This window comes from Carica papaya, chromosome 3 (assembly GCF_054855325.1).
Source record: "Carica papaya isolate Zhongbai chromosome 3, ASM5485532v1, whole genome shotgun sequence".
NCBI lineage: Eukaryota > Viridiplantae > Streptophyta > Magnoliopsida > Brassicales > Caricaceae > Carica > Carica papaya.
In genome coordinates this window covers 20,353,836-20,425,924 of record NC_142311.1, presented here as the reverse complement: position 1 = coordinate 20,425,924, position 72,089 = coordinate 20,353,836, and the positions used below count along the sequence as shown (strand labels likewise).

Genomic DNA, 72,089 nt, shown 5'->3' with positions numbered 1-72,089 from the left:
GAGATAAGAGCAAGCATTCGATCCAAGTGAGTTAATTAGCAACATCTATGAATAGGCTAAAATCCTAAGGTAAATTACCATCTCAAACTGAGGTCAATTCAAGGCAAATGTAAGTGTTATCACATTAAGAAGTGGTACAGAGTTACTAAAAAATCTTAGTTGAGTAAGCCTTGGGCAAGGTTTACGAAAAGACATAGAATCATAAGCTGCAATTGATGGTAAGACATATGAAACGTTGACCAGCCAACATCATTCATAATTCCTCCACTATTTCCACAAAGATTTGCACAATTAAGAAAAAAAAAAATCCTATAAACCTTTCGCAAAGTTGAGTAACCATTCCTTTACTCAATGTAATTAAGTAGGTAACTCAATATGCCAAGTTTTTAAAGAAGTAGTGCACTAACAAGAAAAAGCTAAGCTGCAATGAAAGGGTAAGTGTGGGATAAAATATCTCAACTATAATTCAAATAAAACTACCCTTCAAATGCAAGGATCAAGTATGTTTGCTATTTCTTGCAAGGTAGGCACTTTAGAAATAAAGAAGGTCATGTGTGATTTAGGAGCATCAATAAATGTCATGTCTTTGTCCATTTATTCAAAGTTAAATGTTGTTTTTAAAATAAATAGGTTCTATAATTCAGCTAGCTGATGGATCTATTTTTTTTCCTGAAGGAGTTCTAGAAGATGTGCTTGTCAAAGTTAATAGTTTCATTTTTCCTACTAATTTTTATGTATTAGATATGAAAGATGATAAATCATCCAACCTCTTTGATATTTTGTTCAGAAGACATTTCCTTAGTATGGCCAAGACGAAGATAGATGTGCATGATGGTACATTCACTATGGAATTTGATGGAGAAATGACAAGATTTAATGTTTATGATGATATAAAATATCCTAATGATGTGTCTTATGTGTATGGAGTGGACACTATAGGTCCTCAAAGTCAAAAATATTTTGATTCAAGTCATGATGATAAGCTAAACATTGTGTTTTCAATGATTTTAATGTAGATAGCTTAAAAATTTTAAAAGAGGATCTTATTACTGAGAAGAATCCACAAAATATAGCGTTTGAATTAGAAGTACTTAAAACTCAAAGGAGCAATGCATCGTGTGTTGGCCTTTCTATTTCTGACACAAAACATCTACACTTTGTTTTGCAGACACCAAAATTGGAGCTCAAACCGCTACCTGAACATTTGAAACATGTGTTCTTGGGAGGATAGAAGGCTCTTCCTGTGGTAAGTTCTAATGAGCTAAGCAAGCTATAAGAAGATAAATTGAGTTAAGTGCTTAAAAATTGATAATCTCTAGCCTAGAACATTAAACAAAGGCATTTAATGTGAGACAACCCATCCATTTTTCTTCATTCTTTTTCAATTTTCATTATTTGCATTAGTGATTTCAATTTATTTACAACATTTTTCTCTGAGTTAACATGAATTCTATGGTGATTAGAATGCAGGGATAGGGAATTCAAGTGCTAAAGTCGAAAAAAACATAAACTCTGGAACATCCGAACAAGCCTTATCCAAGGTTTGTGTCAGGCCTATAAGACATGACCATGTGACATGTCTCATCTATACTACACGGTTGTGTGTTACCACAAAAGCATTTCTGTGAGGGAAACACAATCATGTGCTTGCTAAACATGACCATGTGTCAATCTACACATAAGCCTTACCCAAGGCTTGTGCCAGACTTTTAAGACATGGTCATGTGTTACCACAAAAGTATTTCTGTGAGGGAAACACTGCCATATGTGTGACATCCCAAATGCTAATTAAAGCATAAGGGTGCTAGATATAGAAACAGATTACAAGCGCATATAAGATAAATGTATGCAGCGAAATAAATAACTATAATCCCTTACAAAATAATAATAGAGTTCCATACAACACTAAGGCAGAAACAAAATTAATTACAAGCCTCTACAAAAAATGAACTCATCAGAGTGTGGGACTACTATGCACTCATAACAATTCATGGATCCACGAGATCCTTAAAGGCTTCAAGAAGTAGATCAACAATCGGTTCCTCACTATCTTCCTCATCTAGAGGGGGCATGGAAAGAGATGAGTTCCATATACTCAGTAAAGAAAATATTATTTAACTAACATCACTAAGATTTTGAAGGTAATTAAAAACTAAAATAAAGTACCATCATTACTTACCATCAGGAATCGTATCAGGGTTCTTTTTTAATTGTAAAAATGATTTATTTTATTAAAGAAAATATCAAGTCATACTTATATCATGTCAATCAAATCAATCATGCTGAAAATAGAGAAAATCAAATAAATCATGACATGTTCTTTATTTCATTTTATTCTTCGTGCGAAGTCGTTCCGACTTCCACCTACTGAGAGCAATACGAATTCCCGACTACCCATGTGGAATGGCTAATTCAATTCATGTTATATAAGCAATTTGTGGCTTGCCAAACACACAACACATTTATGGCTTATCAAACCATGACACGATTTATGATCACGGTGATGCCAACCACAGTAGTCCTACATGTAATCTATGCCCATGACTGGACTTCTCCAAAGGTGACCCTTACAATCATATTGCGTCACCATTCTTGTCAAAGGGTATGTCGTCATCCACAGAGAGCGATTCTCTCACGTCTTTTCAGACCATATGGGAAGAGAAACATAAATCCCATAGAGATAAAAAGCCTAACAAAATATTTTATGAATTATGCATGCTAATACTGGTATATATTTCTCATATTAAAACATCATAACATGTTTTATTACTTCACCATCGTATAATGTATTCATCCATCCACATTTATCATAAGCATTTAATCATTTTAGTTAAACATGCAAATAATTAATTCATATAAACATGCATTAACATGTAATCATTTTATGTAAGTATATAAGATTAAGCATGCAACCATTTGATTTGAAACTTTGTTAATTTAATCAAAAACTTCTCCTTAATGTGGTAAAAGTAAATACTAAATTACTTACTGAAAACTTGGTATTTTCTATGCCATTTTCTTCTTCTTTTTCTCTCATTCTCTCCCTAAAGATCTCCCTCTCTCTAAAACCCTTTGGTGCATGGAAGAATGAACTGAGAGTGGTGAGGAAATGTGAAGAGGGGGTCCCTATTAATAGAATATGGAAACCATTAGATTTACACCAAGTGGCAAAATCTTGTGAAGAGAAAGAAAATCAAGGTGAAATGATAAGATGTGACGACTGACGGATGGACGACGTGACGTAATGGCGGTGCAAAAATCAAAGGCATGCCACATAAACGACAGTGGCACATCACCCAAGCGACAGCGCGGCATGGCGCTCAAGGGTCTGCGCGCACTGCCCAAGGTAGTGCGCCCTGCCCTAGCCTGTCTCTTATCACGAGTCTAACCAGCTGAGCGGATGGGATGTGCATTAATAGCCTCGCACCCCGTATGGATGGGATGTGCACACAGGTGCACATCCTGTGCTGGCTGTGCACACGCACATGCGAGAGGCCCGTGGAGCCTGCGCGGTTGGGGCCTTTCCCACGGGCATTTCCACATGATTTTCTGCCGTTTCTCCTCTGTTTTCTTTTCCTAAAAATCTTTTTAAATAAATTATCAACGAATAAATTAATAAAAATAATTTCAATAATTATTTAAACTAAGTAATTAAGAAACTAAAATATGAAATTCATCTAGAAATTTAAAATATAAAATTTAATGAGTTTAAATGGCCTTGAAGCCTAAATAAATAGTAGTTCACATTACAAATTAAGCATGAAGGTCTTTGAGGTATTATAGTGTGTCTATCCAACACGGCCGTGTCATGTCTACAACAAGGAAAACAACGGAATTAAAAAAAACACAGTTGTGTGCCATTTTCAACATAATCCTTGCCCAAGGCTTATATCACATGGCGACACATTTGGTGGTTCTCAAAATGTGATATTTTCCATTGCACCCCACCTCCAAGTCATGTAACCAAGGGAGTTACTCTGTTATTTTATTTTTATTTTCATTATTTACACCACATTAGGTACAATGTGCAGTTTAAGTATGGGGGAGAGGCATTCTGCATTATGCATTTTGCATTCTGCATCTTAAGTAGCTAGTTATCCTTTTCGGCATATCATCCTAGGTATTTTGACCTTACCTAATTTTTACTACATCACACATGCACCTCCAATAATTTTTTATTCTAACCTTCACAACTACCTCTCTTTTATTCTCAAACAATTCAAATGGGCTATTTCAAAAATTGAATTGCACTTATAACCATTTTCTAGGAACTGTAGCTTGTTTTTCATCTTTTCACACTATGAATAGTTATCTTTGATTATATATTGAACAGAACTTGTTTGAGGGTTGTCTATTTAAAATAATAATAATAATTTTCTCTTATCTTTATGTAAATATCAATACTCAGAAAGAACTCTTCTACAACTTGTCCGGAGTTGTGTGCTTTGAATTAATAAATCAAATTGGCTATCTTGTAATGAGTGAGATGGAGTGTAAAATGCACTCATTTTCAAAAAAATTTGGAGTAAAAGTGTGAGATAGAGCGTAAAATACACTCACAATGAAAAAAAAAGCACGAATGGTAATCTACTCCTCTAGCTAAATGACTACAAGTAGCGCTAGTAGCCACTTGAAATTATGACAACTAAGTAACCAGGTTCATTCATCACAAAAGTTTGCCCTCACAACAAAAGGTTAGTGACATTTCAAATAAGAAAAGCTGCTCAAGCTTTTCTATTTTTGGCATGAACCAATTGCATGAACCCTTATATCTATATAGGTTTGGTGGTTGTTCTACTAGGTATTGGTTATTCCCCTCAATAAAATTTTTGTGTGCTAAATTTGTAAAAACTTTCTCATGCCATGTTTGGATGTTGTCAAAATGGTTATTTATTAGTATTGTTCTATGAAACTTAAGCATATAAATTACTATTTAATGGTTATTCTTGCAATTTAATGGTTGAGGCGTAACATGTGGGTTGTGATGAAATAATTGGGAATTAGTGAGTTAAAGGTCAAGATTTGGGCATTGATGCAGCGTATTGTGTAGTGCTTGAGGACAAACACAAGATAAGTGTGGGGGAGTTTAATAGTGCCTAAAAACGACACTACTATCACTCATTTTTGGGTTGTTAAACTTAATGGGACGTTATTTAATCCGAGTTATTTTTTATATTTTGTTGCATTACATGATATAAAGACGAAACGAGAAAAAACAACATGAAAAAATGAAGAGTTTATGAAAAGAGTCATCGGCCCAGAAACAAGGCTTAGGCAAAGCTTGGGTCCTGGCCTAGAAAACTTAGCCATGAGCAATGCTAAAAGTTACTGTAACGACCCACCTTCTCTATTAAAAAATGAGCACTACTCTACGCACATAATTTGGTAATTTTACGCAGCAATATGCGAAAATTTAAGATTTAATCATCTCCTTTACAGAATTACAAGTCATGAGACTTACAAAATTCTTTACATTGTTCACTATAATATAATTAAACTAACTTTACAAGATAAAACTCTCAAGATCACTAAAGGTTCTTTAAAGTCTTTCTTCGACCTTGAACTTGCTCTTGATCTGGCCTATCTGCATTGGGGGGTGTGAATTGGGGTGAGTTTCACGAACTCAGTAAGGAAAATGAGCAATGCCCATAATAAAGACATGCACACACTCAATCACATAAGATTTACAAAACATATGCATATTTTTTTTAAAACCAATTTTCAAGCAATACAGTAACCATAATTTCACATATCTCAATAATTCACTCTCACATATGATTTCATATACATCACAAATATCCTAGCATCAGATTTACATAAATAAATAATGTTCTTCATTGGTTTCATAACACTTGTATTTACACTGTCTGATAATCACTTGTACTTGTCACTGAATTACTTATCGTTGTATATGTTAGTATTGTTTTCACTTCGCATTATTTACTTATCACTTTTCAGTTTCACTCTCAATCTCAGGTACATTTTTATTAAGGTTTATAATTTCTATTTTTTCGTCATTTAGGAGTTTCATCGTGCGATGTCATTTCTGTCGGCATCAATGAGGGCACTAAAATCCCCTCTGCCACATGGATACATCACATATCACATTTCACTTTTCACTTTCACTTTTCACTTTTTACTTTTTCAGTGCACCCGAATACGGAACGGTTATGCATTGGGTATCGCTAATCACTTTTCACATACACTCGAACATGGAACGGTTATGTATGGGACTTCCCAACCATGTCTAGCTGAGGCCATATCCACGGGTAGGGTTCACCACACTTCACTTGCCAAAATGGCTACACACACACCCTACCCCCGTTAATACTGGTTAAACAGAATTCCACATCTTTTAAGTATCCTTTTATTATTATTTTGGTAAATCAATTTCATCACTCTGATACCTATAACACACATTCAACAATTCACTTACCTGCATTTCATGTAGCGTGCACCACACAGTAACTCCACGCTCTTTTCTTGCACAAATACACATCATTTATCCATCACTATATACCTATATGCAAACATTCCTAAACCTATGATTTTATATGCACGTATATCCATAACATACATTCACCTAAGTATCAAACTATATATAATACCTTTACAGCACATATAATATTTATACACATCAATGCACAAATATAACTCAGTAAGTTGTAACATCCCAAATGCTAACTAAGGCATATGGGTGTCAAATACAAAAACAGAATTACGAGTGCATGATAAAGATTATATGCAGTAGAGCAAATTAATATAAATCTCTTACAAATATATGAGTTCCAATTATATATATATAACTGATGCAAGAAGTGGCTGCAAAATACAATGTCAAAATACAAAAGAGGGCCACTTCTTTCATTATACTATTGGATTCATCAGAGTGCGGGACCGATCATGCACTCAAGTTTTGCAGATCCATGGGATCCTCATAAACTTCAATAGGTAGGTCAGCTAGTGGTTCATTATTATCTTCTTCATCTTGGAGGGCATAGAAAGTGTGAGTTCCATATGCTCAGTAAGAAAAATAGTATTTAGATAACATCGTAAGGTTTTAAAGGGTGAATTATTTTAGCATAAACAATTACGATTTTGTTATGTCGTAGACCTATCTTGCCTTATGAAAAGAATTTATTTATTAAAATAAACATCATGTTATAGCCAACAATCAAAATAAACACATAACATACCAAACAATAGAGAAAATCAAATAAATCATGAAATGTTCATATTTTCATGTCATACTTCGCGAAATCGTTACAACTTCCATCTCTGAAGGTAGATACAGAATTTCGACTACCCATTTGGAATGACCAAATCAGATACAAATAACGACAATTTAATCAGGCACATTTTCGGCTTGCCAAACTATGGTACGATCTATGACCACGGATGTACCAACCATAGTTGTTCTATCATATATTCTATGGTCACGACAGTACTTAGCCAAAGGTGACCCCTAACAGATATTCGCATCACCACTCTCGTTAGAGAGTACGTTGTCATCTATAGGGAGCGGTTCTCTTACGTCTTTCCATACTATATGGGGGAGGAAAAAAATAGATACTCTAGATGGGATAAGAGAACAGATACCCCTCTGAGATAGAAAACCTAACGAGACACTTGATGTGTTATACATGTCAATAAAGATACATACTTCAGACTAATCATGCTTTATTCCACTTTCCTTTTCTTTTTTTTTGTTCTTTCTATTTTTCAAATAACTTTACCACTTTTATATTATTTTAATTACATGTAAATCATCAAGTATCTATCACTCACATAGCATACTTGAAATCAAGAACAACTCAACTTATTAAACCTACAAACACAAAACATGTAAAACAGGTAAAATCATAGAATTATCAATTTAATCTTTTCTTTTTGTCTAAAAATTCTCCTTAAAATGTTTAAAGAAATACTAATTTTTTTACCGAAATCTTAATAATTTCTTCTGCATCGTCTTATTTTATTTCTCTATTTCTCTCTCTAGATTACTTTTTCTCTCTCTCTCTAACTCTTGAAAGGTAGAAGAATAAAAATGTGGAAAAAATGGGAGAAAGGGACTCTATTTATAAAAAACGAGAGCCGATGGATTTATGCCAAGTGGCAAATTTTGGTAAAGAGAGAGAGTAAAAAAAGATGCTTCGCACAAAAAATAGACGAGAAAGACCTCCTCCACCAAGTGCGACACATCGCCTGAGGCAGCAGTGGCCTCACTCTCCTGATGCCTGCATTGCAGGCCTAGCCTACGGGCGCTGGGCTACACTGTCGTGCGCAAGGCCTAAGCACGCTGGGGCACCACCCACAGGCCTACTGCGTGCAAGCCCTAGGCGTGCAGGCTTATCCGCGCAAGCCTGCTACGCAGGCAGCACGCGCACAATGTGCGGCACCTACCTGTCAGCACGCGACAAGACACGATGCAGGCCAATCCTCCGCACCGCGCGTGATGGGACATGTGCACTGTGCATACGTCCTGCACCTGTCATGCACGCATTATGCACAAGCACCCACGCAGGCAGCCCATTTCCACGGGATTTTTCTCGCAAGATTTTTCCCCCTGTTTTTCGTTTATCCTAAAAATCATTTATTTAAAAAATAATAATTAAATAATTAAATTAAAATAAAATTAAATAAAATCAAAATAAATAAAAATTAATATAATTTACGAATTACGATAATAGACTGTGTAATAAAATAAACGAGTTCAATGTGGCCTTAAAGCCCAAATAATTAGGATTTTTAAATACAAATTAAGCATGGTGGTACGGGGGGTGTTACATCCTTCCCCACCTTAGAATAATTTAGTCCCCAAATTTATCTCGAACAGGTCCGAAAACGTTTCCCTCATCTCACTTTCCAACTCCCATGTCGCCTCTTTTGGTGTATGATGCTGCCATTGTACCTTCACCATGGGAATCATCTTGTTGTACAAGATCTTGTTGGTCAATCCAAGAATCTCTACGGGAAATTCCTCATAAGTCATATCAGCTTGTACTTGCATCTCATTGTGAGGAATGATATGAGAATGGTCAAGGTGGTACCTTTTGAGCATTAAGACGTGGAAAATATCATGTAAATCTGTAAACTCTTGGGGTAGAGTAAGGCGGTACGCAATAGTTCCAATGCGTTTAACGATCCGAAAAGGTCTCAGAAACAGAGGGCTTAACTTCCCTCTTTTCCTGAATCGCATTTTTCCCTTGTAGGGGAAAACCTTGAGGAAGACCTGGTCTCTAACGACAAATTTTAAGGGTCGTCTACGATTATCAGTGTAACTCTTCTAATGACTTTTGGCAGTAGTCAAGTTCTTACGGATGATCGTAACCTTCTCAATAGTCTATTGGATGAAGTCCGGTCCCAAATGACGCTGGTTTCCAACTTCGCTCCAAGAAGTGGGAGAACGGCAAGGCCTACTGTACAAAGCTTCATACGGAACCATGCCGATGCTGGAACGATAACTGTTATTATAAGCAAATTCACATAGGGAAAGATACTCATACCAGTTATCGCCAAAGTCAAGAATGCAAGCACCCAACATATCTTCTAACGTCTAGATCGTGCGTTCTGACTGACCATCTGTTTGTGAATGATAGACGGTGTTAAAGTACAATCCAGACCCCAGATCATCCTGAAAGTTGTCCTAAAAGTGAGAGGTAAACCAAAGATCTCGATCGGACATGATAGATGAGGAAACCCCATGAAGTCAAATGTTCTCATTAACATAAATACGGGCCAATTTGTTGGTGGAGTCAGCAGTCCTAATGGGTAAGAAATGAGCGGTCTTGGTTAGTCTATCAATAATGACCCAAATGGCATCTCGACCAGAATAGGTCCTGGGCAGTCTAGTGACAAAATTCATAGTTACATTCTCCCACTTCGATTTTGGAATCAGAAGGCCTTATAATAAATCGTCGGGTCTCTGATGTTCTACCTTAATCCTCTAGCATGTAAGGCATCGAAAGATAGAGTCGACTATGTCTTTCTTTATTTTCAGCCACCAGTATTAACACTTTAAGTCTCGATACATCTTCGTATTTCTGGGGTGGATAGATATCTTAGAGGTATGGGTGGTTTTGAGAACATCCGCCCTTACAGCGACGAGAACCCAAATTCAGTTCTAAAATCTAAACAGTCTATCATTTGAAATCTTGAAATTAGGAAATTTGTCCGAAGAGAACTTACTTAGATTCCTGGTGAGTTCCTAATCCATGGACTGAGCCAAATCTTCATGAACAGATCTGGCAGGGCTCGAATCTGAGCGAGATAGGTACATTTACCATAGTAGTTGAGGCAGAGCGACTGCATAACATCAATTAATTTCTAACTTGAGGCCATGGTTTGGGCCAAAACTACAGACTTCTTTCGGCTTATTGCATCAGCGACTACATTTTCTATAGTGGAGCGATAGATGATCTTGCAGTCATAGTCCTTTAGGAGATCCATCCAGCATCTATGTCTCATATTTAACTCCCTCTGCGAGAAGATGTACTTCAAACTCTTGTCATAAGTGTAAATCTCGAAGGTTTGACCAAACAGGTAATGATGCCATATTTTCAGGGCAAAGATAATGGCAACCAATTTCAAGTCGTAAGTAGGGTAGTTTTGCACATGCAGTTTCAACTGTCGGGATCCATAAGTGACCACTCTACCATGCTGCATCAAAATGCACCCCAAGCAAATATGAGATGCATCATAGTTAACTTGAAACCTTCTAGTGTTGTTAAGGAGGATCAACACTGGAGTAGAGGTAAGACGACACTTCAATTCCATAAAGCTTCCACCGCATTCGTAATTCCAGACAAATGGCATGCCCTTTTGGGTGAGTTGGGTCAATGGAGTAGCAATTTTAGAAAATTCGTCCATGAATCGTTGATAGTAGCCTGCCAAACTAAAGAAACTACGTACCTCAGCCACATTGGTGGGTAAATTCAAGCTGATTACTATTTCAACCTTTGATGGATCCATAGAAACTCCTTTACTTGAAATTACATGACCGAGGAAGAAAACTCAATCCAACAAGAATGAGCATTATTTAAGTTTAGCATATAGTTGGTTCCGATGAAGGGTCTCCAACACTTCAAAAAAGTGTACTACATGTTCCTCTAGGCTCTTAGAGTACATTAAGATGTCATCAATAAATACGATGATGTACTGATCTAGTACATGCCAGAAAATTTTGTTCATGAGGTCCATGAAGGTTGTAAGGGCATTAGTTAAGCCAAACGGCATTACTCTAAACTCGTACAAATCGTACCTACACCAAAAAGCAATCTTCAGAATATCTTCCTCTTTGACTCTCAGCTGGTGATATCCTATTTTGATATTGATCTCAGAAAAGATCGTGACTCCTTACAATTGATCAAAGAAGTCGTCGACTCAAGGTAAGGGGTACTTGTTTTTAACCGTTACTCAGTTAAGTTCCTGATAGTTCATATTGAGTTTGAGAGAACCATCCTTCTTTTTCACAAATAATACTGGAGCGCTTCAAGGAGAATAACTAGCTAGAGTGGATAAACTTCCGGGTAATCAGTTTAGAAAACTAATTTTCTAACTCTACTAGCTCAGCACGACTCCTACGATAGGCAGGCTTCGAAATTGATTGGGCACTGGGTAGCAGTTCAATTAGAAATTCCACCTCTCGCGGGGGAGGTAGACCAGGAAGTTCAATGGGAAAGACTTGCAGAAAGTTATAAACAATTGATATGGAAGACAAAGCAAGATCAGCACTCATATTCCTGTTTATTCAATTGTTAGGAAAAATAATAACAATAGATTTTATTTCTTTTTTAGAGATTGCAAGGCTACAATTTTAATTTCACAATCAATTATTGCTCTATATTTTTCTAACTAGTCCGTTCCTACTATCACATCAAATCCTGAGAAATCTAATAATATCAAGTTCACAAATATTTCTATCCCTAAAGCCTTTTACTTGTAATACTTATATACACCGTGTGCTTCTAATAATCCCCTAGAGGGAGTCTCTACCATTAATATTTTTGCTAAAGGTTCTGGATTAATATCAAGTTTATAAGCAAATGCACAGGAAATAAAAGAATGATTAGCACCTATATCGATCAAAATCTTGGCAGAAGTACCATGAATAGAAAGCATACCCTAGATAAGAACGGGAGTGGAGAGAGCACCGAGTTCATCTAGATGGTACACATGACCCTATACTACAGGTCTAGCCACGTCCTTCGGTCGCTAAGGGTAGTCCTTTATAAGATGTTGGGTACTTCCACACCGATAATAGGCGTGATTGATACGCTGACAGGGTAGGTCACATGCTAGCGATCACAATGCTAATAGGGCTTGGTAGATTGGGCAGGCTGTCTAGTTCGTAGAGGCAAAGTAGGGGAAAAGGCAACTCTGGTTCGTTTATCGGGGTGGCTATTAGGCAATCTTCTTCTAGGCTATTAGGGTTGTTATTGTTGGGTACAGACTCGAGTAATGAGTTGGTGCCTAACCGAGATGAGGTCTTCAGCCAACTGGGCATGTTTTAGCACCTCCGTATACGAGGTAGGTCTCAACATTGCAACCCGATCATAGATATCGGCACGTAAGCCTTTTAGAGACTTCCTACCTTTACGACTTTCGGGAGTGACCATCAGAGGTGCGAACCTAGACAGTTGGACAAAACGAGCTGCATACTAGGCAACCGTCAAGTTTCTTTGGCATAGATCCTAAAATTCCTCTTCCTTCTTTTCTCAAACACTGGCAAGGAAAAAGTTTTCAAAGAATGCATCCATAAAAATCTCTCAGGTGATAAGGGTAGGCAAGACTTCCTTCTTAAGTCACCACTAGTATTCTACTTCACCGTTTAACATAAAGGCTATTTGGGGAACCTTTTATTCCTCAGACAAGTCTAGGACAGAGAAAAGCTTCTCTATCTATAGGATCTAGGCTTCAGCTACTGTGAGGTCAGGGCCACCTTCAAAATGTGGTGGGTTAAGTTTTTTAAACTCCATTATGTTATGAGAAATAGACCTCTCAACTGTTCGATATTCTGGGACAGGAGGTGGATAAAGGTTGGTTTGATTTTGTCCTACAGCTGCCGTCAATCCTTGGATGGCTCGGAAGAGTTTAACAAATTCAGCCCTGATTGGAGGATCCTGGGCTTTTGGTCACGCTCTACAGATGGTCTTCTTTGTGTCATTCCTACAAAAGAAAGGAAGACACGAGTTAGTGGTCTAATTTGGAAAATAAGACTTATTCTTCCTAAGTATTCTAAGGGTCTTTCTACCTACGACCTCAGTTGTAAGGGATTTGGTCTGCGTAATCTACTCTGATACTATTTGTGATATCCCATATGCTAACTAAGGCATGTGGGTATCAAATACAGAAATAAAATTACGAGTGCATGATAAAAATTATATGCGATGAAGCAAATTAATATAGATCTCTTACAAATATATGAGTTCCAATTACATATATATAACTGAGGCCAAAAGTGGCTGCAAAATATAATGTCAAAAAACAAAAGACGGTCACTTCTTTCATTATACTATTGGACTCATCAGAGTGCGGGGACAATCATGCACTTATATTTTACAGATCCAGGGGATCCTCATAAACTTCAATAGGTAGGTAAGCTGACAGTTTCTCATTATCTTCCTCATTTGAGAGGACATGAAAAGAGTGAGTTCCATATATTTAGTAAGAAAAATACTATTTAGATAACATCGTAAGGTTTTAAAGAGTGAATTATTTTAGCATAAACACTTACCATTTTGTTACATCGTAGACCTATATTGCCTTATAAAAATAATTTATTTATTAAAGAAAAGCATTATGTTATAGCAAACAATCAAAATAAACACAGTATACCAAACATAGAGAAAATCAAATAAATCATGAAATGCTCAGATTTTTATGTCATACTTCACAAAGTCGTTACAACTTCCATCTCTGAAGGCAAATAGAGAATTCTGACTACCCATGTGGAATAACCAGATTAGATACAGATAACGACAATTTGCTCAGGCACATTTCTGGCTTGCCAAAACATGGCACGATCTATGACTACGATTGTACTAACCATAGTGGTCCTATCAGATATTCTATAATCATGATAGTACTTAGCCAAAGGTGACTCCTAATAAATATTCGCGTCACCACTCTTGTCAGAAGATATGCTGTCATCCACAAGGAGCAGTCCTCTTACGTCTTTCCAAGCAAGATGGGGAGGGAAAAAACAGATACCCCGGAAAGGGATAGGGGAACAGATACGCTTCTAAAAAAAACCTAATGAGACACTTGATGCGCTATGCATGTCAATACAGATACATACTTTAGACCATTCATGATTTATTCCCCTTTTTTTATTCTTTTTATTTTCCAGATAACCTTACCAATTTCATATTATTTTAATTACATGCAAATCATCAAGTGTCTATCACTCTCATGGCATGCTTGAAATCAAGAACAATTCAAATTATTAACCCTACAAACACAAAGCATGCAAATAAGGCAAAATCAAAGAATTATCAATTTAATCTTTTCTTTTTGTCTAAAAATACCCCTTAAGACATTTAAAGAAATACTAAATTTCTTATCGAAACTTTGATAATTTCTTATGCATCGATCTTCTTTTCTTCCTCTCGTTCTCTCTCTCTCACTCTCTCTCTAACTCTTGAAAGGTGAAAGAATAGAAGTGTAAAGAAAATGGGAGGAAGGACCTCTATTTATAGAAAATGGGAGCCGTTGGATTTGTGCAAAGTGGCAAAATTCGGTGAAGAGAGAGAGAGAGTAAAAAAAGATTTTTGTCACAAAAAATGGAAGAGAAAGACTTCCTCCATCAGTGGCGGCACATTGCCCAAGGTGAGCGATAGCACACTGCCCCTACGACAGTGGCCTCACCCGCCCGGCGAGCCCGCTACATGCCTAGCCTGCAGGCATTAGGCTACCCTGCCGCACGCAGGTCTATCTGTGCAGGCCTGCTGCGTGGATAGCGCGCATATAGTGTGTGGCATTTACCTATCCACGCACGATGTGACACACACGGACGGGTCCTGGCTGCGCACGACAAGACATGCACGCAAGCCTATCCTCCACACCACGCACAATGGGACGTGTGCACTGTGCACATGTCCTGTGCCTGTTGCGCGCACACTATGCACGAGCACCCGCGTGGGCAGCCTATTCCGACAAGATTTTTCTCACAGGATTTGTCCCCCATGTTTTTCGTATTTCCTAAAAATTGTTTATTTAAAAAATTGACAATTAAATAAAAAAGTTAAAATAAATAAAAATCAGTATAATTTACAAATTATGATAATAAACTATGTAATAAAATAAACGAGTTCAATGTGGCTTTAAGGCCGGAATAATTAGGGTTTTTAAATACAAATTAAGCACGATGGTGAGCGGGGTGTTATATAAGCTGACATGCACAAGACCTGTATACCAGTAGCAATATGCATACATAAATGTAAATCATACACAACATCCTATAATTCTCCAGTCACATGCAGTTCCATGCACACACAGGATGAGTTCATGAAAATCACATTAAAAAACTTAAATAATTTATGAGGTCCATGAATAATTCAGAAAATAAAGTTTTATAAAAACATGAGTGTCTCTGAATGAGACTAACTCAATCTCTTACCTAAAATCTGATCGAAAAAAGGTGTTAGGATTCATACTGGTTCGGGTCTATGGCCTCCTTTAAATCTTCACTGCCACTTAGTTAATTTCCTCATTCATAAATACATAACACGCGTATTAAATGAAGAGAAATTTTTAAAAGTGAACTCAACACAAAAAAAAAAAACTAGTTTTACCTTGGGCACGCAATCCTGATCACTAGAGTCACCACGCGCCGCTACTGGAGTGCCACCCGTCGCTTCACGTGCGATCGTCGGAACTGACACACACCACCAGAACCAGTCACAAGCTACTATATTTCGGTCAGAGATTGCTAAGGAACCACTCGCGCATCTAAATCCAGCACGGATCTTATGGAATCATGTCGGAAATGCACCATAGATCGTGAAGTCACACTTGGGCGCCGTGCGGGTCTCTTTCTCCAATCGCATGTGGTTGCACTATTCCCTCTCTAGCTTTCTGTTTATGGCGTAGATGGACCAGTCTCTCAGATCCGGTATCTAGTTTTGTACACCGAATAACTCTTTCCACTGCACGCTAGTCTTCTTCTTTGGTTTACTTTCTCTCTCTACACGCGACTCTCTTTCTCTCTTTATACATAAATCTCTCCCTCTTTATGCTCATAATCTCTCCTCTCTATGGCTCTCTCTCTATTTTTATAGTCGGAGATAGGAGAGCCCCATACGACCCTTCATCCTTCTTCGGTAGAGGGAAGAGGCGTACACTCCTCTTCTTTCTCTTCTTCCCCGACTAGAGGCAGACACGCCTTAGGTTAATTTTTTTTTTCTTCTTTCCCGAAACAACGTCGTTTTGGCCCCCTTTTTTCTCTTTTTTTATTATTATTCTTTTCCTTTTTTTTAACACCTAGCCCATCTTGGGATAGGGTGTTACAGTCGCGCACAACAATATATTTAAATTAAAATAAGCGCTTTTCAAATCCATAAAAAGACATTATTCAAGCCAAGATCTGGGGCCACAAATCAAAGAGAAAATATTCTAGAAGGCTTGGGATAAGTGAAAAATAAAAAAAAAAATTGATCCTAATCAACAAAAGAAAAAAACCTTAGCTCCTTTTCTATAAAAAAAAGCGGTTGTCAAAGCAAAATCATCATCTCTCTTCTTCCCGACGCTGCACACAACAGCTTCTGCTGCTTCTACAATTTTTTCTTCATCTTTCTTCTTTCTTCTACTCTCTTTGAACTCATTTGTGTTAAAAAGATCCACCATGAGTGGCTAATTTATTTTTCTTTTCCTAGTTGATAGATCTAGCCAACTCCAATCTATTTATGAGATCTAATCTAATTAATTTGAGTTTTATTTTAGAGTTGGTATTTATTTACTTTCTGTACCTATATATATTTATTATTTTGAATCCGTTTGAACAGGGTCTGTCATACGAGAAAAGAAACTGCAAGTAGCTAGCCAAACCCCTCAAATACGTAATTGTTTGAGTGGTTTCAGTACCAAGTAGCGATCAGTGCCGCACTTATGAGGTAAGTAGTCTAGTTGATCTGTTCACACAGATAAATCCAACAACTTAAATCAGGTCCTTTTAGCTCTCAAGGTCGTTGACAAGTTAAATCCTATAGACATTTTTAGGACTGTTTAGTAGCGAAGAACCAACTAATGAACGTTTCTTGGTTGGTTTAAGAATAAAGAATGATTGGTTTTTAGAATTTTTTTGACAACTATAACTGATTTGCCATATTTTGGGTAAAACGAATTATTGCATCTATGATCAATTACATTACTGAAGCTAGCTATTTTGTCCACTAGGAATTCTTCTTATAATTATTTTAGTTTCTATAGCCAAGAGTTTGTTTAATATTATTCTGCTTATTGTTTATTTCATATTTTGCATATTAGATTCTATGAATCTCTCTCCCCCCTTGTTTGCTTTTTACTCGTTGGTAAAAAAAAAATTAGTTTCCAAGTTCTTGTGGATTTGATCATTCTTACCACAACTAGAATATTATTTTATTGGTTAATTAGGAATTTATTTTTTATAGATTCGACACTCATCAAGAATCGACATGTGTGTTTTGATTTGCTTTGTCTCCCTCATGCGCACAAATCTCTGTAGTTAGATCGTCGTAAACTGACATCCATGCGTAAATCAACGTTTTTTCTCCAGACAAGGCCGTCGCACACAGTCCCTCTTCTTCTCCAGTCACGCCGTTGCACGAAGCACCAGTTTCTTGTTCTTCATCTCATTCTTATTCTTTTTCTTCTTCTTCTTCTTCTTCTTTTTCTATTTCCCTTCTCTACGCTGTTGATCGATGAGCCGTAACCTCCTCTCTTTCTTTCTTTCTCTTTCTCTCTCTCTGCTCAGATCTCTTCTATCTCTTCGCACAACTCCCTTCTTTCACAACTCTCTCTTCTTTTTTTATAGCCTGAATGGAAAAGAGTTCCCCTTCTTCAATGGGTTTTAGAGGCATACACGCCTCTATTTTCTTTTCTTAATATTCAAAATCGTATCATATGCCTCTATTTTCTTTTCTTAATATTCAAAATCATATCATTTTGAGGTTTCATAAAACAATATCATTTTGACCTTTTTTTTTTTTCTAATGCCCAGGTTTGGGCTGGTTTTGTTTTTCTCTAAGCTTGAATATTACAAATAACAGTTAATTATTATATAACCTCTAAACAAAAGAACTAGATTGATAATTATGTTACGAGATAATTAAATATCAAAAAATGAAAAAGAAAATCTTTAAGCATGTCTAAATTTTTAATTGTAAATGACAAGCGGCATCTAGATGAACTATAATTAACTTAAAAAACTATAATTAACCAAAACGGCTAAATTATATATAATAATAAAAATTGAAAGACCAAATAATGACTAAATAACCTAAATAAATTAATCCAGAATCTATTTTTATAAATTATTTAAATATATTAATTAAAAATATTAATTAAACAGATACGTACATATATTGAATCGGTATATATGTATACATAATTATTAATTAATAATATACAAATTTTAATTTTTTTAAAAAGTCACTGCATATTTAATATATTAATATTTTATTTTTAATAAATTTAATCAAAATAATGAGACAAATCGAACTAATTTCTTTAACCGATTTAATTTTTCAGTTCCCTGGGTTTTTCTCGCGCCTATAAACTCTGTAGTCGTCATTATTGGAAAAGTGGAAGGATGATATAGATATTTTGTTTGATCAAGAGGACAATATAGGAATTTAAGTCGGTAGATTCGCACAAGTGTCGATTGACATTTCATTATTCTCTATCTGGGTTTCGGTAGTCTTTTTGACTTCTGTGTCTACGATCTAATTTCCTTGAAATTGCAGAGTTCTTTTTGCTGAATTTCTCGGGGGTTTTTATATTATTGTAATACATCAGTGGGTCTTTAATCTTCGTTGGATTCAGATTTTGGGTTAAAAGTTCTCTGCTGATCACAGTTTGTACTGGGTAGATCTTATATGGTGATTTATATTCGCTTTCTCGATTTTCTTTTATGTTAATTGCTACTAGTTTCTGTGGGTATGATGCGCTCCATTTTCTTTTGCTTTGGATTTTTTTTTGTCTTTAATGTAGCGGCTACTTTGTTCTTAGTGTACATATAGTTGTATATGTGGAATATCTTTATGTAATTTAGTTCTTCATTTTAGTGTGCCAGCAGCTATATTTTCTTTTGCCCATTTATGAGTCCCATTTTCTTCCAATTCTCCTTTTTTCTTAAAGATTTTGAACATACCTCTGTTATGCGTGATTTGCCTTCTTTGGGTATTTTGGTATGTGAATGGAAGAAGACGATTGATTTTTTTTAATATTAAACTTATTTGTTTTTTAATAATAATTGCAGTTGCTTGTTTTTATATTTTGGATTTTCTCAATTTTTTATTTAACTTAATTAGATTTTTGTATTTGTTTTTAGATTATGTCTAAATTACATTTGTAGTGGATTGAATAGACGACTTTGGGTGGCTTTTAACTTTCAATTTAGATTATTTTTTTAAATTCTGGAGCATTTGATACTGGTTATTTGAAATATAGAATAGAGGGAAAACCTGCTTGTTTGAATTCAAGTTTTTGTGGGTAACAAAAACTTGTTTGTTGGAGAATAATAATAAAACTGTGATATCAGGTGGAATTCCAACTGTCCAGTTTCATGTCTAATTTGTTTTTTGGTACTTGACATAGATATTCAGTGGTCATCATATTGATAAGAAGTTTGGCTTTTTCAGGTAGTTTTTCTTAACTATCAAGCTGCCAATGCGTGCTCCCTCCTTGCTTGCACAATGCTTGCCGGGCTTGGTGCCCCAAGATCGTGGCAGTGTATCAACAATATCGGACAGGGATATGCACCTACCTTCACCAGCTGTGGAAATTCTTCCCTCTAAGGTGTATTTCCTCTCCCTGTCATGAGAAATAACATTCACCTGATGTTTTAATTATAGCAATAACTCTTGTAGGGCATCTCTAAATGCCTATTCTGCTAATGACACACTTGTTTGTTCTCCCATGTTTTCTGATATCTTGAAGTACTGTCTTACACACTGTTATCTAGAAATGTTTGCTAGAAAGTGGACAGGAAACTGCATTATGTTCTTAAGATGAATTATTTGTTTTAGAAGCAACATTTGTGAGAATATTCACTTACTTCTTATTAAATACCAAAAGCCAAGTTTTGATTCTTGTTTAAGACATTGTCCATTTTCTACTGTGCAGGCAGTTCATCCATATAAGTATATGGGGGAGAATGTAGACCTTCAAGGCCTCAATGTATTTAGGGTATATAAATTCCTTAGACATGCTTTTGGCATTAATCGATCTGCATATCTATATTTCTTTCATGGTGAAATTTTGTGGAAACTAAATACAAGACAATATGGTGAAGTCTTTCACTTGGTTCATCTCTCATATTATTACATTCCGTACTCTGAAATAAGCTTAGGTTAGTTTTCGTTTTTTCAGTATTTGAGAGGCAACTACATTCTAATTACAAAGTATTAAGACCTGAAACATGAACACAAAAAGGTGTTTGGCTAGGGAAATGTTTATCCATGTATCTTGTTTTTTTCCACAATGGAGATGATGTAGCAGAAATATTCAGTGGGAAGTCCACAATGCTGGCTTCAAAGTTCTATTTTTCATCCTTTTCTCTTTCTTTTCCCCTATGTCATCAGTGAAAGGTATAAATGGTAAAACTTTTTAATAAATTCCAAGTGTAACTTACCTCAGATACCAATATAAGTGCAATCCAAACATTTTTCATAAAGACCCCTTTTTTCAGGCATATCACAGCTCTAGACTTTTGAAGTTAATGTAAAAGTTTTCTTGTAGACTCAGTATACAGGACTAAGGCTGATCTTCCTGATTAGGAATTATGTGTGGAAGTTAGATATCACACTTAGGGTTTCTTAGATATAACACATAAAAGTTGGATAACTAGGCATCACAACTAAGGGTTGCTTGCACATATTATTTACAGAACAAATGTGCTGATGAATTTCTTTATATCTATTATGAAATAAATTGTGGATTATTCATGAGCTCCCATTTAATTGAAATCTAATTTTAACTAGAAAGTACAATCGAATACTTAAAGAATGTAAACCATAAATAGAATCATAATACTACTACGGCTCTTACCCATACTATTAGAAAAAGATTCCAGATTCGGAAAAAAATATAATTCTTTATCTATTAAGAGAACCCCAAGTAACCAATAATTTTCTGCATCACTGAGTGCATTTCATTATCTTGATGTCAGAAAGTTCTTATTCTATGTCTAATTAGATTTTTTTATAGCCAACTTTATGGTTCTTCCCCTTCCACTTTTTTCATATTTGTTTATGTCTAAACTGCTGATGTCAACAAAGTTCCCCTCCATTTATTCATTTCATATTTTTAGCTTTTTAAGTTGTCCCCCCACCCCCTCTCTATATGCAAGGGGAAGAATTGCAAGCTTGTTTATTGCATTCTTTGACTTCTTGCAGGGAAGGATTAGTGTTGCTGATATCATTGGGTTTTCTAGTTCAGAAGTTATATCATCAAAACATGATGGTGAGACATCACATTTTGAGGGCAAAGCTGCTCCTCTTGATTTGCATCAAGTGGAGAAGGATATGAATATCATCTTGGTGTTTGAATTAGTTTTTTATATCATTTTTCCCAACAAGTATTTTAATGGATTGGATTTACCATATCAATTGTAATTAAATTTGAGCTTTACATTTGATTGTGCAGCCTCTATGAAATCTTGGGATGGTTCTATAGATCTCGTTAATGTCCTTAAGAATGAGATTCGGGATGGACAATTGAGGTTTAGAGGAAAAAGGGTACTTGAGGTAATCCGGCTTCCCAAAGTTTTGATAACTGCTGGTTATTTTTTTCAAGGGTTTTTAAACTAAACTAGATCATTTAGTATATCTATAACTTATCCAAATTAATGCTTATTCTTCTTCTAATGAAATTTCCCTTTCCTATAAAAGGGAATATGCAAATAAATTTAATGATTTTGGGTTTTCTTTTGATTTTTTTTTTCAAATTGCATTTTGTGCTATCTCCTGTTAGGTACTGCAGTATCAATCTTTAAAACCCAATATTAATGTGTGCTTTCTGGGAATATTCTATACAGTATAGGTATATGTTTAATTTGAATTCTTGTGAAAATGTTCTGCTGCTTTTTAGATAAATAAGAATGTTTTACTTGCTACTAGAGGATATCATTCCCTCTATCGATTTGTTTGCCCCCTTCCTCAAAATTTAATTATTTATATATTTATTAAATATATGTTCTCCTGATTAATTTGGACCATTTTAGAGCTTTGGGTGCCATATATATCCTTCCTCTTCTGCTGTGCTGCCAATTGTTTTTTTCCGCTGCAGTCAGTAGAGCTGGTAAAGTTTGACCCGACACAATTGCATGGCCCCATTGAGAATGAATTGAGTTTAGGTTCAGAGTAAGCAGGCTATATCCATTTAAACATGACAAGAATCGTGACTAAACAGATCAAAGCTAGTTTAGCCAATTTTGACAGGATGTTATTATCAGCAAAGGAAACAAAGATAATGGAAGAACAAAAACAGTGGCAATGCAGGCCGCACACGGGAGAGAGTAAATCTAGCCTGCTCTTCATAAGCTTTGTTGGTTTAAGTTTTTGGAAAAACAAGATATTTAGGATAAGAGTTTGGATTAAAATAGGATATTTTTATATTGGTTAGAAGTTTTCAGTTTAGATGTTTCCTTAGTAATTTTATCAATTAGGACTCATTTAAAAAAAAAAAAAAATTATCAATTAGGACTTCCAAATAAAATAGGAAACTCTTATGATCAGGAAATTTTTGTATCTGGGAGATTTTATATCTGTTAAAATATAAAAGATTATTCTAGAGCTTCTCTGTAAATATTTTAGCAGATTGCATAAATATTAATAAAAAACAAGTTGCTAATACCTTAACTCTAGAGATAGGTGAATTATCTCTGACGAGCCATAAACCGTAGGTTCCACATCTCAAGCCGTAACCAGATTCTAGGTACAGGATTGTACAAGATTGTTATCGGCAGGAGGCTATGGGTGACTTCAAAGCTTCTCAATAGCAATTTGAACCATTCCTGCATGTGTACCAGGAATGCTTCCCAAGGAGCTGTTTGGTACCAAATCAGAAAAGGAATTCCGCAAGGCAGTGTCAAGCAGAGCAATAAGGAATAGGGCAGCACAGCAAGGTTATCTGAGATTAAAGGAAGCATCTTTGTCCCCGTATGACTCAGTCATTTCCTCTTTTGTCTTACTCTTGTAACCAATGGTTCATTGTCAGTTTTTGGGAATTCAGTAAAAGCTGAAGTTCCTTTGTTGTCAATAGAAGTTGAAGAATCTGTGTTTTTCAACATAAAACAAGATTTTGACATCTTGCGACATAGAAAATCCCGCACATAAGTTGAATAAAAAAAGAAGATGATCAAGTTAAATTGTGTCAGGCTCCTTAGGCAGGTACTCAGTCAAGGAGTCTGGTGGAAGTGTTTTAGGGTTTAACAGAGAGGAGGAAGGTGAAGAAGAAGAATAGGAAGGAGGTAGGAGGAAAATGGAAGTAGGAGAGAGAGAAGAGAGAATAGAGACGGCGAGAATATCTGAAAGATTGAGGAATTTGATTAGAGATTTTTTATATGATTCGTAATGAGACATTCTGCATACATGCCCGTCCCTTTTTTGCTGATTTCATCACAGAATAAGACAAAAGACAATAACAGAAAAGCAATAACAGGAAAGCAGGAAAACAAATAGGCCAGAGGCAGTACAGTAGTCAGGTCAAAAATCTAACTAATGTAGGATTATTGACTAAGCGCTTATTTAACCAAATAGTTTGACCAATTTACTGCAGACCTACTAGTGTCTCACTAGGTCACTGTTACAGGGCGTGGACACCTCTGGTAGACCTTCAGTGGCCTTACGCCGTGCTTGCAGGCATTAAGAGGAGCAAGAAGATGTGGAGGTTGGAGCAAGAAGAACATGACGAACATCAGCCCCTGACATTTGGGAGGGTGGGTTCATACTATCTCTGGTGCTTGTGGACAAGCATCATATGAAAGAGGGATCGATAGAATGGCCAAATAATCAGCAGAGGAAAAGAAGAAAGCTTGAACAAAAGAAGTGTCAATGCAGCCCTCACACAGGATGGAGGAAATCTGAGCTGATCTCATTTGCTTTTTAAGTTTAGGTCTAATTAGGAAAAACTTAATAATTAGGAGAAGAGTTTGGAATAAAATAGGAAACTATTTTACATTAGTTAGAAGTTATCAGTTTTGACATTCTCGTAAAAAATTTATTTAATTAGGACTTTGGAATAAAATAGGAAATCCTTATGATTTGAGAATTTTTATGTTAAGGAAAGCATAGCCTAGAGCTTCCCTATAAATATTTAAGCAGATTTGCATAAATAAAAGAGTAAGAGAATAATGAATTCAAGCAGGTTAGAGTACTTAACTCTGGAGATTGCCGGGTTTCTCCTAACAAGCATTGAACCCTAAATTCCATAGATCTTAACCCATAACCAGATCCTAAATATGGGACCATACCAATATTAATCTGATCATGCAAGAAATAGTTTCTTCTTTACATTTATTTATCAATTAACCGTCTATTATAATATAATGTTATTAATTTTAGATAAATATCAGAATAGACATGTGAACTACGATCTTAGTTGATTAAAACGTATTCATATTTTATAAACAGTTTAAACATATTAAATGTTTTTGAGTTAATATAAATTATATATAATAAACCTTATTTAACGAAGGTGTCTAAATGGGTTAGTATCTGGTTTCAACATTTTTTTCTGGTGTAACTTGACAGTTTTTCTCCTTGGTGATTCTTACAGTTATCTTGCAGCTATGGACTTCCAGGTATTTTTGCTTGCCTGAAGGTATGTACCTTTGTTTCAACTTATCTGCGTCTGTGTGTTTTCTTCCCTTAAACTGCCTTGTTTTCTAATGCATCTTGGAGAATAAGTAAAAAAAACTGTTTAAAATAGGCCTGCTTGCCAGCCTTGTCTTTGATTCATTTGGAGTAGTTTTTGCATTTCTAGGCCATTTTGCTTGGTTACAGCTTCAGGGGTGTGCTGCATGTGAGAATTCCTCATGAGTATTTAACTTTAAGTTAAATTTATTTGATAACTTCCTCAGGCAAATTGATTGGCCATGAATATTAATGGAGTGATAGTTTAGGTATTATGTGGGATGCTTCTAATTTATTGTTGTTCAGGGGGCTTCTACAGTGCACTTCCAAGAACTCAGTGCTGAAACTATCCGATGTACAACTATCCCAAATGTTCTTGCTAATCTTGAGCAAGCTCGGGACAGACAGAGTCGGCAGCCAGAGAGCCCCTTGACTCCATCAAGACAAGCTCTGGCTCCATCCGTTCATTTCTATGCTGGAAATTGGGATGAACTTCCTAATGTGTTGTCTGTTGTAAGGACCGAAGTTCCAGAAGTGACAACAGGGATGAGCCTTAGCTTTTCTGAAGAAGACTTCATGGATGGATGCAGTAGCCAGGATGGCAGCATTATAGGACAAGAATTTTCCTCAAGAAGGTCAAGAAAGCTTTCAGGCAGCCGGGCATGGGAGAGGGCTAGCGAGGCAGATCAAGGAGAGGGTGGGTATGATGTTATTTTGATGACAGAGATCCCATACTCGGTCACCTCTCTGAAGAAGCTATATGCGCTCATTAAAAAGGTTTCTAGCTGACTTTTACTTTCATGATACTGGACTCAAGTTTAACATTCAATGTTTCTTTCTTTCCTTGCTGGGAGATCTAACCGTCACTTTTCTCTTGATGGGATATGCAGTGTTTGAGACCTCGATATGGAATGGTATACCTGGCAACAAAGAAAAATTATGCTGGTTTCAACAACGGAGCTCGTCAATTGAGAAGTTTGGTGGATGAAGAAGGCATATTGGGAGTGCACTTAGTGAAGGAAATAGCCGATAGGGATATCTGGAAGATTTTCCTCAAGTGAAAGGAAAGCTAAGAACTTACAAAACAAGTGCCTGGTAAATCTGGTTACTAGTTAGAACTCAAGCTATCACCTCTCTTAAGAGTACTGTTCGTATAATACAGACCACAAATTCTTCCTTTTTTTATTTTTATATTATTTATTCTTGTTACCACACTGGATTCAGAATCAGAACGCTAAGTAAACATGCTTCTATTTTTGCTGCCATCGATATATGTATTTTATTTTTTTATTTCTTTCCATTCGTTTTTAATTGTAAATCACAATCAGATAAAGGCGATTAATATATTCGTTCCTCTATGATATATTAATTATTATTATTATGACAAATTATTAAATTAATCTCCAGAATAGTTTTTATTATGATGTTTTTTTTTTTTATATAATTTGATTCTGATATTTTTATTTATTTTAAATGTTTAATTTTATTTTATTTTCTAACAAAAAAAAATTAAAATAATTATATCGTATTTAAATATTTAAAAAGTCAGTTAAAATTAATTTTAATTAAATTAATAAACTAATAGTGATGGCAAATAGGGTTAATATTATTTTTTATTTATTAATTTAACTAAGTTTGCTAATAATTCATTTTGAGTTGTTTTTAAAGTATTTAAATATGATTTTAGTTATTTTAATTTTCTTACTAAGAAATATAAAGAAACAGAACTTAACACAAGTAAAAAAAATGTTAGAAATTAAATTGTAATTAAAAAAAATATTATGAATTAAATTGTAATAAGTATCAAATTTTAATAACTAATTTAATTTATTATTATTATTATTATTATTACTACTTGATGAATCTTCTAGTTGATATTTCTGACCATGAATTAGAGTTTTCAACTTACAAGCTTGCTTAACATATGTTTCTTTTTGATGGGAGGGAAAATGTTAGGTAATTAACTTGTAATGCAATCATTTCAGACCCAAAATGTATTATGTAAGTGTTTATCAAATTATTATATTTGTTATATATTTTTTAATATAATGGTGAAATGTAATTATAATTACATAGCATATGCTAAATGTGTTGGAATGCATAAGGACACTTAGAAAAATACACCATTGTACATAAAACATGCTAGAATACACCTGTTTAGCCAAATACTCGTAAGTGCATTTGAATCCTTGAAATATATTATAATACATTTAGATACTTAGAATATCTTCAAATACATTTGTTAATTTAAAATATTATGATTTAGAATTCTCTAAAAATATTTGTCTATTTAAAATATTCAAAAATATATTTGGATACCATATGATCCAAGAGTATATCTAAATAATCAGAAGATTGAGAAACACCCTTAAATGCCTAAAGTACTTAGAAACATTTCTAACTAGTAGGAAAATGTTAAAAGAGAGCTAAAAATTTGAAGTGTCTAAACATACGTATTAAATATTTGCAATATTCAAAAGAATACATGAATACCAAAAATATTTGTGAACAACACTCAACATTTGAAAGACCAAAAAGGCTCCTATAATCATAATTTTATACACATATTCTTAAAGGGAATGATGTTATATGATCAATATAATGACTTATGTAAGTGTCAAAAGAAAATAGCCAAGTGTCGAACAATGATGATTGCTAAATGACAACATCACATATAATTTCAAATACATAAAAGTAAATCTCGAGGTTTAACGATGAATATTTAAAGACAAAATATAAGAGGCTCATAGTAAAATTTGAATTGATATCAAACTCTAAAGTAGAAGTTAGACTCCATAACAAGTACCAAGAAATGCTTAAGAATGTAGAGGCAAAGATAGTCCATGAGGACATATTAGGAAGGGTCAAAACCTAGCTTTGACAGGGCTAAACGGGAGAGCTACTACCTAGTGATTGTTTTACACCAATTATTATAGGTTCTTGTCATCTTTGCATGCCTTGCACCAATATCTAAATCGGATGTCAAAAAAAAAAATTAAAAAATTAGTCAATACACAATAATAATAATAATAATAATACAAAAACATCCTATCAAGTTTGAAACCTAAAAATATATATCCTTAAAAGAAAAGAACATAGAAAGACAAAACAAAAACAAAATTATTTGAAAAAGCCTAGAATACAAAAGATTAAAAGAGTGAATGTTCATATTGCCTAAGACAATTCAAGCAATTTTTTCTTGCACCATAGAGAGCTATAAATAGTTTCTTTTATTTGGAAAAAAGGTTGAAATAATTAATCAAAATCTAAACAATAAAATTATGACATCCTCAATCTTAATATAACTATCTAGTGTTAAACTCTACCAAACTTAACGAAATCTATTAACACTTAATGGAACTCATTAAATGTAGTTATATATAAGGGTCTTATCCCTTAAGAAGCAAATTTTATTTAATTTTCTCATCTATTTTAGAAAAAAAGTTTTACAATATATTGAGTATAATGATAAGTCTTACTTCAGTTACTTTATTAGTGCACTATTTTTTACATCTATATTTTCATAAACTTTTAAGTCTCTTATATTACTATCAGTAATTTTTAAGATTTAATTTTATAAAGAGAAAACTATTCGATTATGAATTTATTATATACATTACGTACCTATATCTTATAAGAAGTAAATTCAAAAATATTAGTACATGTCTTTTAAGTAAATGATACAAGCTGGCCACCACATAGAAACTGGTTGGTGTTTTACATATTTGTATTAGAGATTGAATTAAGGATGATAATGGGGCAAGTTTTTACCATACCCGAACTTGACCCAGACCCATCGTATAAAGTGCAAAATATAAATTTATACATGTCTCCAATACAAAGTGAGTTTAAATTTTTTTTTTTTTAAAATTTTTCGAACCATCTAAATTTTGCTACTTATTCAACTCACATTTGACTCAATCATTTTATTATTATATTTATATCAATAAAAATTAAATAACAAAAAAATTAAAAATATAATACTAAAGTCAAATTCATGTAGATTTTGGTAAGCCACACTCAGAACCTATCTCAACGAGCAACTGTTTTCCAACCAACCAGAGCTTAACTTGTCCCAAATTCACTATTTTAAAAAAAATCATTGTAGGTTAAGTTTGGACAAGTCCAATCCGACAATTTTGAACCAAATTGTCATCCCTAGGTTGGACGATTCATGTCTCTTTCTCCAAAATTGGTCACTTTACAGTCGTAGGGAACCAAACCGCTAATCATATAATTTTTTTTTTTGGAAAAGAGGAACTGAAAAATGAATAAATTACATTTTGAGCTAATAGCTAAACTTTTGGGAGACTAGGCAAGGCCGAAAATTGGCCCAAGTCCTGCATGTGCTCGAGCCAGACCCTTACAGAATGGTCCACCAGTTGCCTATACTATCAGTTCTAGACTATGCCCCTCTAGTTGTGCTAACGACTTGGTTTAAGACCTCCACTCCAGGCTACTCCCGGGTCTCTAGGATGGACCTCTTGACTCAAAGGTATAGGAACTTGGGTTCTGGGGCAATCTACAGATCCAAGCAAGTCTTTCACACCCAATAGTTTTCGCAAATTGAAACTTCAAATTTTCCATGATAAAGTTTATTTGGTATTATTCAATAAATATCAGAAGGATGTTTCTGAACATTTCAAATTTTCTTCTCCTTTCAACCCAATATAACAATTGAGAGAATTAAGAACACTACATAATTAAGGCAAATTGGACACCAGAACTTCTTCTCTCTCCAAACTATAAACTCCAAAACAACTATATATACATATATATATATACACACACACACATCTAAATATCTTCTCCCTTCCCTTCTCCATCGATAGAGGATTCCTTCCCATTCTGTAATCTGGACTATAATCTCCAACATCATAAAAAATGAAGAACAAAAAATAAAAAGGGCAAAATATTGAGCAGGTAAGTGCATTCCCTGTTAGTCAAATGCTAGAGTTCCACATCTTGAATTTGACCAACATATTTTAACAAGAGAAAAAGAAAATACTGCTATTAATAAGCAAATACAGACTAATATATGGTCCAAAAGAGTGAACATGAATAATCCAAACTTCATGTAAGAAAAAGAACCAAATTGTTGTAGGAAGGGAGTGCACAACTAAATTACACTATATTAATTACATGGCTCACTGTAAATTAACCTGCCTCGGATTTTCCATTAATCTTCTCCAGACCATCTTGCCGCAATATGCCACGGTGAAGAATGCCATAATAAAGAGAAGAGGAATACCAATAATGCAACCACCAGACACAAAATTTATCAATGTCTGAGGAGAAAAAACAATTACCATTACTCATGCTAAATTGCAACCATGCTAACACAAATCAAACAAATATTTGCTGCTTGCTCACAAATGTGCAATCTAACTTTATTGGTATCCACGTTTTCTACATGCTTCCAAGTTTATTTGCCATATGATTAGCCAAGTTAGCTTCAAAAGTTTTTGAGTTTGCCAAAATTTTGTTTAAAAGACAACAGCTTATAAACTCTCAGAGAATTTAAAAATCTTGGTTAAGATTCTTGATTATTCAAGATGAGTTTTCAAGATGGGTAACATGTAAAGTTTTATAGTAATATTTCAAAAACCTGGTAAGGACAAAGTTTTCAGAACTCTTATATATTTTATTTAAAAAAAAATATAGGGTATCACTAAATTATAGCATTAAGGAAATGTCGCTTACGAACAAAATTTTTATAAATCAGTTAGTATGTCACTAAAATCCTCAAACTCTTCTACAGAAAGAATAGGATGTCCCATCACCAAAAACCCCAACCACCTGAAGCCATCAATCTCTAACTCTAGATAACGTTTTTAGAACTTTTCACTGCTTTTTTTATTCTTTCCTTACACTTCTTCTCTTCTAAGATAATATTTCTCATAAATATTATATATGTTGTGGTTTGTGTACATAGTGAGGATGTCTCACAAGATATATAATTAAGTCAAGTTAAATAATTAAATTTTAGTATCAAATAAGAAACTAATATTTTAAAAATATAGACAACGGAATTCTAGAAAAAAAATATGTTAAAAAAAGAGTACATGTAGCTTTATTTGTTAAAAATAACAAAACTGTTCCTTTTGGTCATTTTAACAAACTTAATAGCTTGTAAGGAATATCTTTACCAACATACTTGTAAATAAACTCGGGTTACCAAAATTGACAATAACTTATCTACAAATAAACTTTTATATCTTATAAACTTTGATACTTTTAGCAAAACTAAAGATGTAATACTTAGGTCAGAAAATCGGTCCGGAATAATTTTTTTAATTTATAAAAATTATATAAATAATTTATTTTATTTTATTTTAATTTAATTTTAGTAGATTTTTGAAAAAAAATAAATTAAGGACGAAATTAAAAATAATTTTGAAAAGAAATGGTAAAAACAGAGGGTTAAATCGCTAAAAAAAAAAGTTTGGCTACGTAAGACGATCCAGTCAGCAACCCGAGCGAATCAGAACACGCCGCATGGCAGGCAGCTTGACATCAACACCACACGAGAAGCCACGCGAGCGATCCGCGTGCCTGACAATTCAATGGTCTAGATCTCATCCCGCGCGTATGAACGGTCTAGATGCATTTTCTCTTTAAATACGATCGGATGAACGAGATGAATTGCGATGGACGGACCGGATATCTTCCACGCCATCAGCCTAAACGGACAATCATCGAACGGTCCTCCTTGCTCCACATTGACATAAACGGATGGCCCGAATCGAAGAGAAGATGAGTATTTAAACTCCTCTTCACAGGATAACCTAACCCTAGCCGCTCAGCACTCGCCTGAGAAGAAAAACTAGACGTTGGATAAGGAGGCCGACCCCCAGCCGCCGCCGCACTAGAGCCACTACTGATCCTCAAAAAAGGTAAAAAATTTTCCTCCCCGTTGGGACTTCAATTCCGAGTCTCTCTGTGGTCATATCGGAACAAAAAAGAAGGCAGGTGAGCTGAAAACTGTAGGTAAAACCTGGTGGAGCCGTCGCGGCCAAAACCCTAAACCCTCTCCGATGACCTCCTCGTTTCCCCTTTCACACGATTCTTTAACTATTGTATTCACCATCTCTTTCTGGTGCAGATTAGCCAAAGAAGAATCTCAGCCGCGAAGGAGAACAGGCGGAGTCGCCGCACCCGTAGACCCCCCACCGGTAGGTTTTAGTTTTTTTATTTTTCTGACCAATCGAGACTTTCTAACGTATTTTTTCGCAGGGATACATGTAAAACTAGTCAAAATCGGCAAGCTCGAGGCAAACCGCCACCGTGAGCGGCAAAGTCGGCGCCGTAGCACAACGGCGCTGCCGTGACGGAACTTTAAAATTGGCCAAAAAGATTTTTAACACCGATTTTGAGTTTTTTGAGTATTTTTGGGTATGTGACGAGTAGTTTGATTTTCACAGGAAAAATTTAAGAATCTTGGGATCCATTGGGCGTAATAGATAGTATGGCACTTCAAAACATCGAATCGGGTAAGGATCTCTCACCTTATTCTCTGTTACGGTAAATTGAGACTTAAATAACCGAAAGTCTTGTGTTTTGTGAAAATTAAAAAAATCCTAAAAATAATTACAAGTTACTAGTGGAGCCGGAAACTGGTTAGTGTACGATTACCCTATCTCGTCTGTGTTGCCTATTTATTTTCTTATACTGCCTAAATTACTTATTGTTTTACCATGTTATTTTAATTATTACTTTTAAATTGCTTTCTCATTTATTGATTGCTTAAATTGTGATTTTTATTTGATTGACTGATTTGAAATAAAGGTCCTAATTACATTTTTAATTGTTAAGTTATAAAATTGTATTGTTTGTTTAATGCCGTTTGATTGATCTGTGAATATAAAATAAAATATTAATATGCGATTGGTGGTTGTTTTGTTTATGGGAGTCTATATACGAAATACTTACTGGGTACCCTAAGAAATGGTGGATGGACCTGGTATATAGGGAACTTTACTGTGAATGTCAGTCGAACGGGATTGAAAAGTTCCATACCGGAAGATTTGGAAGATATAGTTCACCTTCATAGGGGACGGAGTATTGAAGCGATGGTGTGTTTGGTACCCATTACCGAACAGGATATGGGAACGGTCGGGTTAATTAACAAATCTTTATATTAGGTTCACGAGTAGGGGAATATCCCTATAGATCCCTAAAGGTACCAGTAAGCAAATAATGAAGCGAGTTTAATGTTATTATTCCTGTAAATGTGTCATAAGAATGATATTTGAATTGATTGTCTCAATAGATCGTTTTAAAAAACTCGCAACGGTAAGTACGGAATAAATAGTTTTCTTTATATTAAATGAATTTAATCAAATTAAGAGTTTCATTAGTTGTTTTATGATTTTTACTAACCTTCGATTTTTCTGTATTAGTAATTATCATTATATTCTTACTAAACTAATGTAGCTCACCCTTCTATTAATCATTTCATATCAAGAAAACCAAGGTTTAGATCTTAATCAGCAAGAGGGTTGTGAGTAGATTACATTCTGGACCCCATCAAGTGCTAGTGAAGGTTAACCCTTATGATATTTATTTACTTATTTTAATCATTTTATTCACTTATTTTTATGAATCGCTATAGAAGAGATTTTTCCGTATTCCTATTGGACGTTCTAATTTACTGTGTAAAGAATTTAAACTCTAACTTTATTGTTTACTTCCGTGTTTAAAATACAAATTTATATCCTTTTATATTTTGAATTTTTACAGTTGATATCAGAACGGTATTCTTCGGGACCATTCCTTACATAGAGATTTAAAAACACTGAAATATAACCTGACACTCAATCCACTTTTGTGAAATGTAGGTACTCGGATATGAGGCGATGAAGACCCCCACTAAACCGAGCAACCTGAGATGGGTCGCTTCGAGAGAATGTCGATCGACTCTTTAAGATGCTGGAGAAACTTATCTCTACCTAGCAGGCCTGGGAAGAAAGGAGGGAGCTGTCTGACCCTCCACCACTGTTACAGTATGAACTACCCTTGCAATGAGAAGATCCAATGTCACCCCGATACAAATCTGCCTCTCCACCATATCATCCGGTACCACTACAGTACAATCTGGTGCCCCCACCATATAACTAGGTGCCACCACAAGATCACCCGACCCCTCTCCAACATAATCCAGTCCCTCTTCCACTATACCAAATTTCATCCATGATGGACCCCGACTATATTGAAAGGTACAAGAGACTAAACTCATTTACCTTTGCAAGGACATCCTTCTACGAAGAGGTCGAATATTAGTTAGCAAAAACAAAAAAAGTCTTTGCAACTCTAGGAGCGGTCGCCATACAGAAGGTTGTACTTACTACCTACATGCTCGTAGGTAAGGCAGGTCACTGGTGGCAGCTGAAACAGGTCACCAAGTCCGTTCCAATCACCTAGGAACAGTTCTTGGTAGCCTTCAATGGAGAGTACCTCCCAGAGCATCTTTAGCATTTAAAGGAAATAAGGTTTGCACACATGGTCCAGGGCAATATGACAGTGTTAGAACCTGAAGGTTCCTAAAATTGGATCGGTATTCCCTTGAGTATGATGGATGAAGGCAGAAAGACAAGGAAGTTTGAGTGGGGTCTCTGTCCTGAGATTGGGCAACAGCTATATGTGTTCGAACTCAGCACCTACTCAACAATTCTGGTCAAGGCACAGCTAGCAAAGAGGAATCTTCGTATCTTCCCTTCAGCAGTAAGTAATTCCAGACCCTCCGGTTCCACACCGCAAACCAGCACCTACTGCACCGATTCAGCAGAACAAAAGACTTAGGCCTATGATTCAAACCCCTTCTCAGGCCCGGTAATAGGACGTAGTACGATTTACTAGCACTATGAAAAGGATCATGGAGTCCGACCCTATTATCGCCTCAATGATACCTGCCGCATATGTGGGAGTGTCCAACGCTACACGAGAGATTGCCCGCGAAATCATAATCAGGCCAGACCTCCTATGTTGAAACCAACTCGGACGTGATACAAAGTACGTACACTATCTGTAATTATTTTACACATGTTTTGATTGATACTGATGCTTTACATTCGTTTATCTCACATACTTTTGCAAAAAACTTAAATGTATTACTTGAAAAACTTGATTTTGTATTATTTGTGTTTACTTCTGGAAGTTAAACACTAATAGGAGAGGTTATATACAAAATTTGTATCGTAAACATAATAGATAAGAAACTGAGTGTAGATCTGATAGAGATAGACATGAAGGATTTTGATGTAATTTTAGGAATGAACTAGTTAGTAGTGTATTATGCTACCGTAGATTGTTTTCACAAAAAACTAGTATTCAACCCTTCTAATGAAGAGTCATTTACAAGTTAATAAAAATTTGAAATATTATTCCCTCATGCCAATTTTCTTATTATATAGCGTTTTAACTCGGTTGTCTTCTCTACATTAGGCAAATTTAAGAAAAAAGTTTGCATTCAAAATATCTCATTAATCCGAGAATTTTCGAATGTGTTCCTTGATGAACTATGTAACACCCAAAGATTTTTCTTTTATTATTATTATTTTTATTTATTTTATTTTTATTTTTATTTTATTTTAATTTAATTTGAAATTTTGTTTATTTTATTTTATTTTAATAATTAATTTATAAAATTTTAATTTAATTTAATAGAAATAAAAATAATAATAATTATAAAATGAGGTAAAATTATTTTTGAGATTTCATTGAAATTAAATTTGAGAAAAAGGGGTGAAAAATTGAATTATTGGGGTGTTTTTGAAAAGAAAATCGAAAACCAAATGTCAAAACGCAATTTAGAAAAATAGTGCCACGTCAGCAGCTGCATCAGCAGCCCGGTCAGCGGCCCCGGCCAACCAGGACACGCCGCGTGGCAAGGACGCTGACGCGGGTTGCCACGTGGGACAGAGACACGTGGGCGATCCGCGTGCGCGCGATCGGACGATCTAGATTTGATCGCGCATGGACGGCCCGGATCGCATCGCGATGGACGGCTCAGATTTATTTCCAATTTAATCACGATCGGACGACCCATATTAAATCATGATGGACGGCTCAGATTAAAATGGGAGGATTATAAATAATCGCATCCACACCCAACCCCAAACCCTAGCCGCCAGAACCCTCGCTGGAGAAGACGACCCAGCCACCGGAGGAACCGGCCGCCGCCACCCGCCACCGCACCGGAGGATTTTTCGACAGCCAAACGAGGTAAAATTTCTCTCATTGGCTCGTTTTTTGATGCTGAACCTCTCTGTGGCCAAATAGGAGCAAAACCACCGGCCAATTGGCCGGAAAACACCGCCGAAGCCTAACAGCGCCGCTGCGGGTTTCCTCGATTTTTACCTCCGATGAGGCCCTTCCCGGTTCCCGTTCGATGTAATTTTTATACCACTGTGACCACCGTCCTTTTCACTACAGGTTGACGGGAGCAAAACACCAAACCGCAACTCGCGCCGGATGAGCTGTCGCACCCGAGAGCCCCACCGCCAGTAAGTCTTGGTTTTCTGTAATTTTTTGGCCCACCAAGGACCCTAAGGGTGTTTTATCACAGGAACCAATGCAAGTTTGGCCGAATTCGACCGAAAACGGCTGGAATCGGCCAACCCGAGGCGGATCGCCGCCGTGAGCGGCGACGCCGACGCCGGAGCACGGCGGAGCCGCCGTGAGCGGCGACACCGACGCCGGAGCACAGCGGAGCCGCCGTGCCGGAATTTTGAAATTGGCCGAAAGGGCCCTAGGTTTGATTTGGAGTTTTTTTGGGGACATGTACAGGTACCGGAAGTGTGTTTCAGTTTCTGGAAAAAAATTCATGGAATCTAAGGACTGCCCGTAGGCGCAGTGAGAACCTGATTTCAGACTCCGAAACAAGTAAGGATCTCTCACCCTATTTCCTATTACGACATTAAAGCTTAATAAATGATAAAACGGTATTTATGAATTAATAGATATGTATAATTAATTAAGGTTGTTAATGGAGCCCGAATCTGATGTATTTTTCAGTCAGGTATTTGATTTATTTTACAGTTTTAAATGCAGTATGGTGCCTAATGTGTTTATTCTATGGTTTCGTATGCATGAATCACGGTTCCATTTATTATGATTTGAATTATTGTGAACTCGATATTGTGTTGCCTTGTTTGGTGTCCATTACTGGTTTGTGTTTATGTTTGATTGGATAATTGTGATTAAAAAAAGAATAGAAAAAGGTATGTGAATTGATAAATGGATAATGTCGACAGCCTGACTAGATATCCTGGGAGATAGTGGAAGGACTGGGTCCATAGGGAACCCTACCGGGAACGTGGTCTTTCATATCGGACGGGGTATGTAGACTTTATGTGTTTTGGCGCCCATACCGGACGGGGTATGGAGACGACCCGTTTCACCCTCATACTGGACGGGGTATTGAGGTTTATGGTTTTGGCGCCCATACCGGACGGGGTATGGGGACAGCCCTAGAATTAAGTTATTAATCTGAATGGTTCACGTGTAGCGGGGACCCCCTATGAATCCCCATGGATACTAGTAGGCTGATAAAAGAGGAAATTTGTTGCCTGATGATTGAAATACAAAAGTATGAGATATGTTACGTTACAGAGTGTGCATGATCTTATAATGTTTATGATATTATTTCTCATAAATTATTTTCATGAATCTCACTGAAATAAGTGAACAGTAAATATTTTTATTATTGATAAATGAGTTTGTTATAAATTCTACTCCATTGGTTATTTTCGTTTTCTACCAACCTTTACTTCTGTGACAGTGAAATAGTGTGATGTCTTTACTGGGCTAGTGTAGTTCATTCCTTACTTAACCATTTCAGATCATGAGGACTTAGTTCTCAAACCCATTCTGCAGAAAGACGGCGAGTAGAAGCCAAAGAATTTATTAGTTTTCCTTATAGCATTCATTCATAGTATTTCCCTTAAATTAGTTTATTCTTTCATACGTTAATTCGTTTCAGTTATTGTGTAAGGGATGTTAATCACAATCTATTTTATTTCGCTTCCGCATTTAGAATAAATATATATATTTTCTTTTTATTTCCGGATCCGTTACAAACTATCTGGACTGTCAGTGGATAAGGAAGTTGAATTCATTATAGATCTCCAGCCTGGTACACAGCCTATCTCGGTAACCCCTTACCATAAGAGTCGTGTTGAGATGGAAGAGCTGAAGAAACAAATTAATGAATTGGAGAATAGTGGGTTCATCAGACAAAATGTATCCCCTTAGAGTGCTGGAGTCACGTTTGCAAATAAAATGGATGAAACATTGAGATTATGTATTAACTACAGGGGATTGAATAGAGTCACAGTCAAGAACAAGTACTCCCTCCCTAGAATTGATGACTTTTTTGACCAGTTATAGGGTGCCCTAGTTTTCTCCATTATTGACTTGCATTCGGGTTACCATCAAGTAAAAATCAGGGTAAAGAACATTCCCAAGACAACCTTCAAAACCAAATACGGACACTTTGAGTTCCTAATCATATCACCTGGACTAACTAATGCGCCAACCATTTTTATGGACTTAATGAACAGAATTTTTAGGCCATTTCTGGATCAGTTCGTCATCATATTCATTGATGATATTCTGATGTATTCAAAGAGGAGAGAGGAACATGTTCATCACCTAATTCAAGTTTTACAAGTTCTCAGGAAAAAGAAGTTTTATGCAAAATTGAACAAGTGTGGGTTCTGTCTTGAACAGACTACCTTTTTAGGGCACATAATATCAAAGGATGGGATGTCAGTGAATTCTGATAAGGTTGAAGCAGTACTCAGTTTGAAAAAATTGACTTCGATTAAATAGATCTGTATCTTCCTAGGAATTGTAGGATATTACTGCAGATTTGTAGAAGGATTTTCTACCTTATCTGCTCCATTGACCCGACTTACAAAGAAAATGTCAAGTTTGAGTAAAGCGAGAATTGTGAAATGAGTTTTACAGAAGTTAAGAAGTGGTTGACTACTACACCCGTATTGGCTCTACCGAGTTGGACAGGTGGATATACAGTGTATAGTAATTCCTCCTATTTAGAGTTGGGTTGTGTTTTGATGCAGCATGGGAAGATCATACCTTATGAGTCCAAGCAGTTGAAGAGTCATTAGAAGAACTACATCACTCACGACTTAGAACTTGCCGCCATTATTCACGCCTTAAAGACCTGGTGCTACTACTTGTATGGGGAGACTTTTGAGATTTATACAGACCATAAGAGCTTGAAGCATATATTCACTTATAAAGATCTCGACATGCGTCTGAGACGTTGGATAGAACTACTCAAAAACTATGATTACAAGATTTTGTATCACCCGAGAAAGAACAATGTGGTAGCTAATGGGCTCAGCAGAAAAAATGCAGATATATTGGCTCACCTAATGATTTCTGATTACTGGATAATAGGGGCTGTACAACAAATACGGCTTCAGGACTTGAAGAGGGTTATATGCTTGGTCCACCTAACTGCCCAACCCGAATTAATCTAGAGAATAAAGGAAACTTAAATAACCGATTCCACTCTAGCAGCTCTCAAGAAGGATGCAGAATAGGGAGTAAATCAAGAATTCAAAGTCTCTGCCAATGAGTTGCTTTAGGGTAGGGTGTGTGTTATAGTGAACTGAAAAAGAACACCATGACAGAAACTCATATCTCAAAGTTCGTCATACATCCTGAAAGTACTAAGATGTATTAAAGTATGCGACATTGGCTTTGATAGAGTGGAATGAAAAGAGAGATAACCGACTGTCTTTAAGTATCTGATATGTCAATAGGTTAAGGCAAAGCATCAACGCCCAAAGGGATTACTTCAGCCATTACCGATCCCAGAATAGAAATGGGAACATATTACAATGGATTTCGTGACAGGATTGCCTAAAGCACGTTCAGAACAAGATGCTATTTAGATAATTGTCAATCGGCTCACCAAGTCCTCTCACTTCTTAGCTATCAAGATGACTAACCCCTTAAACAAGTTAGCAAAAATCTATATCCGGGAGACAGTGAGGCTATATGTGTCCCAGTAACAGTGGTATCCGACAGAGACCCTAGGTTCACTTTTCGGTTTTAGTCTTGTTTTCAGCAAGGCATAGGAACGAAACTGTCCCTTAGCACCGCATTCCACAATCAAAGAGAATGATTCGCACATTGGAGAATATGTTCTGAACTTGTGTTCTAGACTTCAGAGGCCATTGGAATGATCACCTACATTTGATAGAGTTCGTCTACAATAACAGTTATCAAACAAGTATCGGCACGACCCCATATGAGACATTACATGGTCGACTTTGTAAATTGTCGATATGTTGGGAAGAGGTGAGTAATAGAAAATTATTTGGCCTGGATCTTGTGGAGAAAACTACAGCTAAGATAGTTAAGATCAAGAAGAACATCTAAACAACTTAGAGCAGGCAGAAGAGTTATGCGGATATCCAGAGGAGAAATTTGGAATTTGAGAAAGGCGATTGAGTGTTTCTTAAAGTCACTCATTTTAACGAAATCAGCAGGTTTGGCAAGAAGAGGAAATTAAACCCCCCCGGTTCATTAAACCGTTTGAAATCTTATACAAGATTGGTACGTCCGTTTACAGACTAGCAATACCTCCTAAGCTATCCAGAGTTCATAATATGTTTAATGTATCTATGCTACGCAAGTACAATCTGAACCTCTTACACATCCTGTCCTACGAGCCCCTTTCAATCTAGGAGGATCTATCCTATGAGGAGGTGTCAGTAAGTATTATAAATCGAAAGAGCAGAGTACTTCGCAACAGAAAAATTTCCTTCGTCAAAGTCTTATGGCAAAATCATACTTAGAAAGATGTCACTTGAGAACTAGAATCAGACTTCAGATCCCAATACCCCCAACTTTTAACTGAGTGAAAGGGTGACAAATTCGAAAGACCAAATTTTTTTTGGAGGGAAGAGTTGTAATACTCGGACCCAAAAATCGGCCCAAGATAATCTTTTTTATTTATAAAAATTATATAAATAATTAATATTAATTTTATTTCAATTTAATTTTAGTAAATTTTTGAGAAAAAAATGGATTATAGACGAACTTGAAAACAATTTTGAGGAAAAATTATGAAATTTAGAATCCGAGAGGTATTTTTGAAAGAAAAATTGAAAATAAGAGGATTAAATCGCAAAAAGAAAAAGTTTGATTATGTGAGACGGCCCAGTCAGCAACGCGAGCGAACCCGAGTACGCCGATTGGCTGGTAGGTTGACATCGACATCATGCAAGAAGCCACGCGAGCGATCCGCATACTTGACAATCCGACGATCCAGATTTCATCACGCGCGCATGAACGGTTCAGATGTATTCTCTCTTTAGACGCAATCGAACAGACAAGATGGATCGTGATGGACAGACCGGATTCGTCCACGCCATCAACTTAAATGAAAAATCATCGAACGATCCTCCTCGCTCTATGTCGACACAAACGGACGACTTGAATCGAAGAGGAGATGAGTATTTAAACTACTCTTCGCAAGAGAACCTAACCTTAGCAGCCCAGCCCTCATCAAAGAAAAAGAATCAGACGCCGAACAAGGAGGTCGACCCCCAGCCACCGCCGACAGCCAAAAAAGGTAAAAGTTTTTCTTCCCCGCTGGGAATTTAATTCCAAGACTCTCTATGGCCATATCAGGGCAAAAGGGATGGTGGGTGAGCCGGAAACTGCGGGCAAATCCCAGCAGAGCCGCCGTGGCAAAAACACTAAACCCTCTTCAATGACCCCTTTTCCGTTTTCTATTTCACACGATTCTTTGACCATCGTGTTCACTGTCTCTTTCTGGTGCAGGTTAGCCGGAGAAGAATCCCAGCTGCGAAGAAGAATAGGCAGAGCCACTGCACCCGAAGACCTCCTACCGGTAGGTTTCGATTTTTTTATTTTTCTGGCCAACTGAAACTTCATAACATGTTTTTTCGCAGTAATATGTGTAAAATCAGCCAAAATTGGTCAGGTCGAGACAAACAGTTGTCGTGGGCGGCATAACCAACGTCGGAGCACAGCGACGCCACCGTGGCCGAAAAAGTTTTCAACATCAATTTTGGAGTTTTGAGGTATTTTTGGATATGTGACGAGTATTTTGCTTTACGCACGAAAAATTCAAGAAACTCGGGGCCCATTAGGAGACATAATAGATAGTACGGCATTTCAAAATACCAATGCGGATAAGGATCCCTCATCATATTCCCTGTTACAATAAATTGAGAGTTAAATAATCGAAAGTCTTGTATTTTGTGAAAATTAGAAAAATCCTAAAACTAATTATAAGTCACTAGTGGAGTCGAAAACTGATTAATGTATGATTGCTCTAACTCGTCTGTGTTGCCTATTTATTTTCCTATACTGCTTAAATTGCTTATTGTTTTACCGTGTGATTTTAATTATTACTTTTAAATTGCTCTCATTTATTGATTGCTTAAATCGTGATTTTTATCTAATTGACTTATTTAAAATAAAGGTCTCAATTACATTCTTAATTGTTGAGGTATAAAATTGTACTGTTTGCTTATATGTCGTTTGATTAATCTGTAAATATAAAATGAAATGTTGGTATGCGATTGATGATTGTTTTGTTAATGGGGATCTATATATGAAAGGCTTACTGGGTACCCTGGAAAATGGTAGACGGACCCGGTGTAATGCCCAAGTTTAAATTTAATGTAATTAAGTTAATTTAAATGTAATTTTTTAATTTTTTTAATTTTAATTTAGAGTAAAAATGAAGTAAATTTGATGCAAGATAAAATTGAAAACAATTTTGGAGAAAATGGGTAAAATTTTGGGTTCTGGAGGTATTTTTGAAAAAAAAATCGAAAACCGAGAGTCAAAATGCAATTTAGAAAATTTTTACCACTCAGGATGACAGGTCAGCAGCCCCGACGAACTAGAACACGCTACGTGGCAACGAGCGCTAACACAGTGCCACGCGGGAGGCCACACGGGTGATACACATGCCCGCAATCAAACGGCTCAGATATGTTCTCGCGCGCAAGAACGGCCGGATGCATTCTCTCCCAAAACACGATCGGACGGCCCAGATTCACTCCTTATTTAATCGCAATCGAACGGTGTAAATCAAACGTGATAGACAGTCCAGATTAAAAGGGGATGAGTATAAATAACTTTCTTCATACCAAACCCTAACCCTAGCTGCCAGTCGCCCTTGTCAGAGAAGAAGACCCGGTCGTCGGGAAAGAGCGCCGCTGCTAACCTCCACCACACTGGAGTCCTTTCTGACCGCCAGAAAAGGTAAAAATTTTCTCTTTTGCTCAAGATTCAATTTTAAACATTCCCGTGACCAAATTGGAGAAAAAGAACCGACGGATTGGCCAAAAATCACGGGTAAAACCCGGCGGCGCCGCCGCAGGAAATTTCACAAAACGCCTCCGATGAGATCCTTCCCGATTCCCGTTCGGCGTAATTTTTTTACCTTTGTGATCACCGTTTCCTTCTCTACAGGTTGGCCGGAGTAAAATACCTAACCGCAACATAAGCCGAAAGAGCCGCCGCACGAGAAAACTCCACCGCCGGTGAGTTTCGATTTTCTGTGTTTTTTCGACCAATTGAGGTCCCTTAAGGTTTTTCTTGCAAAGATCGATGCAAAATCGGCCGAAAACAGTCGACCCGAGGCGGACTGTCACCGCAGGCGGCGGCGCCACTGTGCTGGAATTTCGGAATTGGTCAAAATTGGATCCTGATGCTGATTTTGAATTTTTTGAGACATTTGTAGGTACTTATAGCGCGTTTTGATTACCAAAGAAAAATTCAGGGAACCCGGGGACTGTTAGTAGGCACAGTCAACAGTTTACCCTTTCGGGCATCAAATTGAGTAAGAATCCTTCACCCTACCCTCTGTTATAGAATTGAAATTTAATTTTTAATAATATGATATTTCATGAAACTTAAAAAATATGTATAATCAATTACGGGTTATTAATGGAGTCAGAATCAGAAATTGTTCCCTATTAATTTCTATTGATTTATTTTTTAGTTAATTGCATTATAATATTTCATTGATCGATATTATGGTTTGAATGCATGTATTACTGCCTAACGTGACTACTGTTAAATTGGAAAACCGAGATATGATTACATTCCCTATGCATGTTTGTTTATTTATGTGATTATGGTTGATTTGGAAAATGGAGACTAAAAGAAAATGAAAAAATTGTGTGATTAAGTGAATGGATGAAATGACAACCTTACTGGATATCTTGGGAGATGGTGGACAGACCGGGTACAACAAGGAACCCTACTGTGAACGTTGTCTCATACCGGATAAGGTATCAAGATTTGGTAATTTGGCGCTCATACCGAATGGGATATGGGGACGACCCGTTTCACCCTAATACTGGACGGAGTATTGAGATTTAGTGATTTGGCGTTCATACCTGGACGGGATATGGGGACGGCACTTTAATTGAGAATGTTGAAGGAAATGATTCACGCGTAGCGAGAACATCCCTATGAACCCTCATGGATACCAGTAGGCCGATAAAAGAAAAAGTTGTTTGATTTATTGAATATGGATTTATAATGTGTGCCTGTTACTAATTGCATATGGAATCATGATATGTAGAATGTTATTGTCTCTATGAATTGCCTTTGAAAATTTTGCTATGGTAAGTGCATGGTAAATGGTTTTATCATTAAAAAATGTATTTGTTTAATTAAGTACTCCATTACTTGTTCTGATTTTCTACCAACCTTTATTTCTGTGTTGGTGAGTAGCGTGATATTCTTACTGGGGTAGTGTAGCTTATTTCTTATTTAACCATTTTAGATTAAGAGAACCAGGATCCAAATCCCGATCCACAAGAGGATTGCGAGTAATATACCAGTTTTATTTAATTTCCGTTTATTTCCTTATTTTTTTGTATTTCCTTCAAAATGTTAATTTCTGTAGTACTATTTAGGACTTTAAGTTTATGTGTAAGGAATGTTAACTATTTATTTCACTTCCGCACTTAAGTTATAATTTATTTCTTTAAACATTCTGGAATCGTTACAATCAGTATCAGAGCCGTGTTTCTCGAACTCATTCCTTACACAAAACCCTTAGGAAACACCAAAAATAATGAATTGTCACTCAACCATTTCTTGTGAAATGCAGATACAGATAGATGAGTAGAGGAAAACCCCCACTAAACCGAGCAGCCCGGGAGGGTTCACTTAGAGAGGATGTTGACCAGTTATTTGAAATGGTAGAGAGACTCATTGCTACCCAGCAAGCCCGTGAGGAAATGAGGGAGCTACCTGACCCTCCCCCGCTGCCACAGGTTGAGCCACCCCTGCAGTGGGAGGATCCCGAGCCACTCCGATATGACCTTGCTCCTCAACAGTACCACCCGGCACCAGCACAGTATGATTCGATGTCCCAGCCACCGCATCACCCGGCACCACCACAGTACAATCCGGTGTCTCCACCGTATCATCAAGTACCACTGCAGGTCTATCCAGTCCATTCTCAGCCCAGTCCAATCCCTCATCCACAGGACCCAGCTCCTCTCATGATGGACTCAAGCTACATAAAAATGTATAAAAGATTAAATCCTTCTACTTTTGCAGGGGGATCCTTCTTTGAATAGGCCGAGTTCTAGTTATCTAAGACAAAGAAGGCCTTCAAGACTCTCAGGGTGATCCCCGAAATGAAGGTCATCCTTACTACCTACATGCTGGTGGGAGAAGCAGATCGCTAGTGGCAACTCAAGCATACTACTCTACCTTTTCCAATCACTTGGGAACAGTTTCTGACGGCCTTTCACGCAGAGTACCTCCCATAATATCTCCGACATCTGAAAGAGATGGAGTTTGCACACTTGGTCCAGGGGAACATGACTGTATCAGAATATGCTCGTAAGTTCCTATAATTGGGTCGATATTCTCCTGAGAGCATGATGGACGAAGGCAGGAATGCTAGAAGGTTCGAGTGGGATCTCCATCCTGAGATCAGATAGCAGTTGTTTGTGCTCGAGCTCAGTACTTATTCGGTTGTTCTAGCCAAGGCATAATTAGCGGATAGGAGCCTTCGCACCTTCCCTCCAGTAGTAGGGAACCTCAGGTCCTCAGCCCCACATCGCAGACCAGCACCTACTGCACCTGTTCAACAGAATAAGAGACCCAGACTGATGATTCAGACTCCCCCTCAGGTTCCAGCAGCAGGACGCGACAAGATCTGTCAGTGTTGTGGCAATGATCATGGGGACCGACCCTGCTATCGCCTCAACAATACCTGCTGCATATGTAGTAGCGCCCAACATTATGCAAGGGAGTGCCTGAGGATCTAGAACCAAGTCAGACCTCCTATCTAGGGCAAGGCTTACAATCTAACTCAGCAGGATGCAGAAGCCAACCCGGACGTAGTATAGGGAATGTACACTATACGTAATCATCTTGCTCATGTCTTGATTAATACTAGTATATCGCATTCATTTGTTTCACATATTTTTGCATCAAAATTAGATGTATTACCTGAAAAACTTGATTCTGTGTTGTTTGTGTCTACTCCCAGGAGTAGACACACTACTAGAGGAAGTTATATACAGGGCTTGTGTCATAAATATACCAGATAGGAAATTGAGTGTGGATCTAATAGAAATTGGAACGTGGGACTTTGATATAATCTTATAAATGAACTGGCTAGTAATGTATCACGCCACTGTAGATTGTTCTAGCAAAAAAGTTGTATTCAACCCTCCTAATAAGGAATCATTTACAAATTAATACAATTGTTTAATATTTGTTCTCTCATGGCAAATTTCCTTATTATCAAGTACTTTAACCCAGCTGTTTTCTTTAACTAGGCAAATCCAAGAAACAAATTTGTATTCAAGAGATTTCGGTAGTTCAATACTTTCCATATGTGTTTCTGGATAAACTATCTAGACTGCTAGTGGACAGAGAAATCGAATTCACCATAGACCTTCAGCTAGGCACCTAACTTATTTCGATTGCTCCTTACTGTATGAGCCGCGTTGAGATGGAGGAACTGAAGAAACAGATCACAGAATTGCAGAATAATGGATTCATCCGACATAGTGTGTCCCCTTGGGGTGCCGGAATTACATTTGCAAGAAAGGAAGATGGGACGTTGAGGTTATGTATTGATTACAGAGATCTGAATAGGGTTACGATCAAGAACAAGTATCCCCTCTCCAGGATCGATGACCTCTTTGATCAGTTGCAATGTGCCTAGGTCTTCTCCAAGATAGACCTGCGTTCAGGTAGTATTAGGTAAAAATCAGGGCAAAAGACATTCCCAAAATAGCCTTTCGAAACAGGTATAGACACTATGAGTTCCTGGTCATGCCATTTGGGCTAACCAACGCTCAAGCCATCTTTATGAACTTGATGAACAGAGTTTTTAGATGCCATTTGGGCTAACCAACGCTCCAGCCATCTTTATGAACTTGATGAACAGATTTTTTAAACAATTCCTAGATCAGTTTGTCATTATGTTCATCGATAATATTTTGGTCTATTCAAATAGCAGAGAGGAACATGCTCACCATCTGACTCAGATTTTGTAGGTTCTCAAGGAGAAGTTGTATGCAAAGTTAAGTAAGTATGAATTCTGCCTTGAGCAGAATACCTTCCTAGGACACATCAAATTAAAGGATTGAGTGTCAGTGAACCCCGAAAAAGTTGAAGCAATGCTCGGATAGAAAAAATTGACCTCAATTAAGGAGATCCGTAGCTTTTTGGGGATGACAGAGTATTACTGCAGGTTTATGGAAGGATTCTCTAGTCTACCTGCTCCTCTGACTCGGCTCACAAAGAAGAATGTCAAGTTTGAGTGGAACGAGTACTGTGAAAGAAGTTTTTCAGAACTAAAGAATCGGTTGACTACTGCACCTGTGTTGGCCTTGCCGAGCGGATCGGGTGGATATACAGTTTACAGTGATGCCTCCTACCTAGGGTTGGATTGTGTTTTGATGCAATATGGAAATGTCATACCCTATGGGTCCAGACAATTGAAAAGTCATGAGAAAAATTACCCCACCTATGACTTAGAACTTGCCGCAATTATTCATGCTTTGAAGATTTGGCGCCATTATTTGTATGGGGAGACCTTTCAGATCTATACCTATCATAAGAGCTTAAAACACATATTCACTCAAAAAGATCTCAACATGTACTAAAAAAAGTGGATAGAACTCCTCAAAAACTATGATTATGATATCATGTATCATCCGGGTAAAGGCAATGTGGTAGCCGACGTACTCAGCAGGAAAAGCGCAGGTACATTACCTCATTTGATGGTTTCAGAATGCAGGCAGATAGGGGCCGCACAACAGGTACGGCTTCAAGACCTGAAGAGAGTTATATGTTTGGGCCACCTAACTATTCAACCTGAGTTAATCCAGAGAATAAGGGAAGCTCAGTCCGTCGATTCCACCCTAGCAGCCCTCAAGAAAGATGCAGATCAGGGAGTTAACTCAGAATTCCGAGTCTCTGCCGATGAGTTGCTCAGATTCCATGACAGATTGTGTGTTCCGAGTGACAATGAGTTAAAAAGGGACATTATAACAAAGGCCCATAACTCAAAGTTTGTCATGCATCCAGGAAGAACTAAGATGTACCAAAGTATGCGACCTTAATTTTGGTGGAACGGGATGAAAAAAGATATAGTTAACTTTATTTCTAAGTGTTTTGTATGTCAGCAGATCAAGGCAGAACATCAACGCCCAGGTGGGCTACTTCAGCCATTACCAATTTTGGAGTGGAAGTGGTAACATATCACCATAGATTTTGTGATATGATTGCCTAAGGCACGCTTAAGACATGATATCATCTGGGTAATAATTGATCGACTTATCAAGTCTTCCCACTTCTTGGCCATCAGGATGACCGATCTCTTAGATAAGTTGCAAGAATATACATCCGAAAAATAGTCAGATTACATGGAGTGCTAGTGACAGTAGTGTCCGACAGGGACCCTAGATTCATTTTTCGGTTTTGGTCTCGCCTTCAGCAAGTCATGGGAACGAAACTGTCCCTTAGTACTGCATTCTATCCTCAAACCGATGGACAGTCAGAAAGGACGATCCGCACACTTGAGGATATGCTCTGAGCTTGTGTTCTTGACTTTGGGGGCCATTGGCATAACCATCTACCCCTGATAGAGTTGCCTACAACAACAGTTACTAAGCAAGTATTGGCATGATTCCGTATGAGGTATTGTATTGCCGCCCATGTAGATCACCGATCTGTTGGAAAGAAATGAGTGATAGAAAAATGTTCGGCCTATACCTTGTAGAGGAGACTACAGGCAAAATAGCTAAGATTAGGAAGAACATTCAGACAACTCAGAGCAGGCAAAAGAGTTATGTGGATACTCGGAGGAGGGATTTGGAATTTGAAAAAGACGATCAGGTGTTCATTAAGGTCATCCTTTTCAAGGGAATCAGTAGGTTTGGCAAGAAGGGGAAACTAAATCATCGGTTTATTAGGCCATTCGAAATCTTAGACAACATTGATACCGCCGCCTACAGACTAACACTGTCTCCAGAACTTTTTAGGATCCATAATGTATTCCATGTGTCCATGCTACGCAAGTACAACCCGGATCCCTCACGTCCTGGCCCACGAACCTCTTCCACTCCAAGAGGATCTGTCCTACAAGAAAGTATCCGCCAGTATGTGAACCGAAAGAGCAGATTACTCCGCAACCGAAAATTCCTTTTGTTAAGATCATATGGCAGAATCACACACTGAGATAGGCCACATGGGAGCTAAAATCAGACTTCATAACCCAATATCCCCAGCTGTTTAATTGTGAGTGAAAAAGACAAATTTGAGAGACCAAATTTTTTTTATGAATGGAAGAATTGTAATGCCCAAGTTTAAATCTAATGTAATTAAGTTAATTTAAATGTAATTTTTTAATTTTTTTAATTTTTTTTAATTTTAATTTGGAGTAAAAATGAAATAAATTTGATGGATGAAGAAATTGAAAACAATTTTGGAAAAAATGGGTGAAAATTTAGGTTCTGAAAGTATTTTTGAAAGAAAAATCAAAAACTAGAGGTCGAAATGTAATTTAAAAAAGTTTTACCACATAGGATGCCCGGTCAGCAGCTCGGACGAATCAAGACGTGCCGCGTGGCAACGGGACTTAGTGCCACGCGGGCGATCCGCGTACAGCGATCGAACGGCTCAGATCCGTTCCAGCGCACACGAACAGGCGGATTCAGTTCCCTCTCTAAATGCGATCGAACGATCATATTCAAATACAATCGGACAGCCTAGATTAGATCACGATGAACAGCCCAAATTGGATTGCGATGAACGACCCAGATTCATTTCCTATTTAATAGCGATCGGACGGTTCAGATCAAATGTGATAGACGGTCCAGATCAAACGTGATAGACAGCCCAGATCAAAAAGAGACGAGTATAAATAACCCTATTCACACCAAATCCAAACCTTAGTCGCCAGTCACCCTCGCCGAAGAAGACCCAGCCGTCGGGAATGAGAGCCGCCGCCGCACCGGAACCCTTTCCGACCGCCAAAAAAGGTAAAAAAAAAATATTTTTTGCTCGGAATTCAATTTTAAACACCCATAACCAAATTGGACCAAAAAGACTAGCTGATTGGCCGAAAACCGTGGGCAAAGCCCGGCGGTGCCACCACAGGGAATTTCACAAAACGCCTCCGATAAGACCCTTCCCGATTCTCGTTCGACATAATTTTTCCACTTTATAATCACCGTTTCCTTCTCTACAGGTTGACCGGAGCAAAACACCCAACCGCAACATGAGCTAGAGGAGCCGCCGGGCCAGAGAGCCCCACTGCCTGAGTTTTGATGTTCTGTGTTTTTTCGGCCAACTGAAGTCTCTTAAAATGTTTTCTCGCAGGGATCGATGCAAAATCGGCCGAATTCAGCCATAAAACAACCGACTCGAGGCGGACCGCCTCCGCAAGCGGCGACGCCGTCGCCAAAGCACGGTGGAGCCGCTGTGCCGGAATTCCGAAATTGGCCAAAATTGGACCCTGATGCTGATTTTGAGTTTTTTGGAACATTTGTAAGTACTTATAGCGCGTTTTAATTTTCAAAAAAAAAATCAGGAAACCCGGGGACCACTAGCAGCGCGCAGTCAACAATTTAGCCTTTCGGGCATCAAATTGAGTAAGAATCTCTAGCTCTATCATCTGTTATGGAATTGAAGTTTAATTTTTAATAATATGATATTTCATGAAACTTAGAAAATATCTATAATTAATTATGGGTTATTAATGGAGACAGAACCGGAAATTATTCTCCATTGATTTCTATTGATTTATTTTTCAGTTAATTGCATTATAGCATTTCATTGATCGATATTATGCTTTGAATGCATGTATTGCTGTCTTATGTGACTACTGTTAAATTGGAAAACCGAGATATGATTGCATTCCCTGATGCATATTTATTTGTTTATGTGATTATGGTTGATTTAGAAAATAGAGACTAAAGAAAAACGAAAAAATTGTGTAACTAAGTGAATGGATGAAACGGCAGACTTACTGGATATCCTAGAAGATGGTGGACGGACCGGGTACAATAGAAAACCTTACCGTGAATGTTGTCTCATACCGGACGGGGTATCGAGACTTAGTAATTTGGCGTTCATACCAGACGGGTAATGGAGACGGCCCGTTTCACCCTCATACTGGACGGGGTATTGAGGTTTAGTGATTTGGTGCTCATACCGAATGGAGTACAATGATACGGTAAAAAATCTTACCGTGAACGTTATCTCATACCGGACGGAGTATCAAGACTTAGAAATTTGGCGCTCATACCGGACGGGGTATGGAAACGGCCCGTTTCACCCTCATACCGGATAGGGTATTGAGATTTAGTGATTTGGTGCTCATACCGAATGGAGTACAGGGACGGCCCTTTAATTGAAAATGTTGAAAGAAATAGTTCACGCGTAGCGGGGACATCCGTATGAACTCTCATGGATACTAGTAGGCCGATAAAAGGAAAAGTTATTGTTTAATTTATTGAATATGAATTTATAATGTGTGTCTGTTACCAATTATATATGAAATCATGATATGTGTAATATTATTGTCTCTATAGGTTACTTTTGAAAATCTCGCTATGGTAAGTGGACGGTAAATGGTTTTATTATTAAGAAATGTATTTGTTTAATTAAGTACTCCATTAATTGTTCTAATTTTCTACCAATCTTCATTTCTGTGTCGGTAAATAGCGTGATATTTTTACTGTACTAGTGTAACTCATCCCTTATGTAACAATTTCAGATTAAGAGGACCAGAATCCAGATCCTAATCCACAAGAAGGTTGCGAGTAGGATACCAGTTTTATTTAATTTCCGTTTATTTCTTTATTTTTTTGTATTTCCTTCAAACAGTTAATTCTCATAACACTATTTGGAACTTTAAGTTTATGTGTAAGGAATGTAAACCTTAACTATTTATTTCGTTTCCGCATTTAAGTTATAATTTATTTATTTGGACATTCCGGGGTCGTTACACCCGGTACATAGGAAACCCAACTGTGGATATTATCTCAGTCAGATAGGACTAAAAAGTCTCATACCAGAAGGGTTTGGGAGATATTGTTCACCCTTATACCAGACGAAGTATTGAGACGATGGTGTGTTTAATGCCTATTAGCGGACAGGATATAGGGACGACCGGGTTAATTGATAAATATATACATTGGGTTCACGAGTAGAAGATTATCCCTATGAACCCTCAGAGGTACCGATAAGGAAGGAATGAAGTGAGTTTACTGTTATTATTCGTGTAAATGTGTCATAAGAAGATATTCGAATTTATTGTTTTCATAAACCATTTTGAAAAACTCGCAACGGTAAGTACAGAATAAACAGTTTTCTTTATATTAAATGAATTTACTCAAATTAACGGCTCTATTAGTTGTTTTATGATTTTTACCAACCTTCGGTTTCCCGTATCAGTGATTAACGTGATATTATTACTGGGCTAATGTAACTCACTTTTCTATTAATCATTTCAAATCGATAATATCAATATCTAAATCCTAATCAGCAGGAGGATTGTGAGTATATTACCTTCCGGATCGCATCAAGTCCTAGTGAAGGTTAACTCCTAAGATATTTATTTATTTGTTTTAATCATTTTATTCGTTTCTTTTTACGACCCCCTGTAGAAAGAACCTTCCCCTATTCTTATTGAGCATTCCAATTTACAATGTAAAGAATGTAAACCCTAATATTATTGTTCACTTCCGCATTTAAAATACAAATTCATCTCATTTTCAATTCTAGACTTTTACAAATGATCCATTTAGTGTTTGTTTAACCAGATATCTGCTTCTATTCTTGTTGTTAGAAAGTAGAAATTTAACTAAATACAGAAAATAAAACTACTTATAAATAAAAGCACAATTTGTTTTTGACTTTTTAGTAAATGTAAAGAATTAAAAGCTAAAAATAAATGTTTATAAGATATGATTTATGTTATGGAAGGTCAACAATATTTTTAATTAGCATATTTATGAATTATGTTTTCACTAATTTATTAATTTAATGATATTAAAGTTAAAGTGAAACTAATACTAACTTATTACTAATAGTTGTATGTTTATTACAAATTATTTAAGTTATTTTTTTAATAATCTTAAAAATTATAATTTAAATTTAATATTTATAGTAGATAAAATAAATAAAACAATAAAGTTAAAAATAATGTAGATTATCAGAATAAATTTTAAGAAAAATATTTAAATTATTTAAATAAGTTATAATAATATTTTTTACCACTTCAGTATAATCATATATAACATTGCATTTTATATAGACAACACTTTTCAAAGTAAATTTATTAAACAGTGTACTAATTTCACTTTATAATTGTTTAATTAATATTCTTTTTCATAAAAATATTAGCAGCTTATAAATACGGATACTAATTAAACTACCAGACCCTTCGTAGGATAAGATGGCAATAACATCAACAACAAAGTCAAACTATTTTGAAGTTTTTAAACCAGCATAATTTTAGTACAAATCGCAAATCCTAACTATATAGGTCTATACTTCCAACATGAAACAGCATAATCCTACTACAAATCATAAATTCTAGACTATATAAGTCTATACTTCCCATGCGAAGTTAAATTACAATTCTATTCATAATTCCCATCTTTCTCAATCCAAAGGAAATGGTATATTCATATGGGTGACCCCAGGGCCATTTCTAATTATCAATGATCAAGTATTGAAGAACATATTAGATAGAAAATACCAAAGCAATATGACAGAAATCTTGCATGAAAAGGTAATAGGAAAAGTTAGTGTTTTACCGTCAGTCCGGCGACAAGATGAACAACTGGAACAAATAATTGGTTCGTTTTGTTCCCTTCAGCATATCCATCGAATGCAATTACCATTGAGAAAGTGTGAATTGTGACAAATGCTAGAGCAATTATTGCTGCAATATATGTGAAAAATTGTTAATAAAAGACTACTTCAGTTACCCATTACCTCATCCTAAATCTAGTTTAAAAGTTGCATAAACTTCAGATAAAGCAACAGTTGCTGCGATCTATACAACTGATAAAAAACAATAGTAGAAAAAGGCATGCAAAGTTGTGAACTGCTGTCAGTTCACAGAGAACTCCCAGTAATCTGTTACCCGTTCTTTGTAATAGCCTATAACTTGAGTAAACCGCAGAGAGAAAGATAAGAATAAACAATATGCATAAAATATCCTTAAGAAATTAACTACAACTAAAAGAGATAATACACAAAAGGAACTAGGGAAACAGATTTGACTCACCTAAAACAAGAAAGAAAGGTATCTGTGAACATCTATCTACAAAAAATGTTGCTGGACCAAAGGCGGGAGTTAAGAGACTTAGGCAAAAGAACACAGCATGGGCCAAGCCATGTCCTAAACCACCGGCTGCATGTAGTTGATTTGAATGATATTAAAGCACAAATCACATATGGAATAATAAATGTGTAAGAAAATGGCAAAGCAGATATAGTCCATATATCCTCCTTAAAGTCCAGTTTGTGCACCATAAATAAATATTAATTTATTATTTTCAGCTTTCACCATTATATAATCAATAATACATATTATTTTAACATGGTATTATTATCTTGCTGCTGAACACCGCTTGGAGAGGCTCTCACCAAAACAAAGAAAAATTTCAAACTAAAGGTGATTAGAAGAAAGCTCCACTCTTACCGAGAGCAATTTGCATCTTATCTGTCAAAAAAAGGCGAGGTTTTGCAACTTTATCAGCAAAGGCATCCAGGATATCTTCCAGCTTCCTACATAACTCCAGCAGAAGACATGTCAAAGAACACCCTTAAATTGCCATACAATTCAAAAATTTTGAAAACATAATCTCTAGAGGGATCCAAATAAAAAATACAAAACTCCCCTACTGAATCTCATAAAAAGCAAAGAAGTAATAAAGGTAAAACATATGAAAAATAAATAAAAATAAACTAGCCAAAAAACACTTGAGAGACAGAACTTAGATTGACAATAACAGTAAGTTCGGTTCAATTCCTCTTCTATTTCTTCACTTTGGTTACTTGAGATAGAGAATTGGATGTAAATTCATATTCAATTCACAATTGAACCAATTCTAGATTGAAAAATTTGGTTCAATTCCTAATCTATTTTTTCACTTCGTTACTTGATATAGAGAATTGGATATAATTTCATGTTCAATTTGCAACTGAGCCGATTCAACTCCTACAATGAATGCAACAGAGATTATTTTTTTCCCTCACTAGGTAGAAATTCAAATCCACCTAACTCAAATTTAACATGAAATTATAATATTGTTCTCATTTCAACTTTTTCTCCAGATTTCATATTCCAATTGTGTAATTATTATATTTGAACCAAACATCTATCCTGACATTGCGGCTGATTAAAACTTATTCCACTCTCAATCAATCTCTAAACCTTAACTATTTAATATTTAAAAAATATTAGATATTTGATACTAAAGTAAATTAATGTAACATTTTTTCGGTCGTTTGTTTTGTATTTCCAACTGCAAATCACAAAAATATCTAATTTGAATTATACATAGAATCACTTACAAGTAGACTACTATTTTCATTCAAATTTACATACTTATATTATATGAAATTAGAATTTGAACCAAACCCAAAATATGTTCAACATAAGAGAGAAAGTTTTGACCCAAGTTTCTTAGGATTATTTGAGAAGTTGAAGGCATGAACTCGTGCATCACAATCTTTAATGTGATCCAGATGATGTAGGAATGTATCGACTTACTTGTAAACTTTCCAGAAAAGTAGGCGAAGGCCCTCTTGAAAAGCAACTGACGTGATTATAAGTAAGGAAAATGGCCACCACGCAGTGGATTTGAGAGGAAGAAATGCCCTCCATAAGCTCGATAGGAGGATCAAACTTATGAGCCATAAGAGTGTACTGCATTCAGCAATATACGTCAGAGCCCAAAAATACAACCTCAAAATTCATATCGATATTGATAAAACAACTCATCCTTTTACTTTCATTGGCCTACAAAAGAAAGAAAAATGTGTCGAAACCGTTTCCTGATGAACTTACAAAACCCTAATTTCAAAACAAAATCGCACCAATTAAATGCTAAAACAATTTTCATAACGAAAATGTACATATAACTATTCGCAAAACAAAAAGGAAAACCAAACAAAAATAAGATTGAATCTATCATTGGCTTTGCTCGTCAAGAAGAAAGGAAGATAAATAATTAGACCCAGAAGTTCCTATAGCTTCGCCTCAGTCTACCTTTGATGGTGGACATGAGCCTTCCAGTAAAATTTTATCAGAACGTAGAAAGACAAAGTTAAGAGAGAGACCTGGAGAGGACGGTAAGGATCAAGAAAGGCTTTTTGGAGATGACAGAAACGAAGAGTGAGAGAGACGGTCCTAGCGCTAGCAGCGCGTACCCGATTCCCGCTGCAACCGTCATTTTCTTCTTCTTCTCCAAGTTTGCCAATGGCAGATTTCCCACCCGTAGCCGATAACCACCGAGTCTGAATCGGTCCGGGTTTAATTTGTTCCGGCCGTGCTCCACTGAGAAGTCATTTGTACCCTGCTCCCCTCATAAGTTACTTGGACTTTATATTTCAAGTTTAGTCTTGGATCATTTTTTTTTTTTCTGATTTTAAAATGATTTATATACTTTATGTTTAATTATAAAAATATATAATTCAATAATCTTATTTTGGCTTATTTTTTTATAAAAATTTTGTTGGAAAAATAAATCTTGAATGTGTACATAATCATACAAAATAATAAAAGACATAAGATTTAACATGGTTCAACAAATATGTCTATATTTATGAATAAAACTAATAAGAAACTTTTTATTATGATATAGATTGAGAGTATATCACCAATAGGACAGAATTTTCTACTTTGCCTACCACCACACACATTTTGTCCTATCTCTAAGCAAGGAAAAAGACGGACCAAAATATGGCAGTGGCTCTATTTCGTCCGGAGAGAGATAGGAAGAAGATGGAATGACGGCAACACAAGTCCCACGTTCTATCCGGATCTCCAAGTAAGGAAAAAGACGAAATCTTCATTTTTTTTTGTGCGACGATTCTATGTGGTTGTGTTTAGTCTACTCGTATTGGTTTCTTATCTACGCGATGGCAACATCAATGCACGACGATTTGCACAAGGACAGATCATGAGTGGTGGTATTTGTGGTGTTTTCTAGTGTGTGTGTGTGCGCGCAATGGTAGCACACAATTTTTTCTGGTGTAGGGCGTGGTGTTTTCTAGTGTGTGCACAACAATAACACACGATGATTTTTGGTGTGTGCGCATAATAGTAATAGCAATACACGATGGTTTCAAGTGTGTGCGCAGCGACGACACAGTGATTTCTATTCTAGTGTACGGTGGTGTTTACGTGATGATGGTGCCGGTGGTTTTTATCCCTATAAATGGTTGTTTCTTCATGCAGATGGTGTTCCTCTTATTTGTTTCTAGTTTTGTGCACAATATAGGGTTTCGAGATGACATCTTCATTTTCTGTTAAAGTATGACATAAAAGAATTTGATGATAAAATGAGTTTCAGTATGTAGAATATTAGAATGACATCGTCCTTGTTTTTACAAGGTTTATAGAAGGCATTGATGAAAGATTCCTAGAGGGTATGAGAGACACGGATAAAACAAATTTGGAAGAGAGATCTTAAGTCCAATTTTCATAAGTGTGATTAATAATGTTCTAGAAATAATTCTTAGAGAACTTTCTCCTTCAGTAGTGTAAAAGAAATTAAAAGAGTTGTACTCTACTAAATCGCTACCAATTGCCTTTTATTTGAATAAAAAGTTGTATAATATGAGAATGAATGAAAGTACACTTATTAAACAACATTTTTATGGATTTAATTCCATTGTTATGAACTTAAATAATATAGATGTTAAGATTGATAATAAAAATCAAATGTTAATTATATTATGTTTACTGTCATCCTCTTATGAAAATTTTATTGATACTTTGTTGTATGAGAAGAATTCACTAGATGATATTAGTAACGTACTAAAATCAAAAGAATTAAAAAAAAAACTCCTAAGAGTATAGAATATAAGGGGAGATTTTAGTGAATAAGGGAATAGTATAAATAAAAAATAGTTCAAAAAGCATATTAAAATCTAGATATAAGAAAGCAAACTATTTTGAGAGTGAGGAGCATGGTTACTTTAGAAGATACTGTCTTAAGTTAAAAGAGAAAAAGAGAAATAAGATGGAGAATTCTGCAAATATAGCTGACATAAATAATTTTGATAATAGTTATAGTAGTATTGTTTGGGAAGTTTGATCTATGAGTTCAGATCATGGAAAAAGTTCATATGTTCATGACTTTGTTGTTAAACTCCATATGTCTCCACATAAACATTATTTTACTACCTACAAATAGAAAAATGATACTGTATATATGGATAATGGTAATTCATTATCTGTAGATGTGATTGGTAATATCAAATCGAGAATGTCTGATAGAGTTATTAGAATTATTGAATGTTGGTATGTTTCACAAATGAAGAGGAATTTGATTTCTCTTTCTACACTATATTCTCAATGTTATAGATAACATGTAGAAATTGGCATTCGCAAAGTGTGTCAAGACTTTATGATACTCATGAAAGACATTTTGGTGTCTATATTATATATTCTTCAAGACAATACAACTTCAGAGGAAGTTGTTATAGCATCAGGGAGTAGTGATTAGAATCATACTAAGTTGTGGCATCTGTGTCTTAATCATGTAAGTGACAAAGAGTTATCTGTTTTGAGCAAGCAGAACTTGTTAAACAGGTAAAAGGAGAAAGCTGTAGAGTTTGTGAACATTGTATATTTGACTAACAAACCAAGGTGAAATTCAATAAACAAGCATTGTATAATACCAAAATAAATTAGATTATATACATTATGACTTATAGGGTCCAAATAGAATTCCCTCAAAGAGTGGTGTCAAGTTGTAACACCCAAATTTAATTTTAATGTAATTTAAAATTAATTTATAAATATTATTTTTTATTTTTTATTTTAATTTAGTGTAAAAATGAAAAAACATTTGATGGGGGATGAAATTGAAAACAATTTTGGAAAAAATAGGTGAAAATTTAGGTTCTAAGGGTATTTTTGAAAGAAAAATTGGAAACTGGTAGTCAAAATACAATTTAAAAAACTTGTGCCACGTAAGATGCCCGGTCTGCAGCCCCGACGAAACATAACGCGCCGCGTGGCAACGGACGCTGACACGGTGCCACGCGGGCGATTCGCGTGCCTGCGATTGAACGACCCAGATCAATTCCTGCCCGCACGAACGGCCTGGATGCGTTCCCTCCCCAAACGCAATTAGACGATCAGATTTAAACACGATTAACGGTCCAGATCTGCTTTCTATTTAAATGTGATCGGACGACCTAGATTAGATCGTGATGGACGGTTCAAATTCACTCCTTATTTAATTACGATCGGACGGTCCAGATCAAACACGATGAACGGCCCATATCAAAAGGGGACGAGTATAAATAACCCCCTTCACATAAAACCCTAACCCTAGATGCTAGAGCCCCCTCACCGGAGAAGAAGATTCAGCCACTAGGAAGAAGGCCGCCGCCACCGCCGCCGCGCCGGAGCCTTTTCCGACTGCCAAAAGAAGTACAAAAATTTTATTTGCTCGAAATTCAATTTTAAACACCCCCATGGTAAAATCGGAGCAAAAAGAACAGCGGATTGGCCGAAAACTGCAGGCAAAGCCCAGCGGTGCCTTCACGGAAAATTTCACAAAATGCCTCCAATAAGGCCATTCCCGATTCTCGTTCTGCGTAATTTTTTCACCATTATGATCACCATTTCCTTCTCTAAAGGTTAACCAGAGTAAAACACCCAACCGGAGAGCCCCGCCGCTAGTGAGTTTTAATTTTTTGTATTTTTTCGACCAACCGAGACCCCTTAACGTATTTTCTTATAGGGATTGATACAAAATCGACCGAAAAAAGCCAACTCGAGGCAGACCGCCGTTGGCAGAGCACGGCGGAGCTACCATGCCGGAATTTTAGAATTGGCCAAAAATGGATCATGAGACTGATTTTTGGTTTTTGGGACATTTATAGGTACTTATAGCGCATTTTAATTTTCGAAGAAAAATTCAAGAAACCCAGGGACCACCAATAGGCACAGTCAACAGGTTAGTTTTTCGGGCATCAAATTGTGTAAGAATCCCTCACCCTATTCTCTGTTATGGAATTGAAGTCAAATTTACAATAATATGGTATTTCGTACAATTTAGAAAATGTCTATAATTAATTACGGGTTACTAATGGAGGTAGAATCAGAAATTATTCTATGTTGATTTCTATCGATTTATTTTACAGTTTGAATACATAATAATATCTGGTTTATCGATTTTATGGTTTTGAATACATTTATTGCTGCCTTATGTGACTACTGTTAAATTGAAAAGCCGAGATAGGATTGCATATCTTGATGCATGTTTGTTTGTTTATGTGATTATAGTTGAATTGGAAAACTGAAGATTAAAGGTAAATGGGAACTGTGTGATTAAGTGAATGGATGAAACAACAACCTTACTGAATATCTTGGGAGATGGTGGATGGACCAGGTACAATAGGGAGCCCTACCGTGAATGTTGTCTCATACCGGATGGGGTATCAAGACTTAGTAATTTAGCGCTCATATTAGACGGGATATGAGGACGACCCGTTTCACCCTCATACCGGACGAGGTATTGAGATTTAGTAATTTGGCACTCATACCAGACGGGGTATGGGGACGGTCCGTTAATTGAGAATGTTAAAGGAAAGAGTTCACGCGTAGCGGGAACATCCCTATGAACCCCCATGGATACTAGCAGGTTGATGGAAAGGGGCAGTTGTTGTTTGATTTATGGAATATGGGTTTATAATGTATGCATGTTACCAATTGTATACGAAATCATAATACGTGCTATATTATTGTCTCTATAGGTTATTTTTATAAATCTTGTTGCGATAAGTGGACGGTAAATGATTTTATTATTAATAAATACATTTGTTTAATTAAGTGCTCCATTAGTTGTTTTGATTTTCTACCAAACTTCATTTTTGTGTTGGTGAATAGCGTGATACTCTTACTGGGGTAGTGTAGCTCATTTCTTATTTAATTATTTCAGATCAAGATGACCAGGATCTAGAGCCCGATCCACAAGAGGGTTACGAGTAGGATGCTTGTTTCATTTATTTTTCGCTTATTTCCTTATTTTTTTATATTTCTTTCAAAACGGTAATTTCTGTAGCACTATTCGGTACTTTAAGTTATTATGTAAAGAATGTAAACCTTAACTATTTATTTCACTTCCGCACTTAATTTATAATTTATTTCTTTTGAACATTCCGGGGTCGTTATAGTTGGTATTAGAGTTGCGTTCCTCGAACCCATTCCTTACATAAAATCCTTAGGAGACACAAAAAATAATGAATTATCACTCAACCATTCCTTGTAAAATGCAGGTACAGATAGATGAGGAGAGGAAGGCCCCCACTAAACCGATCAGTCCGGGAGGGTTCACTTAGAGAGGATGTTGACCGGCTATTTGAGATGGTGGAGAGACTCATTACTGCTCAGCAGACTTGGGAGGAAAGGAGGGAGCTACTTGACCCTCCCTTGCTGCCACAGGTTGAGCCACCCTTGTAGCGGGAGGATCTCGAGCCACCCCGATATGAGTTTGCTCCTCCACAGTACCACCTGGTACCACCACAGTATGATCTGGTGCCTCAGCCACTGCATCACCCGGCACCACTACAGTACAATCCGATGCCTCCACTGTATCATCAAGTACCACTGCAGAGCCATCCAGTCCATCTTCAACACAGTCCAGTCCCTCATCCACGGGACCCAGCTCCTCTCATGATGGACCCAAGCTGTATAGAAAGGTATAAAAGACTAAATCCATCAACTTTTACAGGGGGATCCTCCTTTGAAGAGGCTGAGTTCTAGTTAGTTGAGATAGAGAAGGCTTTCAAAATCCTTGGTGTGATTCCCGAACAGAAGATCATCCTTACTACCTACATGCTAGTGGGAGAAGCAGACCGCTGGTGGCAACTCAAGTAGACCATCTTGCCATTTCCAGTCACTTGGGAACAGTTCCTGATGGCATTTCATGTAGAGTACCTCCCAGAGTATCTTCGACATCTGAAAAAGATGGAGTTTGCACACTTGGTCCAGGGGGATATGACTATATTAGAATATGCTCGCAAATTCCTAGAGTTGGGTCAATATTCTTCTAAGAGCATGATGGATGAAAGCAAGAAGGCTAGAAAGTTCGAGTGGGGTCTCTATTCTGAGATCAGACAGCAGTTGTTTGTGCTCGAGCTTAGTACTTATTCAGCTGTTCTAGCCAAGGCACAGTTAGCGAAGAGGAGTCTTCGCACATTCCCTCCAGCAGTAGGGAACCTCAGGTCCTCAGCCCCACACCGCAGACCAGCACCTACTGCACCTGTTCAACAGAACAAGAGACCTAGGCTGATGACTCAGGCTCCCCCTCAAGTTCCAGCAGCAGGATGCATAAAGATTTGCTAGCATTATGGCAAGGATCATGGGGACTGACCTTGCTATCGCCTCAACAACACCTGCCGCATAAGTGGTAGCGCCCAACATTATGCAAGAGAGTGCCCGAAGAACCAGAATCAGGCCAGACCTCCTATCTAGGGCAAGACTTACAATTTCACTCAGTAGGATGCATAAGCCAACCTGGACGTAGTACAGGGTATGTACACTATCTATAACCATCCTGCTCATATTTTGATTGATACTGGTGCATCGCGTTCATATGTTTTTGCATCAAAATTAAATGTATTATCTGAAAAATTTGATTGTGTATTATTTTTGTCTATTCTTGGGAGTATGACATTACTGGAGAAAGTTGTATACAGAGCCTGTGTCATAGATATAGCAAATAGGAAATTGAATGTGGACCTAATAGAGATTGATACATGGGACTTTGATGTAATCTTAGGAATAAACTGGTTAGTGGCATATCACCCCACCATAGATTGTTCTAGCAAGAGGGTTGTATTCAACCCTCCTAATGAGGAGTCATTTACAAATTAATAAAATTCTCTAACATTTATTTTCCCTTATGGCAAATTCTCTTATTATCAAGTACTTTAACCCAATTATTTTCTCTAATTAGGCAAACCCAAGAAAGAAATTTGTATTCAAGAGATTTTAGTAGTCTGAAACTTTTCAGATGTGTTCCCGGATGAACTACTTAAACTACCAGTGGACAGAGAAGTTGAATTCACCATAAACCTTTAGTTAGACACTTAGCCTATTTCGGTTGCTCCTTACCGCATGAGTCGTGTTGAGATAGAGGAACTGAGAAAATAGATCATTGAATTGCAAGACAGTAGATTCATCCGACATAGTGTGTCCCCTTGGTGTGCTGGAGTCACATTTGTAAAAAAGGGAGATGGGACATAGAGGTTATGTATTGACTAGAGAGGTCTGAATAGGGTTACGATCAAGAACAAGTATTCTTTCCCCAAGATCGATGACCTCTTTGATCAGTTTTAGGGTGTCTAGGTCTTCTCCAAGATAGACCTGCGTTTAGGTTACCATCAGGTAAAGATCAAGTAGAAGATATTCCCAAAACAGGCTTTCGAACCAGATACGGACACTATGAGTTCCTGATCATGCCATTTGGACTAATCAACGCTTCAGTCATCTTCATGGATTTGATGAACTGGATTTTCAGACAATTTCTAGATCAGTTTATCATTGTATTCATGGATGATATCTTGATTTATTCAAAAAGTAGAGATGAACATGTTCACCATCTGACTCAGGTTTTGCAGGTTCTTAGAGAGAAGAAATTGTATGCAAAGTTGAGTAAATGTAAGTTCTAACTTGAGCAGACTACCTTCATGGGACACATCATATCAAAGGATGGAGTGTCAGTAAACCTCAAAAAAGTTGTAGTAGTGCTCGGATGGAAAAAATTGACCTCGGTTAAGGAGATCCGTAGCTTTTTGGGGATGATAGGTTATTATGGTAGGTTTGTGGAAGAGTTTTCTAGTCTACCTGTTCCTCTAACTCGGCTCATAAAGAAGAACATTAAGTTTGAGTGGAACGAGGACTTTGAGAGAAGCTTTTTAGAACTAAAGAAACGACTAACTACCGTACCCGTGTTGGCCTTGTCGAGCGGATCAGGTGGATATACAGTTTACGGTGATGCCTCCTACCTAGGGTTGGGTTGTATTTTGATGCAGCATGGGAAGGTCATAACCTTTGGGTCTAGGTAGTTGAAAAGTCATGAGAAAAACTACCTCACCCATGACTTAGAACTTGTCACAATCATCCACGCCTTGAAGACTTGACGTCATTATTTGTATAGGGAGACTTTTCAGATCTATACCGATCATAAGAGTTTGAAACACATATTCACTCAAAAGGATCTCAACATGCGTCAGAAAATGTGGATAGAATTCCTCAAGGACTATGATTGTGATATCATGTATCACCCAAGTAAGGGTAACGTGGTAGCCGATGCACTCAGCAAGAAAAATACAGGTACATTAGCTCATTTGATGGTTTCAAAATGCAGGCCGATAGCGGCCGCACAATAGGTACGGCTTCAGGACCTAAAGAGAGTCACATATTTGGGCCACCTAACTGTTCAGCCAGAGTTAATCCAGAGAATAAAGAAAGCTCAGTCTGCCGATTCCACCCTAGCAGCCCTAAAGAAAGATGCAGAACAGGGAGTTAATTCAGAATTCTAAGTCTCTGCCGATGGGTTACTCAGATTTCAAGACATAGTGTGTGTTTCAGGTGACAATGAGTTTAAAAGGGATATTATGACAGAAGTCCATAGTTCAAAGTTTGCCATGCATCCCAGAAGCACTAAGATATATCAAAGTATGCGACCCCAATTTTGGTGGAACAGGATAAAAAGAGATATAGCTAACTTTATTTCTAAGTGTTTGGTATGTGAGCAGGTCAAGGCAGAACATCAATACCCAGGTGGGCTACTTCAGCCATTACCAATTCTGGAGTGGAAGTGGGAACATATCACCATAGATTTTGTGACCGGATTGCCTAAGACACGCTTAGGACATAATGTCATCTAGGTAATTATTGACCGACTTACCAAGTCTTCCCACTTCTTGGCCATCAGGATGACCAATCCCTTGGACAAGTTGGCAAGAATATACATCCGAAAAATAGTCAGATTATATAGTGTTAGTGACAGTAGTGTCCGACAGGGATCCAAGGTTCACATCTTGGTTCTGGTCTAGCTTCTAGTAAGACATGAGAACGAAACTGTCCCTTAGTACTGCATTCCACCCTCAAACCGATGGACAGTCAGAAAGGATGATCCACACCCTTGAGGATATGCTCCAAGATTGCATTCTTGACTTCGTGGGCTATTGGGATGACCATCTACCCCTGATAGAGTTCATATACAACAACAGCTACCAAGCAAGTATTAGCATGGCTCCATATGAGATATTGTATGGCTGTCCATGCAGATCGCCAATCTGTTGGAAAAAAGTGGGTGATAGAAAACTGTCTGGCTCAGACCTTATAGAGGAGACTACAGCCAAAATAGTTAAGATCAGAAAGAACATTCAGACGGCTCAGAGTAGGCAGAAGAGTTATGCGGACACCCGGAGGAGAGATTTAAAATTTGAGAAATACGATCGGGTGTTCCTTAATGTCACTTATTTCAAGGGAATTAGTAGGTTTAACAAGAGGGGAAAACTAAGTCCCCGGTTTATTTTGTCATTTGAGATCTTAGACAGAATTGGTACCGCCGCCTACAGACTGGCACTGCCTCCAGAGCTTTTCAGGGTTCATAATGTGCTTCATGTGTCCATACTATACAAGTACAACCTGGACCCCTCTCATATTTTGGCCCACGAGCCTCTTTCACTTCAAAATGATTTATCCTATGAAGAAGTACCAGTTGGTATTGTGGACTGAAAAAGCATATTACTTCACAACCAGAAAATTCCCTTTATTAAGGTCCTATGACAGAATCACACACCGAGAGAGGCCACATGGGAGCTAGAATAAGACTTCAGAGCCCAATATCCCCAATTTTTTGATTGAGAGGGAGAGAGACAAATTTGAAGGACCAAATTTCTTTTAAGGGGGGAGAGTCGTAACACCCAAATTTAATTTTAATGTAATTTAAAATTAATTTATAAATATAATTTTTTATTTTTTATTTTTAATTTAGTGTAAAAATGAAGGAAATTAGATAGAAGATGAAATTGAAAACAATTTTGGAAAAAATGGGTTAAAATTTAGGTTCTAGTGGTATTTTTAAAAGAAAAATCAGAAACTGGAGGTCAAAATACAATTTAAAAAACTTGTGCTATGTAGGATGCTCGGTCAGCAGCCCCGACAAACCAGAACATGTCACGTGGGAACGGACGCTGATGCAGTGCCACGTGGGAGGCCACATGGGCGATCTGCGTGATTGCGATCGAACGACCCAGATCAGTTCCCACGCGCACGGACGACCTGGATGTGTTCTTCCCCCCAAACGCGATCGGACGACCAGATTTAAATGCGATCAACGGTTCAGATCTACTTCATATTTAAACTCGATCGGACGGTCCAGATTACATTGCGATGGACGATCCAGATTCACTCCCTATTTAATTGCAATCGTATGGTCTAGATCAAATACGATGGACGACTCAGATCAAAAGAGGAAGAGTATAAATAACCCCTTTCACACCAAACCCTAACCCTAGTCACTAGACCCCCCCTCGCTGGAGAAGAAGATCCAGCTGCCGGGAAGGAGGCCGCTGCCACCCACCGCTGCGTCCTTGCCCTTTTTGACCGCCAAAAGAGGTAAAAATTTTCTCCTTTACTCGGAATTCAATTTTAAACATCTCCATGGCCAAATCGAAGCAAAAAGACTGATGGATTGGGTGAAAACCACAGGCAAAGCCCGCCGGTACCGCCGCAGAAAATTCCACAAAATGCCTACGATGAGGCCCTTCCCGATTCTCATTTTGTGTAATTTTTCCACCATCGTGATCATCATTTCCTTCTCTACAGGTTGACCAGAGCAAAACACCCAACCGCAACGTGAGCAAGAGGAGGCGCCCCACCGGAGAGCCCCGCCGCTGGTGAATTTCGATTTTTTATATTTTTTTGCCAACTGAGGCTCCTTAATGTGTTTTCTCGTATGGATTGATGCAAAATTGGTCAAAAACTGCCGACTCGAGGCGGACCGCCCGCGCGGGCAGCAGCACTATCGCTGGAGCATGGTGGAGTCGCCGTGCTAAAATTTTGAAATTGGCCAAAAATGGGTCTTGAGACTGAATTTAGGTTTTCGGGACATTTGTAGGTAGTTATAGCATGTTTTAATCTCTGAATAAAAATTTAGGGAACTTGAGGACCACCAGTAGGCGCAGTCAACAGCTTATCTTTTCGAGCATCAAATTGTGTAAGAATCTATCACCCTATTCTCTGTTATGGAATTGAAGTTAAATTTACAATAATACGGTATTTTGTACAATTTAAAAGATGTTTATAATTAATTACGGGTTACTAATGGAGCCAAAATAAGAAATTATTCTCTGTTGATTTTTGTCGATTTATTTTACAGTTTGAATGCATAATAATATCTTATTTATCAATTTTATGGTTTATAATGCATGTATTGTTGCCTTATGTGACTACTGTTAAATTGAAAAACAGAGATAGGATTGCATTCTCTTATACATGTTTGTTTGTTTATGTGATTACGGTTGAATTGAGAAACAAGAGATTAAAGGTAAATGGGAACTGTGTGATTAAGCGAATTGATGAAACGACAGCCTTATTGGATATCCTGGGAGATGGTGGATGGACTAGGTACAATAGGGAGCCCTACCCTGAACGTCGTCTCATACCGGACGTGGTAGCGAGAGTTAGTAATTTAGCATTCATACCGGACAGGGTAGGGGGACGGTCCGTTTTATCCTCATACCGGACGGAGTATTGAGATTTAATAATTTGGCACTCATACCAGATTGGGTATGGGGACGGCCTGTTAATTGAGAATATTAAAGGAAAGGGTTCACGCGTAGCGGAGACATCCCTATGAACCCCCATGGATACCAGCAGGCTGATGGAAAGGGGCAGTTGTTATTTGATTTATGGAATATGAGTTTATAATGTGTGCATGTTACCGATTGCATATAAAATCATGATAAGTGCTATGTTATTGTCTTTATAGATTGTTTTTATAAATCTCGATACGGTAAATAGTTTTATTATTAATAAATACATTTGTTTAATTAAGTGCTCTATTAGTTGTTTTAATTTTCTACCAACCTTCATTTCTGTGTCGGTGAGTAGTGTGATATTCTTACTGGGCTAATGTAACTCATTTCTTATATAAGTATTTCAAATCAAGAGGGCTAGGATCTTGAGCCCGATCCACAAGAGAGTTGCAAGTAGGATGCTAGTTTCATTTATTTTCTATTTATTTCCTTATTTTTTTGTATTTCTTTCAAAAGGGTAATTCTCGTAGCACTATTCGGTACTTTAAGTTATTGTGTAAGGAATGTAAATCTTAACTATTTATTTTACTTCCGTACTTAATTTATAATTTATTTTTTTTAGAAATTCCGGGGTCGTTACACAAGTACTTCATGACTATGATTGATGAATACTCTAGAATAGTTTTGGTGTACTTTCTGAAGTCTAAAGAAGAGACATTTTTAATATCTGTTAGCTAGAATACCATGATTGAGAAGTAGACAAAGAGGAATGTCAAGTATCTCAAGACTGACAATGAGTTATAATTTTACAATCATACATTTAATGATTTTTATAATGAAGAAAACATAGTGAGACACCATACTTGTGTAGGAACATCACAACAAAATGGTATCGCATAATGTATGAAACATGTTGTCCCATTCAAGTTTGTGATAGGAATTTTGGGGTGAGACTGTGAATAACGCTTATTTTTTGACTAATAGATCTCTATCTTCAGCTAGTGAGTATAAAGCTTATTTTGAGGTATGATTCACTTACTTATGCTCATACAAGAGATGGTAAACTTGGGCAGCGAGTAAAGAAATGCATATTTCTAGGGTATGTATCTAGAGTAAAAGGTTACAAGTTGTGGTATGATGATCCAAAGTCTACAGGATTAATTATTAGTAGAGATGTGATATTTAATGAGTCTGTTTCACTAGATAGTTAGAAGGAGAAAACAATATTACAATTATATCATAGCGTTAGTTGCAAGGACTATTGATTTGCAAAAACCAGGTAGTTCAAAAGCAGATTAGTGGGTTGGTGCTATTGGTGAACAACTTGATGGTATATATCACTTCATTTAGGACATTGTATCACAGGATATTATAGTTGTATAAAATGTGTCTACAAATGAGAATCCTACAAATATGATGACCAAAAAGATCTCAATTAGCAAGTCATACAATGCCTAGACTTGGTTGGAGTATTTAATAATACTTCATAGTGCTATATGAGGGAATTTTGGCAAGACAGTGTCATGAGACGATTATTTTTCTTTGTTAATAGAGAGAATTCAAGCCGATAGGAAGATTTATTGATGTGGCTTGATTCTGATGAATATTACGACATCCCGCTACTTGATGGGAAACAGTCCAATACAGAGCATATATGAGTGCAAATAAATTCAAACTATAACGCAGAAGTTACATTCATCCCTTATAAAAATTGTAGTACAATTACACTTATAAGACATTGAAGTTAGCTATCAAAATATTTACAAAACCATATTCAAGCTACTTTTATAATTTCAAAATATTTGTCTTCTAGAGTAATACGCACATTCGCACTCGACACTCTAAGGATCCATAAACGGATCCAGACAAATATCAAGGGGCATGTCAAGAGGTAGATCATCTTCTTCAATATCATCTAGGAAAAATAGATTGGGGTGAGTTTCATAAAACTCTATAAGGAAAACAATATTATAACCATACTATTAATGTTTCAAAGGTTTATTAGGGCAATCAGTAAAACACATTTACTATTTAAATACCGTACTGCATGGTGGTGACTAGTGAAAATTTCATAGTAAACTTTAACTTTCATTTATTTAAAATAGTAATTTCGATCTTTCTCTAACAGTATGATCAAATACATGGCAAAATAAAATATTCAGAGCAATATACAATTTAACCAATGACAGGACAACTAGACATTATTGACTATTCCAGTTATTTCGACATAATTTAATTTCCATTATTTATAGACCTTTGTGCGAAGTTGTTTACACCTATATCAACGGAGAGCAGAGGGGATCCCTAAATACCACTGTGAATGGGGTAAATATTTTCAGTTCAGAAGACAGTAATTCAGAAAGGTTTTATGATCACGACATTACTTTGCCATTGTGATCCTTACAATCAATCGGGATCCACTCTTGTTAGAGGGAAGAGGCAGTACGATAACCACTCATAAGGAGTGGTTCACCAACAGTTGGTAAACAGATTGATAATGGTTAAATGGATTTATGACATTCTTTGTTAATTTACGTTTATTTTATAACCAATAACCGTTCCTAAAACTGATTCTCAAATCCGTAGTCCATTTACAGCTAATGATGTATTGTATTTTTATAATATTTTTAATATCCTTTTTACTTAAGTTTAAAATAATTTTTGAATAATTTTGAGTTACAAATTAATTTATGAGTTAATTTTTTATGTAAGTTGAATTGTTGAAGGGAAGATAAAAAAGAGGGTGAAAGAATAAGAAAAAAGGAAGAAGGCAAAAACCTAGATCTGTAGCAACCCAGACCCAAATCCATTCAAACCCATTGCAACTTTCCAAAATAACGTCATTTTGAGTTTGGAAACCAGATGCCAAAGCGGCACTGTAACACCCAAAATAATTTTTTCTATTTTATTTTTTTTATTTAATTTAATTTAAATTAATTTTTGTGAATATAAAAATATTAATAATGATAAAATTGGGTAAAAATATTATTTGGATTTAATTGAAATTGATTTTGGAAAAAAAAGGTGAAAATTTGGATTCTGGGGGTATTTTTGAAAAGAAATTTGAAAACCGGGGGTCAAAACGCAATTAAGAAAAATTGTGCCCTGTCAGCGCCACGTCAGCAGCCACGTCAGTGGCCCAGTCAGTAGCCCTGGCCAACCAGGACCTGCCGCGTGGCAAGGCCATGCCGACCCGGGAACGGGCCATGTGGGCGATCTGCGTGCGCGCGATCAGACGGCCCAGATGCGTCCCCGCGTGCACGAACGGCCCAGATCAAGCGTGCGCACGGACGGCCCAGATGCACGCGCACGGATGGCCCAGATGCATGCGCACGGACGGCCCAGATTCAATCAAGTACGGATGGCCTAGATTTAATCGCGATGGACGGCCCAGATTTAATCCAAATTAAATCGCGATCGAACGGTCCAAATTAAATCAAGATGGACGGCTGTGATTAAAAGGCAAAGGGTATAAATAAACCC

The 72,089-nt window shown here is 36.7% G+C and overlaps 3 protein-coding genes across 8 annotated transcripts; 1 reads left to right on the top strand and 2 right to left on the bottom strand.

Moving 5' to 3' along the window:
* Window positions 1–8,800: 8,800 nt before the first annotated feature.
* Window positions 8,801–10,971, bottom strand: LOC148266821 (uncharacterized). The gene is made up of 5 exons (XM_088216062.1): window positions 10,496–10,971; window positions 9,728–9,848; window positions 9,580–9,634; window positions 9,386–9,464; window positions 8,801–9,239 (listed from the first exon to the last, which is right to left on the bottom strand). The coding sequence occupies exons 1-5, from the start codon at window positions 10,969–10,971 to the stop codon at window positions 8,801–8,803; spliced, it is 1,170 nt and encodes a 389-aa protein (XP_088072188.1).
* Window positions 10,972–18,736: 7,765 nt separating this feature from the next.
* On the top strand, window positions 18,737–26,440 carry LOC110826364 (S-adenosyl-L-methionine-dependent methyltransferases superfamily protein). Of its 3 annotated transcripts, none has more exons than XM_088216253.1 (8): window positions 18,737–18,891; window positions 19,839–19,995; window positions 20,323–20,385; window positions 21,594–21,660; window positions 21,844–21,944; window positions 24,976–25,020; window positions 25,359–25,829; window positions 25,943–26,440. In XM_088216253.1, exons 2-8 carry the CDS (start codon window positions 19,867–19,869, stop codon window positions 26,111–26,113), a joined length of 1,047 nt encoding a protein of 348 aa, XP_088072379.1. In that variant the 5' UTR covers window positions 18,737–18,891; window positions 19,839–19,866; the 3' UTR covers window positions 26,114–26,440. The 3 variants fall into 3 exon arrangements, with proteins under 3 accessions (XP_088072379.1, XP_088072378.1, XP_088072377.1); XM_088216252.1 differs by having other exon boundaries at window positions 18,741–19,062; XM_088216251.1 differs by having other exon boundaries at window positions 18,742–19,076.
* A 1,240-nt stretch (window positions 26,441–27,680) lies between these two features.
* LOC110823902 (gamma-secretase subunit APH1-like protein) lies at window positions 27,681–57,192 on the bottom strand. 4 transcript variants are annotated; one of them, XM_088216249.1, is made up of 6 exons: window positions 56,931–57,190; window positions 56,362–56,517; window positions 55,288–55,373; window positions 54,871–54,996; window positions 54,395–54,522; window positions 27,681–28,022 (listed from the first exon to the last, which is right to left on the bottom strand). In XM_088216249.1, the coding sequence occupies exons 1-6, from the start codon at window positions 57,041–57,043 to the stop codon at window positions 27,996–27,998; spliced, it is 636 nt and encodes a 211-aa protein (XP_088072375.1). In that variant the 5' UTR covers window positions 57,044–57,190; the 3' UTR covers window positions 27,681–27,995. The 4 variants fall into 4 exon arrangements, with proteins under 4 accessions (XP_088072375.1, XP_088072374.1, XP_088072373.1 ...); XM_088216248.1 differs by lacking the exon at window positions 27,681–28,022 and adding an exon at window positions 29,968–30,250 and having other exon boundaries at window positions 56,931–57,191; XM_088216247.1 differs by lacking the exon at window positions 27,681–28,022 and adding an exon at window positions 29,968–30,340 and having other exon boundaries at window positions 56,931–57,189.
* Between the last annotated feature and the right edge of the window lie 14,897 nt (window positions 57,193–72,089).

Coding starts and splice junctions, on each gene's coding strand:
- LOC148266821 (XM_088216062.1), bottom strand. CDS start 10,971: ATGGATCCATCAAAGGTTGAAATAGTAATCAGCTTGAATTTACCCACC. Junction 9,635..9,727: donor ACAAATTGGCCCGTATTTAT/GTTAATGAGAAC, acceptor GACAACTTTCAG/GATGATCTGGGGTCTGGATT. Junction 9,465..9,579: donor CTATCATTCACAAACAGATG/GTCAGTCAGAAC, acceptor TTATAATAACAG/TTATCGTTCCAGCATCGGCA.
- LOC110826364 (XM_088216253.1), top strand. CDS start 19,867: ATGCGTGCTCCCTCCTTGCTTGCACAATGCTTGCCGGGCTTGGTGCCC. Junction 25,021..25,358: donor GTATTTTTGCTTGCCTGAAG/GTATGTACCTTT, acceptor ATTGTTGTTCAG/GGGGCTTCTACAGTGCACTT. Junction 25,830..25,942: donor TATATGCGCTCATTAAAAAG/GTTTCTAGCTGA, acceptor TGGGATATGCAG/TGTTTGAGACCTCGATATGG.
- LOC110823902 (XM_088216247.1), bottom strand. CDS start 57,043: ATGACGGTTGCAGCGGGAATCGGGTACGCGCTGCTAGCGCTAGGACCG. Junction 54,997..55,287: donor TAAGATGCAAATTGCTCTCG/GTAAGAGTGGAG, acceptor AACTACATGCAG/CCGGTGGTTTAGGACATGGC. Junction 30,341..54,394: donor ATCTTGTCGCCGGACTGACG/GTAAAACACTAA, acceptor TTTTCTCCTCAG/ACATTGATAAATTTTGTGTC.